At 29.0% G+C, this 72,089-nt stretch overlaps 2 protein-coding genes and 5 long non-coding RNA genes across 7 annotated transcripts; 4 read left to right on the forward strand and 3 right to left on the reverse strand.

Annotated features, from left to right (window-relative positions):
• Positions 1-6,719: 6,719 nt before the first annotated feature.
• On the forward strand, positions 6,720-9,718 carry LOC135119915 (uncharacterized). The gene is made up of 6 exons (XR_010278425.1): positions 6,720-6,793; positions 7,049-7,133; positions 7,960-8,037; positions 8,098-8,197; positions 9,262-9,309; positions 9,464-9,718. It is a non-coding gene; the product is annotated as an uncharacterized LOC135119915 (long non-coding RNA).
• A 13,824-nt stretch (positions 9,719-23,542) lies between these two features.
• Positions 23,543-24,025, forward strand: LOC135119885 (uncharacterized). Its single transcript, XR_010278399.1, has 3 exons — positions 23,543-23,669; positions 23,720-23,844; positions 23,894-24,025. It is a non-coding gene; the product is annotated as an uncharacterized LOC135119885 (long non-coding RNA).
• A 3,754-nt stretch (positions 24,026-27,779) lies between these two features.
• Positions 27,780-33,883, forward strand: LOC135119897 (1-phosphatidylinositol 4,5-bisphosphate phosphodiesterase gamma-1-like). The gene is made up of 23 exons (XM_064044278.1): positions 27,780-27,847; positions 28,101-28,228; positions 28,418-28,540; positions 28,642-28,744; positions 28,809-28,877; positions 28,942-29,016; positions 29,070-29,149; positions 30,017-30,179; positions 30,297-30,380; positions 30,441-30,509; positions 30,560-30,661; positions 30,721-30,799; positions 30,863-30,966; positions 31,241-31,388; positions 31,472-31,591; positions 31,689-31,775; positions 31,827-31,878; positions 31,928-32,039; positions 32,099-32,266; positions 32,419-32,530; positions 32,627-32,760; positions 32,850-32,878; positions 33,714-33,883. Exons 1-23 carry the CDS (start codon positions 27,845-27,847, stop codon positions 33,799-33,801), a joined length of 2,232 nt encoding a protein of 743 aa, XP_063900348.1. The 5' UTR covers positions 27,780-27,844; the 3' UTR covers positions 33,802-33,883.
• A 17,459-nt stretch (positions 33,884-51,342) lies between these two features.
• Positions 51,343-52,183, forward strand: LOC135119916 (uncharacterized). Its single transcript, XR_010278426.1, has 4 exons — positions 51,343-51,481; positions 51,537-51,599; positions 51,666-51,793; positions 51,858-52,183. It is a non-coding gene; the product is annotated as an uncharacterized LOC135119916 (long non-coding RNA).
• Positions 52,184-53,908: 1,725 nt separating this feature from the next.
• On the reverse strand, positions 53,909-54,402 carry LOC135119893 (uncharacterized). The gene is made up of 3 exons (XR_010278418.1): positions 54,270-54,402; positions 54,129-54,212; positions 53,909-53,978 (listed from the first exon to the last, which is right to left on the reverse strand). It is a non-coding gene; the product is annotated as an uncharacterized LOC135119893 (long non-coding RNA).
• Positions 54,403-58,281: 3,879 nt separating this feature from the next.
• Positions 58,282-62,969, reverse strand: LOC135119905 (leucine-rich repeat-containing protein 15-like). The gene is made up of 15 exons (XM_064044284.1): positions 62,858-62,969; positions 62,572-62,643; positions 62,287-62,358; positions 62,001-62,072; positions 61,669-61,740; positions 61,394-61,465; positions 61,063-61,134; positions 60,792-60,863; positions 60,424-60,495; positions 60,147-60,218; positions 59,827-59,898; positions 59,493-59,564; positions 59,224-59,295; positions 58,495-58,566; positions 58,282-58,426 (listed from the first exon to the last, which is right to left on the reverse strand). Coding segments are annotated over exons 1-15 (1,083 nt in total). The 5' UTR covers positions 62,860-62,969.
• Positions 62,970-68,558: 5,589 nt separating this feature from the next.
• Positions 68,559-69,420, reverse strand: LOC135119887 (uncharacterized). The gene is made up of 3 exons (XR_010278401.1): positions 69,282-69,420; positions 68,674-68,769; positions 68,559-68,619 (listed from the first exon to the last, which is right to left on the reverse strand). It is a non-coding gene; the product is annotated as an uncharacterized LOC135119887 (long non-coding RNA).
• Positions 69,421-72,089: the final 2,669 nt, after the last annotated feature.

Genomic DNA, 72,089 nt, shown 5'->3' on the forward strand with positions numbered 1-72,089 from the left:
AATTTTTAAGTTATTAATATTATTATCATCAATAAAACTTTTTATTGTTCAATATAAAAATTAAATAATTAGAATTAAAATGTCAATAAATAGAAAAATAATTAAAAAAATATATTGAAAAAAAGGATTAATTTATACTTAATTATTAATGATGCTCAAAGTAAAAAGAATAACATTTTGGAAAAAATAATCGCATAAAATAGAAGACAACAGGTATATAAGAGGTCTTTCGGGGCCTTTCCCCCTGTTTTGCTTACTATGGATGCTTTTCTCCTAACTCTGCTGGCGTTTGCGATTGTTTTTAAAACGGAAGAGACCCCTATCTATAGCTCTTCTAATAAGACTAAACCGTATGTATCACTTTACTTTATATCATCTCGAATTAATATGTTAAAAGAGTGTTATAATTGCTATAAATAGCTTTTTATATAGTGGTATAACAGTTTGTTATAGATAATAAAATTATAGTATATAAATTGGTGAGGAGCTGTGAACTTTTTAATTTCAAAATTTAATTTGATGTGTAAACCTTAAGTTATTTTAGGCTTCTGATAACTATATCTAGCGGTTTAAAATTAAACTTCTGCTGTCCTATTTTTTAATTTAAACTTCCTTGTTTATTTATCAATTCATTTCCTGAAAAATTTGTAAATATCTGAAGGAAGAACGCCTTAGACCTGGATCTTACCGTGGGACAAAAAGTGTTGTTAGAGGACTTTAACAATTTAACGTCGTTTTAAGTTGACTAATTAACTTATTTTAAAACAAAACTAAAAGTGAATTTTAAAGTATAGATTATAATTATAATAAACCTCTGCTAATATTTTATTAAACTTAATGTTTAATGTTTATAGGGAACATAAAAGCAAAAATTTCAATTTTATTGAAAGAGAGAGACTAATGAACCTTACAAAATTATATCTTCCATAAGTCAAATTAACTATAAAGCGTATTATATACCGCAGTCAATTATTGCAATTCACAATATGACCTCTCTCTGACCACCAAATAGCACATTTAAGTATAAATAATATTTTATTATTTATATTATATTAGGAGCCACTATTTATTTCCTCAAAGAGTATAGAAGACAATAAAAATTAGTTTTATATTGTTTTTTGAGAGCTATAACTGCAACTATACTAAACTACTTTTCCAAAAGTATCTTATGATAATAATAAATATGAACTGAAGATTTATAAACTTATTATAATCGGAGAAATTCCATATTGGATTTTTTTATTATTACTGTCCACATATATATGGGGGCCATATTATTGATTTTTTCGTTAACTTAAGAGAGCACGTTAGAAAATAGTACTTCTGTCAAACTCTTCCAATTACGCTTAAGAGTTGATTAAATGTTTCACTTTCTACTTACTTCATAATTATTATATTAAGAGATTACACCTCAAGACCTATTCGCTTCAGTAATTAAGCAAAGGTGGATGTGTTTTATAACACAACGCCTTTGTAAATTGACCATTAAGCTTAGCATTATATGCCAATCTATAGGAAGAGTTGTTACAATTATATATATTTAGTTCTGTATTTGTTTATAGTTTTTGGTTTACTTCCATTGTCCAGTTTATTGATTTTAAACTTAAGTTTAAATAAAATAAAATATATTAAGAAATCGCACCGCAAAAGCACTTCAATTATTGAGAAATAACCAGTATAAAGTCCTTTACGACTCAGTAGCTTTGTAAGTTAATTATTTAACTTTATTGTAACAAAACAAAACAAGTATAGTTTAACGCAGAAACCCATTTTCATTCTAATTACTTTTCAATGCTCACAGGGTTTTCAAAAACAATAGTTTGGGATCAGATAAGCTAGACAAATTCTTGGACATTACGGCTCTTCTGCTTTTGTAAGTCGTATTAAATAACAACCTACTTACTAAAGAAAGTTATATTTTAACTACAATTATTTGTATTCTTAATAAATTATAATTTATTAAAATATTTTATATATCATATTAGAAGCGATGGTACACCATTGCCCCCACTTCAACAATGATACGGGTGTTAAAAATGAAACGTTGGTGAGCTAAGATACTCATTCAAAATATCAAAGAAAAAATTTACTAAAGTTGAACTTAAAATAGTCAAAAAGATCGCTTAATTAGTGTTTATAGGTTTATAAAGTGGTGTATATCGAAAGAAATAATCATAATATATTCAAAGGGTTAAATTAGTTAGTCATTCTGACTTCCATAGGACTTTTAAAAGCAGAGAAAAATGCATAAAACTACAAGTAAACATTATTTTAAAAAAAAAGAATTTGCAACTAGTAATTAAGAGTCAGATAGTTTTTCAAGTTTATTAAAACACTGAACAACGAACAAACTTTTTATATACACCTTAAAACTTTATTTCCTCTAGGTATAAGTTTTCAAGTTTATTAATACTTTATTAATAGCGCTAATCATTAATGATTTGAATTGTTACTAGAAATTTTTATAGAAAATTTTCAATGATTTTAATAAGTATACAAAATCCTTCTGATTTTTAGAAATTAGTTTATTTTTGCTGGGTTATACCCGTATTAAAAACTATTAATGTAGTGGGTGACTAAGCCCTGTTCCAAGCTGTATATAATAATAAATTGAGTTCTCTTTTAATTTGAATCCGCAGACGACTAATTAGCTTCCTTTTTCTTTTTTGAGAAAGTCTTCATTAATTTCTAGTAAGTCTTTAATTTACTACGACAGTCGGAAGGTAAAGCCCAATAAACATTATTATTTCTCCTTATGACCAAAATATCGCCCATATTATAAAGATTTTATGAAATTCGTAAATTTCATAGTAGGCTATATAAGAGTAGCCAAAGTTGGCACTGGTGAGTTTCCCATCAATTCATCCTGTTACAGCAAATAAAATATGTCAAAGGAAGGCCGTTGTTACGAGTTATCATGCATAAAGCTTCCTTATAGTTATATATTCTCTTTGATCATTTATAATATACAAACGACTTAATTTTACCTGATAACGCTATCTGCACGCAGGAAAAAGAAACGAGACCAACTAAAAAGAAAAAGTTTGAAACACTTTTTCATAATGACTTTTGCGGTGACCTTTAAGCAGAGCGCAGAATGCATAGTCTTGAGTTGGGCACAGGTAAGCGCAAGGGACTGCCCGCAAGGAGAGAGGGGTAGCGGAGGTAACCGGTCGAACTCTCGTCAACGGGCCTAGTGTGGCGGAAAACCGCTAAGTATACCTCCACTTGTATTACTTAACCTGATATATACACCCATGATAATAATTTTAAAGAAGACAGAGGCTTCTTGGCCTCAGGATGGGGTGAGGCTTGTCACTTTCTAATTAAATTACAATTTTTAATAATGTTGATCTTACAGACTTGATAACTTCAAGAACGAATATATAATAAACTAATTGAGAGTAGTATGTTAAATTATATTACAAAAAAATATAATATAGAGTTAAAATTAAGAAGAGCTGTATAATTTATTTGATTGCTCTCGAGTCGCATAAGTTGCATGACACTCACCACCTAACAAACTCTGTCAACAACAATACGACAAAAAAAAGGAAAGAGTGTAAGGCTCACGACATCTCTTAAAAGTTTAATTACGGTGGTATACCCTCAGTCTGTCAGCCTTCAGTTACATATAATAGTAAGAATCGCACAATCATTTTAAGACATATTTTATTAAATAAGTTTTTGTAACGGGTTTGGTAGAATTTTTGGGTGCCATTATGATACGATATGCGTTTGTACGGGGCACTGGAGGTATTATATAATTTTAAATTTTTTTTTGGATGTGGATGAAAAGTTGCCAATTTTAATTTAAAAGTTCAAATTTCTGGCTCAGTAAGGTTCCTTCACTTATTAATAAATTGAAGATATTATAAACGCTTAGCTTCAAAAATACGGGAGAGAAAATTTATTTGGACCCACTAAATATTCAATAAAGTATATTTATTTTCATTAATAGAGGATTTATTATTCTATGTGCTTACTTAAAAGCTTTTGTTTTTAATTTACATTTCACTATGCCACTTTTATTAATATTATATTTTAATTACGTCAAACTGCTTTAGCAATTTCCTGATAAACAAGAAAATAGAAGAATTTTTTAGTAAACATAACGAACTTCAAATAACCTTAAATTGATTTATAATAGTAAAAAATTTTGTAAAGCAATCATAAAATGCGCATACTTCCTAAAAGTTTATAATACTAAAAAATATTATAAGGCATGTGGTGCCAGCTAATAAATAAAGGGGTTGTCAGAACGAGTTTTTAAATTAGAAAGAACACGTCAGAAAAAAAAACATAGCCTTTTTACTTAAATACTTTTTGCGTTTTATGACATTTTTATTGAACGAGAACTTAATTTTAAACTAACAAAAAATAATAAAAAGTAGTGAAAGGACAGCTTTCCATTACTTATAATTGTTACTAACGTGCCTGACCTAGTTACCAGTGTTCCTAAAATTTTCATGAAAAATGATTTGATTCATCAATAAGCGGGTTCGAAACTTACAAAAGACTGAATAATAGTAATAGTTTTTACCCTCAGATTTAATAAATTTTTTTTGGAAAATTTACGTTCTAAGTAATATGTATTTATTTATCTGTTTAAATTATAACTTTATTTCTTCCTTATTTGGTATGAGCAAGTCATGAGGTAAGGAACAAAGTAAAACAATTCGAAATAATTCGATGTTATGCGTGTACCCCGGAAACAAATTTAAGTTATAATAATATTGGTTTGGGGTATTACTCGCTTAACATAGCAAAAATTTCATTAAACGCCTAAGCATTGCATCTACACATTGACAGCGAATATTGGTAATTTTTGGTTTAGCATATTTACAAAATAAATTAGTAATCTTCAAATTTTTTTCTGATATAAGCAGTTTCTCTATGTACGCATAATTGGTTTCATGTTTAGTTGCTTATCCTTTAATAAATTTGGTATTTTATATTTTAATATTAATGAGTTGTTGAAAGAAAAAATAGATTTGTTCATCTATGTAACGGGTTAAACTTGAAAGATGTTAGAATTGAGGAGAGAGATGGCGTTTTTTGGGAAGTCCGTTCTCAATTTTGAATTTGTGCAAGGGTTAAAAGGGATAAGGTTTAATAACAGGGGCTTTTTGCGTCAAGCTAGGGTAGGGTTCGTCACTTTTTATATATAAATAAAATTATTGTAGCAACATAAATAATACTTCTTTTTTCTCCCCTACTTTCTATAAATCTCTGTTTACGTATCATTGCGACGTTATACGAAAATTTTTTTGTTAAGCTTTGTAACGAGTTAAGCTTGGAAGTTGTTAGCGTTGAAGAGAGATTTCGATGCCTAGTAAGTCTTGCAACTTCCACTAAGTCAGAGTTTTTTAAACCTGTGCTTCTTTTAAATAAAAGTTTTTTCCAGAATGAGAAAAGTTTTATGGATTTACTTCTATTTTCTGCTAGCGTAAACGTTAAGTTTCTCTGGCAATTGAGTTATACTTTTTTAATGTTCACGCCATTTAGAGTGAAAGTATAGCAGTTAATACCATGTCTAAAAACGCGCTCTGAAGGTAACCGCAGCTTCAACACACTGAAATTTGTTATAAAACTTTGCCAAGAATACTTGAAAAGTATTTGTGTTACTTTTTTCCTATTCTTCAAAACCTTTTAATTATAAAAGACCCTTTGAAAAATTATACTACCTAAAAATGAGTTTACCGAAATTAGGTAAAGCCTCTGAGTAGCAGTGCCAAGTATTTTGCTAGGGATTCATACAAAAATGGTTTTCCTCAGTACACATGATGTTTTTGTAGCCAACCCAGATTTTAATTTGCCCAAGTCCTTTTCGAGTTATATCGTAATTCTTTTAGCCACCCAACTACAGCTGACACCAATTTCATTAATCCCATTAGCGGTCAACACAAAATCACCCGGAAATATCGTACATAATTACATAAAAATTAGGTAAAGTTAAAGCGTATTATAGACAGCTTTTAGTGGCTCGGGGGATTTAAATATATACTAGTGGCTAAAATTTTTATAAGATATTATGGTCCTTATTTATCTAATTTATATAAAAACTTATGTTTTATTAAGTTTATAATTGAGTGGTATAAAATTAATGATAGAATATAATAGAGATCTTTTCAGGTTTCCCTAGGGTTAGGGTTGACTGAGTTGTCAGTAAGGCCTCTGCAAATAAAATATTGTGACAGATCTCATTATCATTAATTATTTTTATTGTTAGCAAAAGTTTATAAATCTATTTATATACGATAAGGTTTGATACTATTTTTACAATTATATTCTAGAAGTAAAAAAAAAACATTTTTATTGAGTAGAGGTAACATTTATTTTAAGTAAGAAAGATACACTAATGGGCTTTAAAACAGAAACATACAAAATTTTAATTCACTATCGCACTTCAACTTTAACCCAGGCCAAAAATAAACAAAGCCTTCAACCATTAGGAAAATTTTTTTAGCAAAAAAAAAAGTTATTCCTCTCCCACCAAAAAATATTTTTTAGTTTTATAAACAACATTCTTAAAAGGCCAACATCTAAAAAATCTAAAATTTTCTCGTGTAAATCTACAGGCGCCCTACGATGGGCATCAAACAATAAATTTAAAAATTTTTTTAAAGTAAAAGAGCCAGATCGTTTGTATTTCTTCTCTTCTTTCATGTAGCCTAATTAGGTCAATAGGGCCCATATCAAGAGCTATCCCCAAAAACTTACAATAATCAACGTTATGACCTCCATCCTCAACCTTTTGTACTGTCCTAACGTCTCATCTTGTTTAGCCACGGTAATGTTATCAATCCTTTTTGCTAAGATATCAACAAAATCTACTTTTTATTAATAAGTAGCGCTTTGTATTTCTTTTTCTTCTTATTTTTTAATATATTAAAGTTTTTTTAAACGTTTATATATTTTGTTTTATTATTATCATTTATTAATGTTTATATATATATTTTCATTAATTTATTTATTCTTTTATTTATTAGTCTAAACTATTTTTATTATTTTTATACTTTTTTTTAATATATATTTTGTATTAAAGAGGCTTTTCTGCAATGAAAATCGTGTTACTTATCAGCTTCAAATGTCTCACTTCAACTTTCTGAAGTTAATAAATTTTCTAAGCGGTTACTTTTTATATTTTATATTTTTATAAAAACTTTTATTATGGATTTTTTTATTTTTATACAATTTTTTTCATAATATATTTTTAAAAAAGGAATAATTATAATAATATTATTTCTATGCACTTATTTTTGATATTTTTATAAATTTTTATATTCATATTATTTCTAATAAAAAATATAGTCTATACTTTTACCTATTAAAAAGGAATTGTAATAATAATAATATTATATTTTTTATACATTTTTATTACATTATATATAACTTTTAATATATATAATATTATTATTTATATAAATTTATTAAACTTATGTTATTATACTTCTAGTTATTTCTTATTATATATTATTTATCTTTTAATAAAAATAAGCAAATATAAATTTTTTTTATTCGAATAAATAATAATAATAGAAGATTTTTAAAATATATTTTTATTTTTGGTTTAAACTTTTTATGTTTTCTACAATATTTATATTTAAATTTATTTTTATTATAATAAAAGTTTTGCTATTATTTATTCTTAGAACTTTTCTTGTAGATGTTTAATATTAAAAACTTTTATTTTTCTATTTTTCTATTATTTTTTTAAAGTTTAATAATATATTTTCCTTAAGATATTATCCAGTGTACTTGTTTGTTTTGCAATACCTCTTTTTGATTGGTAGTTAAATAATAAAAATTATAATAATAATTAACGGTTGCTATCTTTTTTTTTATATTACTAACTTTTATTATAAAAGTTTTTATATAAATAGTAATCGCTTTACTATTTTTATAGAATTTTTTTACGTAAAGATTAACAAACTTTTCTTATAACGACTCCACCAGGTTCTTCTTTCTGCTTGGGCGCTACTTGGGCGGGAGCAACTGGCTTTAATTTTTTTTGTAGTCCGGAAAATACAATAAGTGGACCATATACTATATATATGAGTTTTACAATTGGTCTTTTATTCCTTTACCAATCAGGTGTGCCCCATTGACTTTTATGGTTGTTAGTCACGTGATAGAGACACAGCGCGGAGGATCCTAAAATAGACCAATGATTCTGAAAATAGTTTATTTTACTGTAACATAATAATAATAATAATAATAATGATAATTATATTATAATAATATTAATAAAAGTTATATTATTCTTAAATATTTACATAAACTGAATATAAAATCTTCATTTGTAGTAAATTTTACTACTTAAAAACTGGAAATAAATATTTTTTTTAAAAATATATAAAATTTTTTTTTGATACTTATACTTATTATTATATATGAATTATTTTTAACAATATAATTTTAAATAAAATTTATAAAAACTTTATACTTTTCATAGTATTTACTATAGATGATTACTATAATAAGATAAAAAGTAATGATTATAATAATATATATATATATAATATAAATATTAACACAATAAAAAAATACTAGAAAAGGTGTAAAGTTTTTTCTATTATATTATTTCTTTCCATACACATTATTATTCAATAAAAAAATAAATATAAATAATAAAGGATACATAATTATTATTATGTTATTATATATTATAATATTCTATATAATAGTTTTGGTTAAAAAAAATATATTTTATATATGATATGATTGTTAATAAACAAAATGGAATTCTTTGAACTATAAAATAATCTAATAAAGTTTCTATAATAATAAAATATAATGATATTATTTATATATTGTATATACTAAAAAATACGAAAAAAAGATAAATATTTAATAATAATATTTACTATATAATATGAAATACTTATTTATAAAATTTATGATAAGCTTTTGAATGTAAAATTTTATAATTAAAAAAGAAATATATAAAATAATTGTCACCAAAATTTTCTATTTCAAATTTTTATTAGGAATAAATAATTTAATAAAACTTTTAAATAATGAATAGCATAATATTTTTTAAATAATAATAAAAATAAATAAAATTATAAGTAATTACATTACTAATAAACAAAATAAACATTGTTTAATATTATTAAAGTTTTATTTAATTATTATTAAATATTCTTATTTTTATTATCTTAAAAAAAATTTATACTTATAATAAATAATAAATTATATTCTCACAAATTTCATAAACTATAAAATATTTTTTTATTATTGCTTTTTCTATACTAGTCAGCTCCTTATATTACCCCCCTTTCATAAGTGTGGCTTTGGAAGTTCGTAATTATTATGATTATTGTAATATATAAAAATATTGTATTTATTGTTATTACTTACATATAAATTTTGTAAAGGACGAAATACAATATCTTTTCCTATAAAAAGCTACAATAGTAATACTATAGTTATTATTTTTTATAATTATTATTATAAGGAAAAAAACTGCTACGAGGCATCTATGACGACTGTCTATCCGATAAGGGAGTTATTGAGATTGCAGGTTTGCTCACTACTTTATAGCTTTTCACAAATGTTAAACTCGATATTGGTGGTGCAAAAAAAAATTAAAAAATCGACAGTCAGCGCAAAGGTTTTTTATTTGGTCTCCTAATGATTACTTTTTTATTTTGCCGTGGGTAATTGGATATCCCCATCCTTCAAATTTTACTGGTGAGTATAAAATCGTCCAAAGGAAGTTAAAAATAAATTTTACTATTATTATTTTAATATATAAACTATTCTATTATAAATTTATACTTGTTCATTTAATTTACATAATATATAATAAACTCTTTCAAGAATCAAATAAGAAAAATATACGACATTGTTAAACTACAGTTAACTAATCGATGCGATAAAGAATGCAATTGAAATTATGGATTGATGGTTAGAAGTAAGATTTATAACAATTATAAGTCTCATTTGGAAACTCTAAATAAAGCAGAAAAGTTGTTTCTTTTGGACCAAATTTTATAAAGAGCTTGAGGTTTATATAGTATTCATAAATTTATAACAATAATATTACAGAGTTATTATCAGTCTTCTTGAACTATTTTCTCTTCGTTTTGCGATATAATAAATTTAGTAATAAATTAAAAAAAAACAGGAACAAGTAAAATAGTAATTAATATGCTCTGTTTATTTGAATTTATAGCAGAGTTACTTATTTTATTAGGCTTTTACTAAAACTCCTTTACCACGCGCCCATAGCACGAAGTAAATTATACCATGTGCTTATATATTCCGCATGCTGGTACCTTGTGCTGCTATACCATGCGACTCTACTATCATGCGTTCATAGAAGGTGACATAATTGCATGTCAGTGCTCGTGTTATTTTCTGTTTACTCTCCTGTTTTCTCGCTTTATATTATTTATGGTGCTTAAAAAGTTAAGTCAATTAACTTTTCATGTATAAAAAGCTATAACCAGGTTAATTATAACTTACGCGTCTGTAGTATATATATATTAATAGCTCCAGCTACTGGTGTAATTCAGTTTGTGCGAAACTCCATCATGAGTGTAAGTTCTCTGTAAAATGGTAAATTCAATTTAAAAAACCTCTTTAATTTTTGTTAAAATCACTCTGTTGAATTACCTCCCTTCCTATTTAAGAATATTATAAGGGCCCTAAACATTGCCCTTTAGGGAAAAGTTATTGAAAGTGAGATGAAAAACGTGTAAAATGGCACATGACTATACACGTGGTCATGCCGTAGGGTATTTCAATGACATAGTTTAGCACGTGGGATAAGCACTTTGGTGACACAGCAAAGGAAGCGCTTCCAAAAAGTTGTTCAGACAAGCTACCCTCTTAAATTTAAGGGTTTAACAATATCATCTTTACTTTTTGTATTGGTTAACTTTACTGTTTTAAAGTAAAATAAAGGCGGTTTATTACATCTTGAGCGTTTAGAAGAAATTTTAAGTAAAATTGCATAAAATACCAGATAGGCGCTGTCATTTTGCCAAAGTGCCACGAGATACTTATTTTTTTAGTTTATTTGAGAGTACACGGTATAGTTGTAGTGCTTACTTATCTATACATAACTTGCGCGACCAGTACGCTAAGAAAACCAATAAGATTGTGCACACTCACTCTTCTGTAAAGTAAGTTATTGCTCTTTGCATTTATAAAAAAAACATTAAAATTTTATCCAATAGGAAGATTTTTACGCTATAGTACAATATCTAAGAGTATCCGTTACAAACTTTACTAATTATTTTAGTATTCAATACGCTGCAGTTAATCTGTAAACATTACTCTTAAAACTAACTGCAGATGTATCCTTTATAATAAAGTTTTTGCCAATCCTATCTTTTCGTGTGTTTTAAATATTTTTATATTCATGAAGCAAGCGGTCTCAGAGCGGTTAATTAATGCGTTTTAAAAGTGAATAAAAAGGAAATTTTAATTTAAAGTATTTTAAGTTGGTAAAGGTGAAATATAACTTAATTAAAATTAGGTTAGTAGGGTATATTGTACAGGAAACTGCCTTACGCTTGCATACAAATGTGTGAAAATAAAAGAATTATTTTAATCCTCTTCAACCCCTTCCTTGTTAAAAGAAGTAATTGCTCATTTTTAAGGTGAACTAACAGCGACCGATACAGCCGCGAAGTAGCGTTCGCCTTTGCTCATCTGACGGGTTATATAATGAACATAACTGGTCAATGTCACTGGTCGTTATGCCTGGCAGCTGCTACTCAAAGTTCCTGACGACAGACTGATGCTAAACGGTCTCTAGAAAAGAGCTTGTCAATCGCCGGAAGCCAAACTGCAGGGGTTGTTGTCCGTTGTGGCAGAGAAAGGAGGGTCATCTTTTTAACTCTTTGTCAAATGGATTAAAGACCGCTATCATACTTCACCTCCTCCACTTAATAATGGCGTTATATTAGCTAGAAGAGAGTAAGATAAGGGGGCGCTCTAGGCCGACCTGCCTGCCTCCAACTTCCTCTGTGTTTAGGGACGAAGACAGAATACCAGTGACACGTCAACCTCTGGCCATGACTTATTCAACCGTGCACTAATGAGAACCTAAAAAATTGCCATCGGAGGCGATTAACCACCTGTTTATTTTCGCAAATTCTGTAGTGTTGCTTGATTTCTTTTTTAACACGATGGAAAAAAGCTACAATTGCAAATACCCCGTAGCTAGCTAAACTACTAGAAAAAGGTTCTTTTACATATAAACAATATAAAAGTATTAATAAATTAAATAATTACAAGTATTTGGGTTATTATATTCTCAAATGCGCTTTATTTTAATACAAACTGGTATGCGCCAAAAAAAATTGGTAGGAAGTAACATACACTTGCAACTTTTTAAGGTTTATTAGGAAAAAAAAAATTTATGACTTAGTAAAGAAGGTTGGTTAAAACTTAAATTTGGGTGCGAGTTATATAGTAGTCAAGAAGCTATTTTACAATTGTATATATAATTACTTCGTCTAATGTGTATAGAAAAGATGAAACTAGCACGCAACGCAAAATCAGGATATTGCCTACATCTTAATAAGTAATAGACGTACTTGAAATAAACTTTTGAAGTCAATAATAATTAAATAACAACATAAACATTAAAGAAAATATAATAATACCTAGTAGCTTAATTATTAATTAACGCACTTCTAAAAAGATCTAATAATCTAAACTTAGGTTGCTCTAGAGACACGCAAGGAGCGTACCTCTTATAAGTCGAATTCTAGGTGCTTAATTTCTGTAGCAAATAGCACTAAATCATGTCATAATTTACAAATTACCTTTATAGTACTTATATTTAGAGAAAGGTAAAAGATTGCCACAAGTTTTATGGGTATAAGCACTGAAATGAATTAAAAGGTAATGGCCAGGCTTGAACTAGCTTATCCGAGAGAGATGTTTTAGCATTTAAACTACAACACCGAATAAAAGTAACAGTTTCATATAGCCGTAAACCATTTAATTGAGTTATATTTATATAAGTGCCAAGAGGAATGAGCAAAGTTAGCACACATGTACGATTGAGCATAGAGCTCCGAATGCGACCACAGAAAAAAAAAATACATATATTTTTTGAGTTTTTTAGCTAGTAAGAAAGCATTGATAACAGTGAAAGAGTTAACCTTTCGTGTGTTATTTTAATAGTCAAAAAAAACTTACCAGATAAAACTCACCAGATTTGTTCATTCTTCACGCGGAGAAGGTTAAAAACTTATGCTTGGTGGTTATAGTACATTCCTGAGAATTATATTATGATTATAGTGTCTCATGGTACGAGCTTTGCACCCTTAAGGCGAATATCCACTTTTAAGTGCTATTTAATTTTTAAAGCGATTCCCTATATTAGGTTATTTAAACCTTTACTGACCGGTATCTAAACCTTTAAGCCTTTTAAAATTAATTGTAAAGAAATGTATATATATATATATATATAGATGTAGAGATGTGACTAAAACAAAAAAAAAGCACGGAAAAAAAATGAACCCCACTGCGGGTTTATTTTTCGTGAACCTTCATTATAATCTAACAACTAAGCGATGAAGTAATCTAAATAATAGCCATAAAACTGCCTAAAAATGGCAATTTGGGATTAAATTTCTGAACTGAAATCTTTTCCTCAATACTCTAACAAATGTTTAAAACCTGGCATATATTTCTTAAAGAGAATTTTATAAAGTATATAAAATATAGACATCTTGGTATCAAACCTAATTGTTAGACTTCTTCTAGGTCTACTAATTATTAAAAATAAGTCTGTGAGAATTGTTTCAAGTGCGTAAAAGAGAAGTAGTAAAAAACGATCAAAGACACCACCATTAACTAGCAAGACAAACATACCTGTAGTCATGTAACAAATATATAAATATTTATATCATGGCTCTTCCAAATAACCAAGCACAAGTATAAACACAACCTTCTGCGTTTTAACAAATCAAGGAAACCACAAATTACTAAGTATTTCAATTTAATTTGGATAACCTCGTAATCTAGAAAATTTAAAATGTTTGGCCCAGATTTCTGATAATTTATCGGAACACTATATCTGTGGAGCACGGAACCGCTTTTCAGACGTGCGCTGATCTAGTTTGCTTCTAACAAATTTGTCTACGTAAGTTATCGACCGAAAATTGTGAGTTGTAGCCTTAGCTCAATGGCTATAACATTGTCGCGCAATCTTAAGGTCTCGGATTCGATCCCTGTCGATTGCAATCCCTATTTTTTTGGTTTAGTTATGTGTAAAACTTCCTATAACCAAATTCTGAGCTTCTAATTATTATAAAGTATAACTCGGTTTCTGTCCAGATTTTATCATTATGCAAGCTGCATTGTTTGCTCGATCGAGTTAAACAGCTTTATCGGAAGTTATTAATAAAAAGCCAAGCAAAAAGCAATAGAGAAATGCAAAAAAAAAAAAGAGAAATAGGTAAAACTATTACCTCTTTATAACCGTTAATCTTTTTATATACACTTTACGAAAACAAAAAAAAAATTACGGTAAAATTTTAGGTTTAACCCAATAAAATATAAATAGACGAGGATTAATTTGTAGTTTTTATTGTTGGTAATCGCATATTTTCTCTATCACTCGCATTTGCACATTCGAAATTTCAAAGGGGAGAACGAGTACGTGGCAGCCCGTAGTCAATTACCGCAGTACTAACCAAGCTCTCGTAGACTTGAATTCTTAAATCGGGCGAAGTGAATTGCTTTTTGCAAGCGTAAATATCTACCAATTTTTTTTTGGTGTTAAGTGAAGTAGGGTATAGTTTTGTCGTTGAATTTTTTGTTTTATGTGGGGGTGAAATATGTCCCTATGTCTCAACCTTATTTTGAAAACATCTCTTCATTAGTTACTAGCTTTTTTATCTGTATTAATTTGGTTTTTCATCGCTATACTACCCACGGTTGTCTCTAAAGTACGAGGGATTCGGCTTCAGAAGCGATTTTAAAGATTAGTTTAATCTGTATGGGAGTTCCCTGCTACTAGATATTCAGTAATTAAATTATTCAACCCATGGTAGTTTTATTTTGCCAAGGGGGTCTGTAAAGCAATAAATAACGAATTTCAATCTTTATATTTAAAAAAAAAAAAAAAAAAGAGTTGTTTCTCTTTGAGGTGAACTTATTATTCTCATCGACTATAAACTTTAGTTTAGATGATTTGTAGCTATTTACAGCCTATAAATTAAGAATATAATTGGTTTTATGGTCGTGGGCAATCAATCAAAAAGGTGTTAACAGCAAGTCCTTACAAGAAAGAGATTAACTCCTTGTTTTATTTTATCTTTATATTATATAGGTTTTGTAAATACTCATAAGTGGTAACAAAAATGGTCAATATGCGGAAAAACTATAATGATTATACGTTTTTTACGCTTATTTTAAGGCCACAGCAAAGGGGATGATACTAGTTTCTGAAAGAAAACATGAAAGTTATCTCAACTTAATAGCATGCACTGGTTAATTATGGTAACGGTGTTGCATAATTTGGTCTTGTTTAAACAATCCCCCGGACGACATAAAAACTTTGCCCAAAACATTTTTATGCTATTTCTATAATAGAGAAAGTTAGCACCTTACTGGCTGATATAATACTAAATTTTTTTAAATAAAAGTATTTCGATTTTAAATACTTTAACAATGTTTCTTTTATGAACATTACTTACAGATTAATCGTTACACTACTTATAAAGATTAATTCTATTTATTGTTGCCAGTCAAAAAAAAAAATTCTGCTTTTTATAAACTTTTTTCAACATTTGTATACTAAAAAAGTATATATAATAAACAATAAGAGTTAATTAAATAATCACATATATTGTGTATAATTAAGCAAGATAACGTAGTGTAAATAAAATAATATATGGAACACCAGATATAAAAAAATACTTTATTGGCCTGCGTTCGGTCTGTATTTTGCTTCCGTATTTTGTTATAATTTAACTGAAGCAGATTTGTCCATTTAAGGTTCAATTTTTTTTGTATAAAAATTTAGGGGGTTTGTTGGTGAATTTTTTACATTCTGTGCTCTTGTGTCTTGTGTATTTGTGTTTACTGTTAGTATATTTTACATTTAAAGATATTACACTATTTATTTTGTGGTTATGTTCTATGTTTGCTTTTTATGTTTTTCTTAGTGTTTTTACTATGTTTAGATGTTTTTGTATACTGTGTTATCGGGTTATAAATCTTTATTATAGTAGTGCTGGTTTGTAAATTAATTTAAGTTGTGAGGAAATGGTTAAGTTAACAGCCAGATTATTTTTGAGGGTGACATGCTTGATTAATAGTTATCCTTTTTATAATTTCTGATTAACGGGATGGTATGATAGTTCCTCCTATCAAAATCCTCTTTTAAAAACGTCTCCTTCTGCTTATGTAATTACTGCTTTGTCACCAGTATAAAAAGTTACTTCTACTTTTTCTCAAGCAATAGTTCATTAATTAGGCTTTCAACTGTTTGTGTATATCGTTGATTTGATTAGCGCCATGTGTTTAACTTCGCAGGATGACTTTCGTACCTTACTTTTGTCTACGTTCGACTTCCAATATATAAGTTACACATTAATTAGTATTATGCGTCCCATGGTGGCGATAAAGTCGTAATTACCTGCCCATTAGTTATATGTCTAACATTCATTTAATATATTCTTCTCTTTGTTTTCGTTACGCTTAATGGTTAGGTTGGTACTTATTGTTCCATAGAATATATCCACTTGTTTTGCCATAATTGGATGCGTTTCAATACTGTTATCCATAGTTTAACCAAATGTGGTAGCATATGCAATATCGGGTCTTGTACAAGCCGCTATGTTTCTAAGAGAGCCCACTAGTGTATAGTATTCGGCATAAATTTCATTGCTATCCTCAAAGAGCTGTAATCTTATTCGTGAAGGGAGTGGAATTTTACGTCTTATCATTATTTATTTTAATTGTTCGAGCAAATTGTTTAAATTTATTTTTTAGTACACCAATACCTCATTATCTGATTGTTGTATGTTGATACCTATTATCGTTAGGAGGTCGCAGTCGTTTATGAGGCTGTATTTTTTGTGCAGGCCTCGTGAGAATGTGAGGTATACTCCTATTGTTGCGCAGTCATCGACGTATATTTTAATGATTGTTTCGAAGTTTTTAGAAGTAAAAAAATGAACTACAATCTTGCTTTATATGTATATCCGTATTCTTGTGACCTTTGAGTTAAATCTTTGTGAAAAAGTCGAGAGGAATCTTTAAGACTATATAAGGCAACTTTGATTGTAGAATACATTTTCTACGTTTTGAGTAATGTGTAGGTAATAAGGGGCTCTGTTGGAATTAGTAAGCACTTTTTCAAAGCCTCTAGGATTAGGATCTGAATAAAGGTATTTTAAAAAAAAGCATATAAATTAAATACTCGATTGGACTAGCTTAGCAAACATCTTAAAAAAAAGTGAATATTTAAAGTTGCAGTAAATTTTATTATAAGCTACAAAGCGGAATTAAAATACTCTGTGTCTTGTTAGCTTTCGTTGCTTTGTAAATGTAGGTTCCATCTTTACTAATGCGCAGCTAGAAGATAAAAATTAAACGTATATCTCCATAGTTACACTATTTAAAATTTTTTCTCGCTTCAGGCTTTATAATTTTTTACAAAATAAATTACGTTACCTACGATAATGGGTGAATCAGACTCCACACACTTATCATAGTTAACTTATAGTTTCCTTCCATACGTGTCTTTGCTTCTTTTAAGTTGAATTAAGTCCCTTTTTAAAAATAATTTGTTAGGAAAGTGTTTCGTTATAATTTTATATATATGCTTATTTAAGTAACGTTTCGATAGTTTTTTATATCGACATTAAAAAAAAGAAACTAAAAATTTCTAAATGTGACGAGTATAACGTAACCTTGAGCAGGTTAATAATAATTAAAGAGTTTAAAAATCAGTTTTAAGAAAGCGCGTACTATTAAGAAGTTTTTTATCACCAAAAATATTAATTATTGGCAAGTATCCCGTCTTAAAAGTAAGTTGAACGAAATTAAATTAGTATAAAACGTTAAAAAAAAACTTGGTCTTTTTGACTCATGGTCTTATTGAGTTTTAAAACAATTTCCATTAGAGAAAATTTAACCTTAATCTAACAAAATTTATATTAATGCAACGAAAGGAACAACTCTCAAAATACTAAAAATTGTAACTGAGTATAGAATCTTCAGTCGTCAGCGATTATTCCTACGTTATATACTTTGTTTAAAAAAGTTGCTTTATTCTAAAAAAGGATTAAAAGTTAAAAAAAACCAAATATTAGTATTAGTTCTTACAAATAAAAGTTAAACATTTCTCTACAAAAGTTTCAGATGGAAAAAGAAATGGTCCAATTGTTAAATAAGTTTTCCCATTAATATTTAATTTTCATGTTTCTTTCTTGTATGGAAGAGACATAGGTAAGAATATAAACCTATAGGAAATGCAATAAAGAAAAAGTCGATGTGTAATTAAGCACCATAAGCGAAAGAGGGCGATTTTAATTTAAAAGTAAAAAATTATCGATGTTCTGCATGCACTCCTCGTTAACATAAATGATAAACATCGCGTTTTTATAAATGTAAGACACTATTTAATTTAGTAACTGAAGTATAATGAAAATTATACAGTAGAAAAAAAATATTATAGTTTCCTTTCATTAGCCCAGTGACGCTACAAAACAAGGAAGAGGGTCACTGCATCCCCACGCTAAAGATGAAAAAATCTCTAAAGCTTCTTTTATATATTTATAAAGTTGCCGTACTACGATCAGCCAAAATCAGAAGAGGGTCTAAAATACTCTTACGCTGGTTTATAAACTAGAAAATAAGTACTTTACCTCCAGAGGGACGTTAGAAATGTGAGAAGGTGGCATGGTCTCCTATAACGAGGTAAGCACCTGCGTCATAGGTTGTCTTGAGCAAGTAAATGGTTGGGATAAGCAACGAAAATATTTAGGGAGTATTTCCAACTTAAGATCACGATACGAGTATGGGGAACCTGTAATTATTCGGAACAGGTGCTTATAAATTAATTGAAGTCGCTTTAAATTTAGTTGGCTACTATATGGCCACGCCACAGCTGCATAAGTTGGTCAAATAATATACAAAAAAAAAAGATTAAGTTAATTGCTCATTGAGGAAGAAAAATATACACAAGTAGGGATAAAAATTTTTGAACTGCTAACTTCGTTTATCCATGAGATAATGTGATAGCGCCACAAAAACTGTTTGTCGGTTACCCATAATTTACTTCCGTATACCGGTGGACTACTTGGCCACGAAGCGTTATAATGGATGCTTTCGTTTTTTGCCTCCTTTTCGATATAGGTTTACTCTTAAGTTGGTTAACTGTAATTCGCCACTGCTCAAAACCATACCTCAAGTGCTGTACCATACGTTGTAGGTGTTGTTAAGGTAGAGAAGGAGTTGGAGCAAGCGTCGATAGAGGTATCTTACGGAAAATGTGAGAAAAGTGGAGGTATTCTCAGGCCCCGTTATGACCTAGAAGTATTAAGCAAATATGATGGAATATAAAGCCAGAAGTTCTATTAAAATGAGCTAGCTTTTCCCATACTGACGTCTGAAATAACTCGCGAAGAGAAGAAAGTATATTTGACCCCAAGTACATTACTCGGTTCGAAACGGTAGCCCCCAGTTTATAAAAATTACTCAATCATGAAAAACCCCCTTTTCAAATGAAACAACGTAGTGAGGTAAAGAGAGATAATTAGCTTAACCGATGCCATTCTTTTAAGTTTAATATATATTATTAAATAATCTAAACTATTTAAACTATTTAGATTAGTTGATAAATCATTGTTAATTGGATAGTTCTCTTAATAAAATACTTTAAATTTCCATTAATTTAAAATCTTTTTATAACCTCGTACTACCCTAATTAAGTTTAAATATTTGTTTGAAAGAAGTATCCTGCCTTTGGAAGGAGAGAGGTTTGGTGAAAATATCAGCTATTTTTGTTCCAGACTTTCTATGCCTTACATAATAGTTTCCTCGTCCTACACACTGTCTAACTTAATGGTATGCAATAACACTATGACGTAATCTTTTTGCTCTTCTACCAAATACATTTTACCACGGCCTCTTTATCTGTATTAATTTGTACTGTAAGGGGTGCATCCTGGAGAAGTTCTATTAAAATATATTCTATGGCTATAGTATTGGTTATAGCGTTACTAAGAGCTATATCCTCAGCTTCACAGGAAGACTTATTTATAGAGCTTCTATCAAATTTAGTTTTCCATTGTATTGGACTACCGTTTAGAAAAATTATATATGTTGTAGTACGATAGTCATAAGTTTCGCCCAAGAACAGTCCAAGTAACATTTTAGAATAATATTGTATTAGTTAAAAAATTATTGTTTATAAGTTTTATGCCCCCTGTTTGGTAGAGACAAGTTATTAATGGTATGATCCACGTACAGTGTGCAGTTAGATAAGTAAATTTCACGAAACTATGGGTGTGTTTTAATTAATTCTAACTGGTAGGTTTAATTTGTCAAGATAATTTGTAAATTTGCGGTATATATTTATTTTAACCTCAACAAACAACGAGATTATTGTTCTTTGTTTGTAACAACTTTTCAGACTATAAAGTTGCAGAGAAGTCTTAGCCCTATTGTCTAGAGGAAAAGTTTTACATATTGTTTTGGTCTATAAGGTTGAACAGAGCTTTATCGGTAACTGGCTATAGGATAGTTTACTCACAGTTTAACTTCTAGAGGGCGTGTACATTAATAAAGAGCCTAAAAGCTCAAAAGGAAATTTTAAATATAGTTAAAGCTCTTTTAGCAGATTACATTAGTTCCTCATTACTGTTTTGTAAAACCCTTTCTAAAATGATAGTTACATATGTTATATCCGGCCTTGCGCTGTCATATATGTTTTATAGTGAACCAATGAGTCCCTTATATCCTTCATTGTGGTCATGTGTTGCTAAGAAGTTCAACTTTCGTATATTGGATATAGCAGTATAAATACTTGATTGTTGTGTTTATACCATATTTAACTGCACGTTGCTGAATTGTAGAATCTTGACTAAGCGAACTAAAATTTTTATTAACGTTAATTTCAACTTCAAAAATTTATCCAACTGAATTAAGTCCTTAATTTCGTATTTAATCTAACATGCGCCTATATCATCATTTTCATCATATTTTATATTAAATGCAACAAATGCATGATAATTATATGGTTTAAGTTTTTAGCGCTTAAGAGATATCTCAGGCTTCCAACCTTAGGGCAAGGGAGCTAATTCTGTTAACTTCTTGGTATAGAGCGCCTTTCTCATATCTTCTCTTTAAGTCACTTTTACTTCTACATCTCATTTCCAAGCTCTGATCTATTCTACGGCCTTTTCTTATGCCCTATTTTCGCCTGTGTACAGCTTTTCATTAGTTCCACCCTTGCTCTTGGATCTTAGCTCTGTTAACTACTTTTTCTCAAAGTTAATTAGTTTACTTTTTTTTTTTCTCTTTATTATTTATTTTAACTCTTTTAAGTTCACTTTTCGGCTCTTATTATCGTCAGATAACCTTGTGATCTCCAAAATCCTAACATCTACTGCATCCTTCTCCCCTCTCCATCCCCTAGTTTTTTATCTGTGTTATTTTAAAATACTCTCTTAAAAATTTTATTTTTAATAATAAAAAGTTATTAATGTGATTTTTAGAATCAACAATAGAATATTAGATTTTTATTATGAAGAGAAATTTCTCGCGAAAATTAATTAAAAAATATGCGTTTTTTAAAAAACTATTAACGTGATGGAATTTTTTCTATTTTACCTGTTTTAGTGAGTAAATATTTATAAAAAAATTCTAGGCCGTATTTAGTTGCAGATCGGTTAAGTAGACTAGCTAGCTAAGCATATTCGCGGATTATATAACTCCCTAGGTTACCTATTATGGATATAAAGAATTATTAACCTAATTTTAGGCAAAAAGAATTTTTACTGGAGCAGGAGGCTGTAGGTGAGGGACTGACTATAGTAGGAAAATGGTTTAGAATTAATTAATCTAGCGGCTCTAAAAACCTATTAAAATACAAAAAATGCTACAGGTCCGTGAGCAACTTTTCCTAAAAAATCGCTCACCCTCGCAGCCTATAACCTTTTAAAAATTTAGATTTTAGGTAGCGTTGGAAGAAAGACTTGGAGAGTGCTGTAATCAATTTACTATTGTGCAAATAGTTAATGAGGATGGGGTAGAAGATGTGGTTCGATATTGTCTCCAACGTAGTGAGGGCTAAATTATAAAATTCATGTATTACTAGTTTAAACCTCGCCTCGCATAGTTCTCATGATTTAATTATAGGGCCCATATTATAACATAAGGAGAAGAAGAACTACACCTCTTTTAGCTTTACTTCGTAGTACGCCCGACAGATCTTAATCTCTCAGCGACTAAGCTGTTTAAAGGTATTTATACGCTGCTGGCGCGCGCGCATATCATAACATGATAATTAAGTCTACTCGCTAGGTACACGCAATCTCGCATTGATTGGTAACTCGGCCTTAAAGCACATTTATTTGCAAATACACCAAAATAAAAATAATATAATATTGAATATCTGAATAATGTTTATTATACTTGAATTTTCAAAATTAATAGTGTCTTTGCACCAATTTAATTTTTATAAACGTCCACGAGTAATAGGTATTACATGAAACCTATTTGTTAAGGCAACGTTAATGTGTTATGTTTATAAAATTAACGTTGTCCTACTTGATTACCTCTCGTCTACAATTCCTAGTGGGAGTTGCAAAGTTTACATAGATGGTAACTCTTTGCTAATACTTACTACTATAGATGGAATAACTCTTGTGCTATGGTTAATAAAAACACTCATAAACATTTATTTAACTAGGGCTCTAATGTTTAAATTCTATTTAATTTTTTTAAATATTACTACATTTTTTTTGTTTAATGATTAGTTTAAGCTAAATTAAGAACGACAAGGTCACTTTGATACAGAAGTACTTTTAAAAAGCTACTAAATTCTATTAGAGGCTCCATAAATTTATTCAGCTAAAACTTGAAAAGTCGTAATGTTGATAAAAATTCGTGTAAAAAAGGATTGATATTTTCTCATTAAAGCAAAGGATTTATAAGCTTTATTATAGAAAGGGCTTAAAAAAGTGTTTCATGGCTTTCTTTAACGACTTAATTTAACTATGATATCTAGAGTAGTTGTAGGTATTTAACTTTCATTAACCTATAAAAACAAACTACATTTGATATTACTATTTCACTGCACTAAAAATTAGTTAATATAGAATCAAATCATTATTCCTTAAACTCTACCGTAAGCGGAAAGGAGAATATAGGCTAATCTAAAAGTAGAGGTAATACTTCCAAATTAAAGTTAAAAAAGGGTACAACTCTACTTTTAAGAATATGGTTGATTGGCTAGTAACCTAACTTTTATTGATTATTATCTACAACAACAAAAAAACAATCTGTAAGAATGTCCAAGGTATGTACAGTTCCGGGTTCTCTTGAATCGGCCAGCGAAGTTGTAGTGTTTTGTAAAGAGCTTAAGATACATTCCCAAAAGAGACTGGGCTACCTTGATAGAAAAACATTTTGTATATGTCTGGAGTCTTTGCAAGGACTTTCCCTCCTGCAAAGTAAGCTTGTAAGTAAACTTTAAAGATTTTCTGAACGTATTCCCTTTTAGTACATATGTTAGAAGTGGAGGAAGTTCAAGTAGACCATAACAAAAAAATATACAACTTAAGAGATTTCGCTGGTGACGAAATATTTAGTATCACTGTGATATTTGGAAAACGACTTGAATTGAAGGTAAATTCAAATAAACTTTGAGAAAGTTATTATTTTTAATAAATTTTAGTACTTAACCTTAGTCTTTGAAGATAAAGAGGTTTTTGAAAAGTGGTTGTTCATAGAGAAAATATTAAAATTCAAAGATGAGAGAAACTTGGGGCGTTTAGGGAACGTGCCGGACGAAGCTTTTTATTTTCATGATCCTTACGTTTTGAAACAGTATCTAACAAATTACATAGTTAAAAATATTAAATATTATTAATTTGTATATATAAAAAATAATATTATTTTATTAAATTGTTAAACTATAGGATATTATACCTACGTTTTACCCATATTGCGCAAGGAAGAAAAACTGTACACCTTGAAGACATTCGCCTTCTTTTACAAAGAGTAGGCTTTCCAACTTCGAGGTCGAATCTTTTAAAAATTTTTGAAGAGGTAACAGTTATCGATTAATATCTACATTGATTTATTTTTAAAAAACTATAGAAAAAGAAAGAAGAAACTGGGGGCATCACTTTTAAAACTTTTTTATTACTTTATCATGAATTGCTACAATCGGGAACTAAAGAAATTCTTACTTTATTCAACATATATAAAATTAAGAAGGGAGATAAACTTGTTATTTCTCGTGAACAATTCATAACGTTTCTAATCAGGGAGCAACAGGCACTTTTACTACATACAAAATAAGTTAGACCAATTTAATGAATACTATCTGTTCTTTTTCATAAAATTAATAGAAAACTTGCTCTTTATTTCCAGTTTAGTTAGTTAAACCAATTTTTTAAGGAAGTTGACTTGGTTAAGGACACTGACAGAATTTACTTCTTAATGTCGACATTTTCATCTATGAGGTGATTTTTCAAGACACTTATAGATTCATAAATAACGTTTATATATATATATATATATATCAAATATTGTACAACTGGCTTTTAGTATTTTAGAATCAATTATATCTTTTATTATAATAATATTTGGATAAACTACTTGCAGTTGGCAAAACGCCATAACTTCGACAAAACTTCATGTTTTTATAGCTAGCGTCTTATTCATTATTATTATAAGGAGATAAGGTTTTTTAAAATAAGAACTTTAATATTAATTTTACATTTTAAAAAAAAATAATAATTTAGGACAATACTTCCGAGTATTTTCGTAGTTGTCAACGCTGGTTTAAAACATTTTTCCTAATATTAAAACTAGCTTTTCTTCTTTACTAGTTTTGACTTTTTACTTTTATAATATTTCTCTCCTTAAACTGACACAAAAACAAGAAGGTTTAATTAATTATAAAAGTAATAAGTCAATCGTTGTCACAAACGGGGTAATATTTACCAATTTAATAAATTGTCTGTAAAGTTTAGCTTATTTATATTATAATAAAAGTGCTGTTCCTTAATATTATTATTAGTAGCTTCTGAATTTAAATATCAAAGTCAAGTTAACAAAAAAGTAAATGGTACGATTATGATAAAAAAGTGCTCTGTAAAGTTAGTAAACATTACTTATTTTAAATTATTTTAAACCATCTTGAAGTTATGTATATGATTAGTTACTGAGTTTGAATTTTTCAACGGCTGTGTTTATTCAAAGCTTGGTATATTCCATTTAACAAAACTCACTACGAATTTAAAAAACTGCACTTTATTAGATATTTATTATATAAATGAAAACAGTGAGTGGAGAAAAGCCATTACTGTAATTTTTATATAAAAAATCGGGTTAGCATATTACTAAAGAACTTCATAATTGTTTTACTATCTGTAAAAACGTTTTTTTTGTTAAAAAAGGTCTAAAATTAGTTTTAAAAATTATTTTTCAGTTAATGAATGTTACTATGAAAACTATGGTTATTTTCCTTCTACTAATTTTTCTGTTGATTTAACAGTTTTATCTTATAAATATCTAATAGTGAGAACTGCGACTGGAATCTCGACTCATTTACAAAATACTTATTGAGTTCGCAAAACGATTGGTTTCATTGGAGTGCTCTAGACGTGTATCAAAACATGACGCTGCCAATAACTGATTACTTCATATCTACTTCCTACAATACGTAGTAACCTAATATATTTTTCCCGTTTGCTACTCGTTGTTACTATATTTTATGGTTATATATTTACAATCATTTACTGTTATCTTTTAATAAAAACGCAGTAAGTCTAATTTGTTGCCGTCCTCTCATTTAGTTTTTTAAAGTTTCAAGTCTTTTTTCCACCTCCGAAAAATATGCACTTTTTTCAGTGGAATTTTTTTTTAATTGGAAGCTCGTATACCACTTTATTATTAACCTCTTCATACTTCACTTCGTATACTTCCATCAAAAACATTTATAAAAATATTAGGGAGCACAAAAATCTAATACGGCCAAAAAAATATATTTTCCTAATATGCGTTACCAGTGTAATATTATAACAAAAATCTTAGTATATATGACCAAGTCTTTTTATAGTATGAATAAGTTATTAACCTTTTGACTTGTGCCGTAATAACTTTTTTCTAGCGCTTAAAAAAATATTTGCCAGAAAATAGAATAATTTATTAGAATTTGTATCCAACTTTCATTTATAATAATATTTATGTTCTCAGGTCTAATGCGTTTAAAAATATACTTAAGAGTAAGAATATTAGACAAAGAAAAAAGTAATTGTATCTAAAAACGTCTTTCCCAGCATTACTATAAGGGACAACCTTGGAAATTAGCATAGCGCTAACAATATGAGCTGCATTTAAAATAAATTTAGAGCTTATCTTCTACTAGAAAAAATTTAACGATAATTTTGAAATGAACTCATATATATATTAATATATTACTACTTCATCGCATAGCTTTATATATAACATTAAAGTTGTTTAGATCGCTTTCGAAAGTGCATAACAAAATCTTTGCTATGACTTTCGCGTGCACTATTTTTATGCCAGTTAAAACTTCCTCTAACACCTTACTTGCATGTTTCTTTATGGTTTATAATTTAACTTTTAGAGTAAGTAGGGGCCTTATTTGTACCTTCAGTAATATAATTTTATGCATATTAAAATTTATTATAAGTTTTGATTGGGATTTAATGCGAACTAATTTAAACTACGTTAAGATATTTTCCGAGAATTCAAGGTTCCAAGGAAACTACTTTAGAAGGCATCATAAATGTGCTAAAAGATGGTTGTCGTTGCATCAAAAGTAATTATTTGCATATAAGAAGGTTTCTGTTAAAATTTTGGCCTCGGTTTCTGTACATATTGTGCGTTTTTATGAATCCAATAATATATTAAGGTCCTGGAGTGAAAAATTTGTTTATAACTTTTCTATACTCGCAGTTGAGTGCTGGGATGGCCACTCCTGCCCCATCGTTAGAACAAAACGGCATCCAGGTGCTTGGAGCACTTTTCGGGATGTTGTTTCCACCATTCAGCGTTATGCCTTCGCTGCCTCCGACTTTCCGCTGATCCTCTCCATCGAGAATCATTGTAGCGAACTCGAACAAAATTTAATGGCTCGAATTCTATTGGAATTTTTTGCCGATTCAATACATCTCGATGCTACCTTTTCGACTACGTGGACTTCATTGTCTCCATTAGATTTAAAGGGGAAAATAATCATAAAAGTTGTGTGACATTATACTTATATAATTTATGTGAACTAGCTAGGTTGAAGTAGTTTAAAAGGTGCTTTAGCTTTATATTTACATCTTATATTCTATCACAATACTACTAAGAGCCTAACGAGACTTACGATAACAATGATTTACTTTTAAAGAGTATTAATCTTAATGGTATCAATATAGTACTTTAATATATCCAGTTGTAATATAATTAGTGTTATAGGTTGGTTTCGACTTTCCCTGAACACTTATCCTATTTGATCTTTTAAAACGAAATCATTAAACTATAATTATTACTCAAGAACTTTAAAATAAATGATAATGAGCACTGGAAAGCTCCTACTTTAAACGATGTATTTGGACGTATTTATAAAGAAGGGGAACTTTCTCTCTTTGATGCAGCTACTGCAATGGTTTGTTTGAATTATTTATAATAGACTCACAATTTTTATGAAATACAAGTTAAATCAATATATTTAAATAGATTTCTATATTATTAACATTATTAAAGAAATTATAAAATATATAAAATGATATATATTTTTTATGTATAAAGGCACACTTGCATTATCAAACTTCTATACTCCCCTATTTATTTTTTTATCTTATTTCAAGATTGTATAATTGTTTCTTTTGCAATTAGTACCAGTTTTATTATTAATTTAGTATGAAAAGTTCTACTGCGTGTTAACCAAAACAGAATTTATTATTATCCAACTTGAACGTGATGACAACCAAGAAGACAGTGAAAGTATTTATACCCATGAACGTAACGAAGAACATTTTACGCAATGGTTTTCTATTTTAATTGGACCTCATATACTTATTTTAAAAAAAAGAAAACTTGCTCTTGCTATCTTTGTGAATATTAGTATATAAATATTTTATGAAAGTTAGCTTTACAACTGCAAGTTATACCTTTTATCGACAAGTTTAAACAAAATTCTTATTTTTTGCCTTTACTAACACTAATGAATATATAGTTGGTATCATCCCAACGTGGATCGCCAAGAGGCTTCTACTCTTGCAGAGGCAAGAGGTGTGTGTGGTGCCTTCTTGGTAAGACCGCGTGATTGCCAGGGCGAGCCCTATGCACTGACGTATTGGTAAAAATTCCCTATTTTTTTTTGTTCTTTTTCATTTCGACCAGTGGTTATTAGCAGTCTTGGTAAAATTATGAACTTATTGTAAATTAAATTTTTTTTAGGGACCGCTTTACCAAACATTTAAAAATATATTATGATGTTAACAAAAAGGTGTATTTTATAGCCGAAAAAGAAAAATTTAGTTCAGTTATTGAGTTGATAGCAGTAAGTTTATCTATTCTAATAGTTATCTAACAATATTTTTAGTTATTAACTTGATTTTAACTAGTACTATCAGGATAACAACATATTCGCTGAGGATGCTCAAACTTGCAGGCTTTCAATACCAATTGTTTGTGTGAGTAATTACTGTTCCTCTCCATATTTTATTAAAACTATTAATGTATTTTTTTCCCGAAAAGAACCCTTTTAAAAATGTAATATTTGAAGAAAATTCACCATCTGGTTGGTTTTTAGAATCATCTGAACTTGGAAAAGTAATAATACTTATTATAAAATTTTATTATTTTAATGTTATCATTTTATAAAGATCCTCAATCAGAGCCGGTTGGATGGAAGTTTTTTAGTCAGCTATGATCAACTAACGGAACATTTTACATTATCTTTTAGGTCCTCATATTATTCCTTTTTTCATAGAAATAGCGAGAAATTAAGAGATGAGGGTTGAACATTCATTAAGTTAAGTGAGTAGGTAACACGAGAGTGAGGTTCGGTAGTTTGAGGTTTAAAGGTAACACAAGAAGGCACTTGCCTTCGTTAGTTTTTATTAAAAATTTTTTGTAATCTACTCTTTTAAAAACAGAAAATTTCTAGACTCTATCGAACAAATAAAAAATTTTTAATTACTACTTAAGACATGTTTTTTATAAGTGGGTGCACGAAATAAAATGGTTAATTTACGGGATACTGATGTAATTTTGCATTTAAAAGTATTTAACTGCTTCTATAATATTAAAAATATAATTGCACTAATTAAGCTGTAATAATTGTTTCATAAGGAAATACTAATGCTGTAATTGTTTTACATTAAGCGTTATCGTTTTCTTAATGAAACTAATTATTATGAAACTCTTTTTTTACTATTTTATAAAAACGAAAATAACTAATTTGCCATAACATACCAAATATATATAGAAAGACCCTATATTTTAAAGTGTAGAAGCAATTGCTGTACATTTATTTACTTCTCAAATAAAGAACTGAATTAAATGGTAATTAAAATAAATAAGCACGTATTATGTATGTAAAATATGGAATTTAGAGTAAAATTACTAGAGAAACAATAATTAATATACTGATGGTTGCGGACAATAAACACTGTTTAAGTAAATATTTGATGCGTAAATAAGTCTCCTTTTTTCAAAGAAAAGCCTTGTATATTAGTATAATAAGGAAAACTTGAAAAAGAAGTGTCACTAATTATTTTAAAAAGACCTTAGAGCTTTTATTTTTTGTAATATTATTATCAATCAAAAGAAGCGGAAAGGAAATTAAACGCTGTCGACTAGCTATTGAAGGCCGGATGGTCCACGTGGAAAAAAGTTTTCAAAAGTTTGAAACTCTGGAAGCCCTTTTGTGCTTCTATAAAGAGCATTCCATATATAACCGTACCAAGTTATGTCACCTTCTTACAGAAGAGGTCCTTTCATTGTTGTGTATATTCGCCATATCATTAAATGGTATAAGAGTTATTATGTAACCTGAAAATTCTATTTTTTATATTTAAAATTATTACTTTACTATACTATAACCAAAGGAGATCGCTCGACAACAACTACCTAACAGCAATCTTTACTTATCTGTTTACCCCCAATTGCAAAATGAAACAAATGAAACTCAAGTTAGTACCTTTATAAAACACTAGTAGTTATAAAAATGTATTGGCCTCAACCATCAAAAGAACTTTAATAATCACGTGGCCATCTTTCATTATGAACCGCAAGGACCAGACGAATTACGGCTTATTAAGGTATCCTTTTGTACCCATTTTGAAAGTGTAGAGATTACGTACGCATAAAGGATGTCCCCGTCGCTGTGGTGAAAAAGAATACCAATGGCATGTGGGAAGGGCGCCAGTTGGGACAAACAGGGCTCTTCCCAAGTTACTGCGTCGACCTTCTCGTGTGTTATTATCATTAAAAATGCTCCAAAGTATTTAATGCAATCCTTGGCTTATGTAGGATACTGAAGCTTTGCAGATCCCGGAACTGTCCAGAGAGCGACGGTTTGTCTTTTCCTTAGAAAGTTTGAAATCTGTTGGTACTTATTATAACTCTTAATCAATATTATTATTTCTGTTTACATTTAATTACCCTCTTGTAGAAAAAATTAGCGCCTATGAACTTCAGCTCTCTTTTTCTAATCCGAAATTAGAGGTTTTTCTTTCTACTCGGTTTGTTCTAGCAAGCACCCGTAACAGAAAATTGGTATAGCTTTATACATATACATAATTTTAACTTTAAAATGTATTATAAAAATATATTCAAGGAATTTAATTTTAGGTCTATTAGGGATGAAAGCCATTTTATACTTAGTTAACTTTAAAGTTGCTTATTTGAAAAATTATAATATCATAGGATTTTAAATAAAATCAATTGTATATTATAACTAATTGATATATAATTGATATATACTTTTAATGTAAACTATATAGAGTAATAATTATGAAAAGTATATTTGAAATTTTATATCAAAAAATAGCTGGCAAACGATTGGTTGGAAGCATTTTCGACCATTCATGCTCGGAAACCTTCAGAACTGGTTCCAAGGGAAGAGCACAACGCGTTATCCTCGTCGCTGGAAAAACTTATGGGCTCCTCAAGGCTACTCTCCACCGACAAAATTTTGGGTTCGCCACGTGGAGATCACCTATTTTCTCTTTTAGTATAATATGAGAGAAGATCTACGCTTAATGTACCATAATAATATTAGACGTTCAGCATTTTGACACTATTCTGCTTCCCGAACACAAGGCTGTTAGAAGCATCCACTTGGACCCCGAAGAACTTGTCTCTTATAATATAGATCGCACGGTGTACGTTTATCCTTCAGGTGGGATATATAATGTTAAAACTTGTTTATAAGTTTATAAAGTATTATAAGTAAGGCTTCATTATATTTTGTGTTATAATCATATATATTTTATTAGCGTTGCGTATCAACTATTCAAACTTTAATCCCGTTCCGTTTTGGAATTGTGGGATTCAGTATGTTGCTATGAATTATCATCTTTCCGGTACATGTCTTTTCTTGGTTAGTTATTTCATTGTTGATTGTATCTCTAAAGATACTTTTATGCAACTCTACAGAGGAAAGTTTCGCGATAATGGGAATTGCGGGTATATTGAGGTTAACAAAATAATAATGATATAATTATAAATAAATAAGTTACGTGCTGAAACCGCATTTCATGCGAAACCGCTGCCCTCCGAAACTGCTACGATCCAATAAACTTGGCGAACCCTCGCAGCTTCCCCAACCTTTTATCTTAGAAATTGAGGTAAACGACCAACCACTAGAGTTTAAAGAGTGATACTGGATTTATACAATTGCATCAAGTTTTTGTATGAAAACCACGTGGTGAACGAGCGATTTGATTGTCTCAAAAAGTTTATTCAAGTGGAAGTTTTTGGGCCCGCCGGAATAAATCATAAGAAAACTATTGATATCTACAGGGATGTACTACACCATAGCCCTCTATTTGCCCCCTGCAAAATATCTTTTAAGGCAATTTCCTGTTCTTCTTATTCTATTATTCTTGCCTAATATTTATTTGTACTTTCATATATTAATAATTTTTTTATAAATAATACACTAATAAAATAAGTATTTATATGTATCAAGTTACTTATTTTGCAGTATATATTATTATTAAAAAGGTAATTGCTCCCGAATCCACAATATTAAGACTCTCTGTTTATTCGATTAATTCCTTTGGCGGGGCCACATTTATAGGCCAGTCGTCCTTGCCGCTAACCTGCATTAGTAAAGGTCTTTTATTATTATTATTATTATTATTATTATTATTATTATTATTATTATTATTATTATTATTATTATTATTAATGCTGTGCTTATATTATTAAGGATACAGGTCTGTTCGATTGGCGGACGCCTATGGACGCATGCTTCTAGTTTCGTGCTTACTGGTGAAAATAGTCATTAAAATGTTGCCTCACTCTCACCGGAGCGCTAATATCAGCGCAGATAAAGACTTTCTAGTAAACGCACTTTCAATATTTTTTTTGTTGATGTTAATGAAATTAGTTGTAGCAATAATTTTAAAATTATTAAATAATTATATTTTTAGGTTCCTGACGAATTCGATCCGGAAAAAAGGTACCTTCTCTAAATTCTGGATTTTTTGTATATTACTTCTAACCACTTGTTAAACTTTTATTACTAAAACAGAATAATAATACAAGTTTTATTATATTAATATATACAATTAAAAAAAAATATTAAAAAGTAACAAATAATAACAGTTAACAAACTTTCAAAACAAAATTAATATTATACATTATGTTAACTGGCTGTTTTATAATACACATTTGCACTAGTATTTCAAACCCGCCAACAAAGTAAAGTTGTTACTTTAAAAATAATTTAGTAAATCTTCAACGCCTTCAATTTTTTTATACACTTTGTGGGCCACTAAAACTTTTTAAACAAAAAATATTTTCTCTGTAAATATTACTATTTAGTATCCACATGTTTATGTTATTATTGGTTTTTATTAATAAAAATATACATATATTATTAAATTAGTTATTACACGGTATAATTGTCCAAAATTTTGTTACTATAATAGTTAACTATCTATTTTATTAAATCTATAAGCTTATATTTAATATTTATTTGTGTTTATAAAACTGTAGCTTGATGATATTGCTGATTACATAAATTTATATCATTTTCCATCTGATTTAATTTCTAACTTCTAGATACGTAGTACCGTATAGCTTTATCAATTTTAACGTTATAATAAAAATATAGCTTCATAATATTAGTTCTAAGTACATGTCAATTAATAAAGAAAACAATTTTTAATTATTAAAAAGAGTTGAACTAAATTAAATATTTAAGACTTCTACGGAATTTATAAAATAAATATTATTTTTATACAACGACTGTTAAAACTTTTTAATAAAACTCCATCGCGTGCGAAAGACAGACAGCTCTTAAGAAAAGCGAAGGAAGTCAAGAAGAAGTGCAACACCAGCCTGCCCTCGCGCCCTTCACTGGTCATCTCTTCGAACTGAAGACCACATTTACCCCGCAGAACTGTGACCACTGCAAAAAAATAATCTGGACAAAGTCTAAGCATCTCAGTTGTTACAAGTGTAAAGCAATTCTCCATGAAAAGTGCTCAAACTTATATTATTATACTTGCATGCTTACTCAATCGCTTGATTAAACTAATAGTAATATTCTTAAACTTTATTGTGTCCTTCTGAAATTTTCTGCTTTCATTATTATTATTTTAAACCTGCTTACCAGGCACCATTCATTATAGAAAAAGTAATACAAATTATTTGTATAAATACCGGGTAATAAATATTATTTTTTTAAACCTGCTTATCAGGCACCATTCATTTAAAGAAAAAGTAATACATAAATTAATTGTATAAATACCGGGTAATACATATATCCTATTAGGTGTTAATGTATCATTACTATCCTTTTAATTTCGTGTAATAAACTTGTTAGTTTTAGGAGCTTCCTTGCCACTTTTTGAACTCACTAATATTCGAAATTTGTATTTCTTATAGTGTTCATTTTCAGTGCCTTAATGCGAAATTTTCGATTATCTGAAGCGCTTTTGCTTAAAAAGTAGATACATGGTTTTAGTAGAACTTTTTTATGGAGTGCCAGGTGTAGCTGGGATCCAAAATATTTAAATAAATACGCGGTTTACATACTTGTATCTTTGACTTTTTCATTTTGCCTTATTTTCATTGGTGATAATAATCTTGTAAGATTATTACCATGTACAGGTGTGTAACCCTAATTTTTTAACGTAGTTGTAAGTTTCACTTTCAATTGCTGGCTTCTTCTCTTTTCTTCTTAGTAAGCACCATTAGTGAGTTTATAGAGTCTGCATACCGTCTTTCGGTAAGGTCAAACTATTATATACTTAACACGAAAGAAGGTGTGGTGAAAAAATTATGTTACGCTGTAATACCGCTCTACCAGCAAATCGAAGCTAATCTTTTCTTAATATAAACTTGTTCTAGTCCTGTTACTACTTTAAATCATAATGGCTTTAATTTAATTTTTTTTCTTGATAGATATTAGGCCTCCACCTCGTCCATAGGCTAGCAATAGTAAAAAGTTATTTTAGAAATACAGATATTTTTTGTTTTTAATACAGGCTTTTAACAGTTGAAGAGCAAATATTAGCTTGTCTATTAACAATAGTAGGTATAGAGGAAGTAGGCCTATAATTTGCGTTAATACGTAATTAGTGTCAGTGGAGATATTACTGAGCCTATCTAGTTCACCATATACTTTTGTATATCAAGTGTGCCTTAAAATTGTGTAAATTACCTAAATCACGGAAGCTTTTTATAAAGTTAAAATTTAGTACCATTCTGCACAAGTGAAATATGCATCTTACATTTACATTGTACATATATCACTGGGCTTAGCTGGAAGGAACTTACTATAACTATTTTCTTGTTTTGCGCAACTTACTATTCATACTTAGAGCGTTCTTACTAAATATTTTGTTTGTTTATTTACCTACCTAACATATAAATAATAAACTTTTTTAATCTATATTATTTTTTTTGCGTAAACCTTTTTATTGTATATATATTTTATAAGGTTGTTATGGGTATTTTTTCCTCTAATACAGAATAACAGGAACTTTTCGCTAGTCTATTGGCTGCGAACGCCCTTTTAAATAGGAGTTGGAGATGCCGACAGTAAATGTTATTCGCTTGGAAAGAAAAAATAATTCTGAAAATATTTTATATAAAGACGAAAAGATCCACCAGAACAAATGACTAATCGGGGGCGCAACAAACCGCTAATCCTTCTTCCGCGTTACAAATTTTAGGCAAGGCTTAGAGACTATTAAAGATTACACATTGAAAGATATTGAAATGAGGGAGGCCCCCTTCAGTAGTAATAATAATTTATGTAATAGTAATAAAATTATATATAGTAATAAAAATAATTATAACAGTAAATTTTTTAAAGATTATAATGGAAAAAGAAATAATATTAGTATCGGTGATAAAACTAATAATTATAGTAATACTAAAACTAGTAACAATATTAGTTATGGTAATAGTGTAGTGATAACAAGCTAACCAGGTGAACAACAGTATTAAAGACGATAAAGTTACTAATAATTATTATGACCATTTTATAATACCCATTGAAAATGCTAAGTCCCTCCTATAACAATACGCAACTAAGAAATTTTTTTTTTAAGTAGGATGTCTCAGTTAATAAGAACTAGTAATATTAAGATTTTAAATGCGAAGAACTGAAGACATGACAGAGATCTTTACTGATTATACATATCCCCTCCCTTCTGTAGAAGTGTTTAAGGTAGTTTTTCGTGGTGTCGTTAAGGAAATGGACGTAAAAGACTTTTAATAACTTTTAGAAAACTTGGATATTTTATTTTACAAATTTTTGATACGTTGTAATCACGCTAAGCAAGATGTATTCAACTTTTTACACTGAAAAAAATAACTAAGAATCTCCGAGAATGGTGATAACAGCAGTTTTCATAACAGTGTACGTACAGATAATTAATTCGTCAAGTATTTTTATTACAAGGTAAAAGCAAAATACGCGACAATCTAATGTTAATAACTTCATTTAGAAAATTAAGTATATGCCCTTTAATGAAAAACTAAGGACCCAATAACCTGGGAGAAGAGTTTTAATTCTGCGTTATCGTTGTAAATCATTTACATTATAGTTCAAGTATGCATTGGATGAGTATTTATAATTTTGTTAGAGGGCAACGGAAAATTTTGTATCGGATTATACTCATTGCATTATTTTTATAGGCTTCCTATCTTGGTCATTAAGGACTAAAGATGGTATTTCCTTTGCAGTTAAACATAAAGGTTCTTAACTAAGCATGGTCAAGTAATAACATTTGCAAAACCCTCTCAAAATATTTTAAGTCATCACAACTTTTGCAACTGGTTATTAGCTTAAGTTCTTAATGCTTTTTGGTGACAAATCTTAAATAAAAAGTAGAACACATATAACTAAAATAAAAAATATAGAAAGATTAGATCTTGTTTTTGTGCTTCTAAATTGTACTAAACCAACATGTGCCATTGTAATTTATGTTTTCATTTTTATATAATTAATATTGTAGTTGAAGCTATAAAATTATATAATATTTTGAATTTAAATTTATAAACAATAAAATAAAATCAAATTTTAAACATATATGACTAGTTAAGTTCTTGTGCGCTTTTTTAATGATAGTTACTTTAAACACTTCTTTATAAATAATTCACAGCAGAAAAAGTAGATATATATTTGAAAGAAACAATTTTTTTCTTATAAGTTTAAAGAGCAGTAAAGTACTTATAATTATGATAACTTTATTAAATATCGTATTTAATAAAACATTTAACTTGGCTAACTTCTGTGTGCAATTAATAACTTTTATTAGATTTTACATCTAGGAAGTATATCTCTACCTTACTTAACCTGTTTTTTAAAAACTTCGAAGAAGATAAAAATACTAGCAAGGATATCCACTTCTCGATAATACACAATCGAGCTCTTCTAATTTTTTCTCAATAAACCTTAAGTTACACAGCTACACCAAATATCGTTCAAAACAAAATGTACACTTAGCTATTGTGACTTTTATATATAATGGCGCAGTCATTAAATCTTTTCAAAGGTGTTTTTAATAAAAAAGTCTAGTGCTTAAAAGTTATTAGCATTTTTATAGAGGCGCGGCAATAAAATAGGTTAGAGTTACAAGGAACTTCGGTATACCGGATACTTTTAATTACTAGAAGATTATAAGGCATTTAATACAGCTTTTTTTTCAACAGTATAATTTAAATCAAATAGTTTGAAGTATGCTAAAATAGGTCCATTTACCATCTCTCTAAATCTTATTATAAAAGGTAGTGAAAACAGAGAAACCTTTCTTGGAGTATACTTTTACAATATTTAAAGAATGTAAGAATTAGATATCTTTTAGTAAAATTTAATACTTCTAACAATGGTTTATAAGATAATATTTACTTTCTTTATATTCTAAATAGGTACTATGAACAAGCGAAATATAAACTATAAATTGTACTACAACAAGAAAAGAAAACCGAAAATAAGTTTAACCACCCAGATTTATAATTTTTTTAAAGTTATTACATAATGTTATCCAACGAAATTGCTCCGCAATGTAAAGAAGACGAGAAAGCTTTGAGCACGACTTAAAACGCAGAAAAGCATATATTATAAAAATCTTTGTAAAAATAATAACGGTAACCTTTCTTCTCCTTAAAATTAATGTTACATTTAATTTGTTATAATAATTTATAATTTTTAAGATGGCTTTTTTAAATCCGGCAAATTCTGTGAACTTATTATTAATGACTTGTCATTATTTTTTCTAAAACAAAGTAGTAAATTAAGTGGGTTTTTTTAAATGAATTATCTGTTTTACTTTAAAATTACTTTTAATTGAAAATAAAATTAGGCTATGATATTTAATAAGGCGACTTGTATTTTATACTAATTCATCTGTTTAAGAATAAACTTGGCAAATAGTTGTTTAGTAAAAAAAATTAATATTGGGAGCGAAAGCGTGTAAAAAATTAAATCTTCGTAGTATAATACGTGGTTTATAAAGAGACCTAAAAAGCCGTGTAAGCAACGAAGTAAAAACCTGTTACAAGTTATTTTTTAATTATTAATATGGAGCTCTACTGATATCTATATGATTTCTTTGTTCTTTATATTCTCTAAAAAGTTAAATAACAATCATTTAGAGAAATTAGGAAATACAGTTTGAAGACAGGCTAAATGGCAATAAACCTCAGTTATAAAATTTTTTTATAAATTACACGTACATAGTTTCTGCCATATAAGCATTAGAAACCCGCGAGAAGAAACGAGGTTAGGTATTAAAAACAAAAATAACTTAATATATAACATGAAAACATAAACACCAACTTAAATGTAAAAAAAAATTTTATGCATGAATGTAAAACATTGAAATAGGGTAGAGAAGACATAATGAAATAAAACACGATACTAATAAGTCGAATATATATAAATTTATAAATTAATAACAAAATATGGTATCAAAAAATTTTAAATAAAGGAAAATTAGAAGATTATATAAAAAAAGATCAATTATTATTACTAAATGAACATAGCTTAAAAATTTTAAAACATTCGGAATAAACATTTGGTGCAAGGAAACAAGTTAACTGGGTTGCGATATATAAGAAATACTATAACGTAAAACACTTTTGCGCTAAACTGTAAGATGAATTTTTTTTTTAATTATTACTAGCTTTTAGTTTTTAACCGTCCAATGTTTAGATTATTATGTATTATTATATATAATACTAACTGCTTGTCGTACTCTCTATTATTTTACGAGGGACATACTTTAATATATATAAGATAGGTGTTTTCACTTCCTTAGCGTAATAGCAAACTATTTTTAGTTTTTTGAGAGTTTAATAAACTTCTTAATTCTTTACATTGACAATTTTTGCTTATCGAAGCGGAAGAATATTTGTGTAGATCAATGCTACGGTATATGAGCTCCTCTGGCGATGTTCATTTAGAGGACATTGCCTCAGCTTTTGCAACAAAAGAGTTTGCAAGTCTTGCATCTCCAGGGAACAAACCTTATAACATTGAAAAGTTCATATTCCAATGTTTTTTTGAGGTCGCTGACGATTCCATTTCAAATAATACGGTCTTCCATAAAACGTGGAGGTGTATGCGAGCTCTAAGTCGGTCAGCAGTAAAAAAGTTTATTAAAAACTGATATTATATGTTTTTTTAAAAATAGAAGCGGCAACTGCTAACATGCGAAAAGTTGTTACAAAATTTTTGTTCTAGAAGATAAAAATTGCTTTTTTTTTTTTTATAATATTCAAAACTTCACTAAAGCATTGGAGATTTTGATCAACAAAAATTTATTATCACCGTCTCTACAGCTTAGTGATTACATAATTGTATAGAATAGCTATAAATCAAATGCGTTAAAGAAATGCCAACCATACATAAATTTCTCTACTAACTGAACACAAAAATATAATAAAAAAAAGTGTAAATGTAATTCTCTATATTCTGTTGCCCTTATATAAGGAAAATTTAATAATTACTAATTAGTATTGCTTTATTTCTTCATTTCATATTTGCAGCTATAGCAAGAATTAATTTTAGAATGGAGCAGGTAATTATAAAGGCTTGGTAAGATTAAAAGAAAAATGATAATACAATATTTCTTTACTTGCTCTCCATCGGTAACTTTGGTCCACCTACTAAAGCAACTCTCTTAGAACCTACACTATAAAAAAAAATTGTAATACTTACACTAAACTGATTAGGCAATAGGTGTATAAGGTAGTTCACTGACACATATTTTAACCTTTCCTTTTAGTAGCTAATTATTTTATAAGTTTTTGTTAATCATTGGATTTTTCTTTTATTCAAGACGACAAATATCAAGGCTTCTACCAGTTGCAAACTTCACATTTTTAACTTGACATAAGCATTATTATAGGGTATTTCCACCAATCATTTTCACGATATATTAAACTTTTATTAAATGTAAAAAGTAAATTTTGAAGATCACAAGAGAAAAAATCGTTTAATATTTCCAATTAAAAAATTCTATTACCACCAGAAAATATGAATAGCACTTGAGTAATAAATAAACAACTCGTAGGTTATTGGTAAATAAGTAAACAAAGCTTTTTAAAAACACTAACAGGTTAAATAAGTAAAACCATACCGGGATCGAGAGTTGTCGTTTTAAGTCAGCGGTTAAGGGCAACGACGCGCATAACCAAATTCGTGGGCTCTATTTCCTTACAAGGCGACTCTCTTTTTCGGTCTTTGGTGGCCCTGTATTAAACCTTCCCTTCATAAATTCTAAAATAATTAGTATAATGGAGGGCGTACACTGAGGGTTTTAGAGTTTCTGCAAAATTATTGTCCTCACCCTAGTTGGAGTAACTTCTCCTTTGTTAATAATAGAGTTTATCAGCCCCTTTTTGCGAGTTTAAGAAGGTTTTGGGATTACTATATCAAATTATCAAACATGTTCAAAGATCGTAGCATTATATCTTAAAAATTATAATTTCTAAATACATCAAGTGCACTTGAAAAAGTAGTACATCTCTTGCAGTTAAAGGTAATAATTTTAATTATTAAAAAAACTAAAACAACTTTTAGTGTACAAAGAGACCATAAATTATATGCTGAAACAAAGCATTCTTGGCCTTTGAATTTTTAAAACATAAAAGTAACGGTGATGAAATATTAAATAGTGTTTACGATTAGTAAAACTATATAAAATTTTAGGAACAGCTTTTAATCTCTTTAAAAGGTGCAATTATATTTTTGCACCTTGCTTTATCTTTTTTAGGGATACCCGGTTATCTTATGCTTGCATTATTTATTGAAAACTTTTCTAATAACTTCTTTTCTACAAATGTTCTGTTTTATAGGTCGCAGAGCTTTTTAAAAAAAAATTTCGTAAGGGTTAAATCTAATAAATGAGTACACCATCCATCAGCTGTCTTTATTTATTTCCATAATAAGCACGTAAGCAGTATAAAACTTTGCTACTTAAAGTTACTTCTCTACATAAACAAGAAGTAACTTAAGTAATACATAAAAAAACATTTGACACTCTTACTTACATTATTTTTAAAATTTAAAACTTTTTGCTCAAAGTGTTAGTATAAAGTATAATAACCTCATTTCCTTTTAAGTCTATAGAATTTAAATAACTAATTTAACATCATGAATTACGTAAGCTATTGCTGAAAGTGCGCATAAACTAAACAGTACAGTAAGATTTTTATCAAATTACATGAAAAAATGTAAAGTGACATGTTTGGAAAGGATCTAGCAGAAACTACATGAATTTATAAATTTTTTTGAGCGCTAATTTGTTATAAAAATTTTAAGGTATAGAAATTTGTGTATCTTTTTCCTTCAAGAAATTTAAAAAAATATCTATTACTGTTTTAATACGAAGTACTATCTCGCCTATAACAATTTTCTTTTCACTTGAAGCTTGTTTACAGAAATAGTTATGTTTCACGACCATTTTTATAATGCAGCTCAACGATCGGTTTATCTTAAAAACAAATTTATCACGAAATTAATATTCCTGTGACACTATTCTTTTATTGTGGTCTAACATAATAAAATTCGGCGCGAACTACCGCTTCTTAAAAGTATTTTTTTAAGTTTTTTTAAGCAATTTTTTTTTATTTAGTGAAGTAGTGCAATTCTTAGTTATTATTAAACTAATCGTTTATTAATTATTAGCAACTTGAATAATTTAGAAGCTAGAAATTGCTCAAGTATATAAAGCTCTTAAAATATGTTGCGTCAACTGACCTTAGTTTGTTAGAGGTCAAATTCCTGCATATTAACTGACGATAGTTAAAAAAAGTATTTTAAATTCTTCTTTAATTAAACATAGTTTTTATATACTGGGTGTTTTAAACTTTTTTATTTATTACGATTTTTATTTTTTTTTTTAAAAAAAAAATTTTATATATCTAGTAAATTACCGGCAAGTTTAGTTACAATGTACTTTTATAACTGTTAACTATCATTATTATGTAAACTGATTGGTTTACTTTAGTTTCTGGTTCCATTGTTTCAGAGGTTTTCTTGCCAGCTTTGGTAATACTTCTTTTTAAAGTGTTCAACAAAAACATATATCCACCAGTGGTAGTCATCTGCTTTAAGATACGCATTACCAGTGCCAGTATGACGACCTCTCTTTTAGATTCTAAAAGTAATGAAAATATAGAGAAAGACCCATTTCTGATTCTTTTTAGTAATGTTGAGACCGCCAAAGTTGTCAATACTTACCTAGAACATCAATACAGCGCAGAGAATTTCCATTTCATAATAAAAGTATTCGAATATCAAGCTCAAGATAAAAAAAGTGAAAGGAAAAAAGTGGCAAAGTCTATTTGCAAGACATTTATTTATCCAGAAAGTCCTCAACAAATAAATATCCCTGCTAGTCTCTCTAAACAAATTCAAGAAAATATGAAAACAGTCCCTCCAGATTTATTTTCAGCGGCGAAAACTAATATTTTAAATTTAATGAAGAAGGGTTTTTTTCCAAGTTTTTCTAGGAATATTTCAGAACTTGTGAAAAAAAGCTGGGGTCGAGTACTTAATAAATATTCAGTTGATACAGTGGGCATTACATTTTATGAGAAGTTATTTGACAGTAAACCGGGAGTGATCCCCTTGTTTTCAGGAACCGATTTTGCTCATAGCCTTAAAATGTTTGTAATGGTAATTAACAAATGTGTTTCTTCTTTAGCTGATTTGAAACAAATAATACTTGACATTGATGACTTAGCCATTAAGCATTGAAAATATGGTGTTGTCAAGGAGCATATGAAATTCGCAGGTGAGGCCCTAACTCAAACCTTAAAAGAATTCGATGAATCGTGGGACAACGAGGTAGAAGAGGCTTGGTATTTTGTCTTCTCTCTTATTGCAACATTAATGAAGCGTTGGCTTCCTGGTGACGACATAAAACATGAAAAAAGCAATTGTACTTTGCAATGATTATCTTATTACCTACATTTATTATTAGAATGATATCCTGTGACAATTTAATAATAAATATAGCTTGAAATAATTACAATTACTTTACTCAACCACAACCTGATGTAGTGGGTCTAATATTTAGCTGTATATAAACGTTCACAAGCTCTATTATTAAAATAAAATTCTTAATTGGTTTCAATTTCTGTTAACATCTTGACAATAAGCATTAATAACTGGGGTTTTTTCAGGTCTCCCTAGGCTTAGAGTTGGCTGGGTTAGGAGTTTTGAGGGTTTGAATTTTTTTCAAAAAATTACACTACACTCCCATGGCTTGTTAGTCAACCTCTGCAGATAAAATTGAGGCAGGTCTCATTATAAATAAATATTTTATAGTTAGGGAAACTCTATAAATCTATTTATATATTATAAGATTCCAAACTATTTTTACAATTCTTTCTGAAAGTAATATAAATATCATTATTACCCAATAAAGCTAATACTAAAAATAATCATAAAGCTGAACTTCTGTAATGTATCCTATTTTTATATACAATAATTAAAGTTTCTTCAAATCCTTTTTTTGAATTTATCATAGTTTAAGTTAGAATTAAGTAAATTATTTAACCTTGGTTATAGAATTTCATAAATTTGGTTATTGTAACCTAAGTGAATTTTTCTTTTAGGTTTCAAAGGTCTTTAGTTTCTTGGTATTTTAGGTGTTATTACACTTTTAGGAGATTTTTGTACATTGTAAGCTACGTTAACACCTATATTTTACTAGAACTCCTCGAAGGTTTAACTAAAGCCTATATTTATAATAATAATTTGTTTTACTAAGTAATTGGAGCTTATGAATTAGATGTGATAAAAAGTATAATTTTTTTTAAGTAATAATAATGCAAACAATACTAAATTTTAACAATTATAAAAAATTTAGAAGGTAACGTCAGTTATTTTTACTTTTATTACACCTGCAAAAAATATAGAATTTATACGAAAAACTATTTAGATATAAAGGATCCTATAAAACAGTTAAAATATAAGAGCCTCAACGTAACTAAAATAAAGTCAAAGAGTAAAGAGTACTGAATAGCAAGGACACTTGAAATGCTAAGAAAAAAAGTAATTAAAAAAAAAAAATGTAATGTAGCCAATTGGTAAATTATTTATACTACTACTTATAGATATACCAACAAAAGTATGTAAAACGGTTCACTTCATCGCAAAAACTGCCTTACAAGATTTTATACTTTGAAGTACTTATAAAATATATATCTGATAACATAGATTGTAGTAAATTAAAGGTAGGGGTCACATAAATGAACCCTAAAACAAAGGCATACAAAATTCCAATCGCCATCACAGTTCATCTTAAAGCCAGATCTAAAATAAACAAAGTCATTAACCATTAGGACAAGTAAAAAGTTAAAAGATTTATAGATCTCCCACAAGAAATATTTTTTTTGTTTTTATCAACAACTTTCTTTACAGGGCCAAAATCTGCTAAAAAATCTAAAAATTTCTCATATACATCTACAGGTGGCCTGCGACGGTCATCAAACAATAAATTTAAAATTTTTCCTAAAGTGAACGAGCCAGAACTTTTGTATATCTTCACTATTCTTTTATGTAGTCTAACTAGAATGTCAGTAGGACCCATATCAGGAGTTATTTACAAAAACTTGCAATACTCAACTTTATAACTCCTGTCCTCATAACCTTCTGTGCCGTATCCTAACGTTTTATCTTGTTTATGCACGGTAATGTTATTAATCCATTTTATTGAGGTATCAACCAATCTAAAGGGGGTTGTCTACTTCCTGCAAGTGGCACTAGTACATTCGGGATATCTGAAGTGTCAGTTATCGGACTTTCAACAGTAAAAGCTTTATCAGCGCACTGATAATCCTTAAAAATATCTGAAAGTTCCTCACCTAACGCAATCTTGCAGACCTTTGGACTTGGTCCAATCACGCCCCGTAGGGCATAGGGTGGGTTGGCTCACCCAGTAGTTATGTTTCCTCAGGGAATCATGAGGTGAATTCATCCTTCCCAAGCTATTGCTAGATTGAGGAAATTCATTAAGCATATGTGTTTGAGTAAAGTAAAGTGTTTCGATAAACTCTTGTTCCTTACCTCTGCTGGAGCTGTAAATCAATTTTAACAAGCTCAAAATATGCGTGAGGGGTAATACCATCAAGTTCAAACCAAATTTATCCATATACGTTTTCTGGCATCAATAAGAAATTCATTGGGTCAAAAACGTTTATGCGATCCAATAATTAAATTTTTCGACAAGTATTAGCACCTTCTGCTAGCGCCTTTTCAAAGGATATTGAACCGGAAAATAAAAAAAAAGTTGTAGCTAAAACCAATGGCAATAGCTTAAAATATATTATATTTTCCATTATGCTTAAGGAGACTGTACATCAAAACGAACCATTTCTTCAAAATTCCTTTTACTTTATCAGTTCTTTTAGGCCTTCCTTAAGCATTATGACTACTTTATACAATTCTTCATATTTAGTAGCCCCTTTTGAGTATACAACTGAATTAAAATTATTAACTTCAAAATTTTTATTCTCGAGACGATGTTAAAGAGAGTGGTATATGACCACTTTTTTAAAATGTTCTCTAAACTTTGTAAAAATTCTTCATTAGTAAGTTAACATGGTCTACTAGCGATTTCAGTCATACATCTAAAGGCCTTGAACGTGATTTGTCATCCAAGGAAAAGAAAGTTGAAAGCTCATAACTTTTGGAAGAATCAACCTTAGTGGCACTTGCTTTGAAAACGTGTTATCTTTAAAGTAGGAACATTAACTCGGTAGGTTTCCGGGTATGGTCTAATGTACTCATCTACGATAATTTCCATAGCCTCGGTTTTCCCCACAAATTCTGTGTGGACAAAACCCTTTTAAAGCTAACCTTTAAAGTGGGGTTAATTCTTTTATTATAATTCACTAAGTTAATTAACGTTTGCAATATCCTAATTTTCCTAACTGGTAGATCTTTAATTGTATTAAGAAGAATCGGAAATTTCAAGTCTCTTGGAATTGAACACAGCACACTTGGAAATGGACTGGGGAAGAAATGGACATCACTACTCCCTTTCAAAAAAAAATTCTTTCAATACTATCTCAAAAACAACCGTATAAAACAAAAAATTACTATCAGAAGAGAAAAAAATATTAGATACATTTCAAGCATTCGTTACAACCCTATCGCGAAGAACTGACGTTTTACAGCAATAAAGGCCCGCCTTCTCAGCGCTCATCTCACAATGCTCTATACCAATCATTGAGATACCAAAAGGGTGAGATAAACTATACACGGCATCCAGTTAAGGAAAACGATTCCAGTCCCTTAAGAACATTTTAAATTTGTTCTCTTTCCCGCAGCATTAGGCGTTTCCCCTAAACAAAGGTGTAGCCATAATAGTTACCCGTTAGTAGGCTTCCAGAGCAACGGTGATAAAAACCACATTTATAGGGTCTAAAGCAATTCACAAGAATACTGTAACAGTTAATCTTGTCACCACCAAAATTTTGGTAAGAAATCTTGTTCTTAATGAAAAAAGTAATCGTATTGCAGGTAGGTGAAAGATTACAAAAAAATAAACCGTGGGTATTTCCAAGGCCGGATCTTCGAAGGAAAGCGTCGTCAATAAAAATTGATTCATCTACTTTTTCAAAAATTTAAATGGTTATGCTTGGTTTTAAAAATTTGATGAGGCTAAGGTTCAGGTATTCGTTATTTTTGTTTATAACTTTAAACTTTTCATTATTATATAAGAATTCTTTATCAATTAAAGCTTTGAAGGTAAAAAAACCCCTCTATATTTTTATCACTCAAATTGCAATTGAGTGCTGAATAACACTTCTTATATAATTTTCCATTAGTACAATGATTTTCATAGTTGATTTTTATATTGGTCGCGGACAAATTTTCAAAAACAACAGAAGAATTCAAAAGGGTTATAAAATTGCATAAAATATGAAAAAGTTGTAAATAAACATTATCAAGTCGGCCTCTTATGAAAAACAAAAAAAATAGCAATGCAACCCATATCAGTATAAGTTTATGATAAAAGCCACGCTGGCAAGTCGCTGGCCTTAAAAAAATGATTAGCAATGGGCACTATATCTGATCTATTTAACAGAGGCTGTCTTTTTAAATTCAAAGTCATATCAAACAATATTAACCTACCAAACTCCACTATTTAAAAAAAAAAGCAGTCATTAGACCATCAATAACCCTTCTCAATAGGGTCAAATTTTAAATAGAAGAAACACGAACCAATTGTACTTTTTAAATAAAAAAATTGGCGACTTCCAAAGAAGTCCAGGAGAGAAACAAATAAAATTAATGTGCCTAAAGAAGGAAGAACAAATGCCAAAAGTGTAGTAATACACAAAGTTTATACCACCTTAATTTTTACAAACTGTTGCCTACCAGTAGGAAATAAGTTAATAAAAAATAGCGCTAATAACCAGTTCACTTCCCGATACTGTATATATACGTGAAAAGGTCAGTTTGAACAGAGCATAAGTTTAAAATTACAAGTTGCTTCCAGGAAGCGAGTGTTTACATAAGACGAAAACAAACGGAATTAATAGAAAAGTAAAACTGTTTCCTTAGTATTCCTTGTTAAAACATTTATCTTGACAACATATTTAGTAATAGAGCAGGTAAAATCTAGGAATTGTATAAAATTAACAATTGTCGTCAAGTTAAATAAACAAAAAAAATTCATGTGATTTTTAATCAAAGTAACAAGTCTAAAAATTATAGGTAAAATAACAAGTATTTTAATAAAAAAGGATATATTATAGATTGAATAAGTAATAGAATAACTAACCAAATAATAAAAAATGTATTCAAAAATAAAAAACTAAAACAGCGAAATGAACAAAAAAAACAAAAAGAGAAAGCTGGAGACCAAAAAGACGAAGTATCTCACTTTATAGTACTGGCTTACTACAGATGTGATTACGATCGATTGCTACTTAATTTACTGGAATTGAGAGTGCTAAAACCACAAGTTCCTTAACAATTCTATGCGCCCTTAACGAGAATAGGTGCGCGTTATCATAGCTAAATAGCATATAATGAAAAGACTTAAAAGCAAAGTAATAAAAATATTAAAGGTAAAGGAATGAATTAGTACAATTCCATAATATTATAAAACAAATATATATAATTAAGTTAATATAATAACTATAACCCTAGCCCTATCCTCCCCCCTTAAGTAGGTCTAAGAAATGTTTTGACCGCGAGTTCTTGCACCCAACGAGAAGTCATAATTTAGAGTCTGTCTAATAAGATAAACTTAAATAAACTTGAGGTTACACTCACTATGTAGTTAGCTGTTGTGCACAAACCAAGGGGGCGTCCACCACCATTTTAAAACGCGATTTTGTAGTATTTTTAGTCTATGGATATGCTTTTTAAAAAATAGGCACAAGCAAGAGGGTCATAGGCCATCAGCGGGCGTGTAACTACAGAAACTCTTTATTATATGCAATTTGCTTTTCCTGCATAGTAAGGGATCTAACATGGCTATAGCTATTCTGGTTTTAAAACGACTTAAGAAAGATGTGGAGTTCAGCTTAGTCCTTCGTCCACGCACAATTTTGAGATAACTAACCTTCTTACTTCAAGGATTGACAGTTTACTAGAGATCTAGGGGAGTATCCTTCCCTTTGTTATAATTACAAAGCTACTTTTCGGCTCGTTAATTATTAGCCTCCTTGTTGGATACCATGTCTCAATTACTGTCAACTGCATGCTTTTAAACACCAGACAGGAGGATTTTGAACTATAAATAAGACTGTGTCGTCTACGTATTGAGCCTAGTTTCTATTTTTTCGACAATTGTGACATGTCGCACATGTCGATCGAAAAAAGTAAAGGGGGTACTAAGAAACCTTGGGAAGCGCCATCCTTTAATTGTCTAAAAGCGGACTTCAATGAATTTACTCTAGCAGTTAAGTTCTATTCTTTAGGTGTAAGGTGTACCACCACAGTCAAGTAAAAAAAGAGAGCTAGATCGTCGTGCCCTCTTTTACCGAAGAGTCTTCTCAATATCTAAAAGAACACACGTGCTACTTTTTTTTAAGAAAGCTTTTGTAGCTTCTCTCGTAAGCCTAATTATCTAATGAATTGTGGGGTACTTAATTTGAAAACAAAATTGAATATTAGGCAGGACGCACATACCATCCACAAATTCTTATAATTTACAAAGGACCCCGCTTCTGCCTCCTTTCCTAGGGAGAACAACATGATTATTAGGTGATAATCTTTAATAGAACAGTTAGAGGGACTAGTTTTAGGAATAAAAATTACTTAAGCCAGTTTCCACAGTTTGGGGAGGTAGGCTGTGGTAAGTATTTGATTAATTTTTTAATCTTAAAATCACAGAGATAGCTCGTGGAATTAAGTTTTTAAGCATTATCGGTATCCGGGGTTTTTCTGGTATTAAGGGATTGGATAATATTTTAAGTTTTTGCACCGGTGGTTTAGCTAATGCCTCTACTATTTCGGAGGGCGTCGTAGCTGAGGCCTCCAGCACCATGAATGAGCGGTTTTATGCCTCTAACCTCAGTAGATCTAATAGTTCTTGTTAGTTTCCCTAGAGAATTATTATCTGGCCCAAAAGACTATATTTTCTACCAGTTCTTAGGGAAACAAGCTTTCAATTTCTCCTTAACCTCAAAAATTGATCTTGTTGTAAAGTTTTCTATCGCTTGGAAACAAGAGTTCAGATATCTTGCTTTCGCCTTCTCTAAATCTGGGATCTAATATGGTCTAGTAGGTTATATTGATGGTTTTTGTAGGCCTACTATAGTTTCTCTTTATAGACCCTTCCCTTTGCACAACAGCCATGTCTAAGTCAAGTGCTCTCCCAATGAAGTGCTCCATGGTGACTATGCTTTTGTCTAAATATTCCCGAAATGTGGGTAAAACTGGTTACCTTTTTAACCCAAGTTGTCGAGACCGAACTAATCTCCTATCTCTATGAGGATGGGATTAGGATCAGAAGAGAGTACTACTAGCATATTGACAATGACAGGTACTTAAAGAATTTATGTTACTGTGTTGATTTTGGACCAGTAACTATTAAATTTTTTTGCCGGCTAGTTCGGCAAACCTTATTTCATTGTCGCTCCTCCGCCTTCTATTCCACAAAGGGTTTTAAAGTTTAACCCTTCAGATATTAAAACCCCCGCAACTTTAGGCATAACCTTGCCGAAAGATTTGTAAGTAGCAGTTATACTGACTATTCCGACGTAACAGAGCTCTATATTTACGCAGACAACTACTAAAGTTACCTCTATACGATAGGGCGCTTGGTGGGTAATGTTTCTTCCAGTTAAGACAGTCATGTCTGGTCCTCTAGTATCTTTCCAGTCGCATTTGTGAACAGAATAGTTGGGTACCTTAAATCAGTTATCTTTTTCAGATGTGTACCAGATGAAAAATTTTGTCCAGGTTCATTTTGGCAATAAGTTTCTGAACTGGCCTCCAATTAGATAATCTAAAAGTTATATCAATTAACTCCTTAATGGCCTTTGCCAGGGATAGCTGATCGCATTGGTAAGTGTTGCTATAAAGTTATTCCTCATGTCGTTTAAGGTACTGTAATAGTTGATTCAGGTTATAGTTCTGTTTAGGACGCTGTGCATAGCTTATATTGCCTTTAATAAAAACTTTAAGGATTTTTGGAAGCTTTAGTTGAAAAATTGTTATGAAATTTTCTCAAAGGTGCATATTTCTGGTAGTTCTGCACCCTCTACAATTTGAAACATGCATTTCTGGGCAATTAGGGCAGGTAACCTTTTTAATTTTCGCTTTTAGTGCAGGACGTCAACCCTTGAGGGTCACTGCACTTAACGCATTTGTAGCTTGACTTACAGTATTAATTTGTATGTTCAAATAATTGACATATATAGCACTGGCCAGTCCTTCCGCTTCTTTTTAGGGGTTCAACCGACACGGCGATATACTCAATACTTTTCAAATTTTAGCTCTTGCTTCGCATTTAATACGCCTTGACGAGTAGAGGTAGGGGTTGTCTTCCGTTTCAAGGAGCGCATTTTAATTACTTCAGACGGGTTGAACCGTTAAAACATAAGAACCGCCTTTACAGTTTCTGTATCCATTTCTGCGAAAATTGCTCGGATATCCACTTTAAACTCATTTTCGATAGGTAGCTTGTACCGCAGAGGTTCCAATCTCCAAACTTTCCTCGTCTGAGAACTACCTTAGCTATGTATCTCCCCTCTAACTTACTTCTTTTTCTTTAATACACCCACTTATTAAAATTTGTTTCCTCTAGGTCTACAATTCTCGAAACTTATTTTAAATCCCTCGTTTAAGCTAAATTCTAAGGGCTTTGTTTACCGAAAAATATTGAAATCCTTGTTAAGCATTGAGGGCACCACTGTCCAATTTCGTGGCCAAAGTGTATTTTATCATTAATCAGTTTGGAACTTAGTTGCTCTATGCATGTAATCAATTATTTGTCTAGCTTGGCGACGCTATAAAACGGAAGACGCCGGCCACTGGAAATAACACCACGTCCAGAATATCAGAAATTCTCGCTGCTCCACGCTAACTATAGCTTAGATAAATAATTTTACTTGATCTTCGCAAAATTATGTGCTTTTTTTACTTATATGTTAACACCCAAGAGGCAAAGGTTTATAAATATAAAGAAATAACTTTTACGATAATACAAAAATGGATAGAAACGCTCAAAGAGAGCTAACAGAACGACCACGGCTAGTGGACAATTTTCAATGTGTTTAAAATGCAATATGAAATATTACTCATTTAATATTCCCTTAAAGAAGTATAGTGGTTTCAAAAAAAAAAATTGTGTTTAGTTAACAAAGCCTTTTGTCTACTGTAGCACTTTGTTCAAATAATGTATTTGATAAAAATTGTTTTTCATGAAACGAATGTTTTTCAAAACGTCCTATCCCTTTTTAAGTATAATATTTCTAAAACTGTGGTTTTAAATGACAATTAATTGTCAAAAGTTTGAAGAGTAGTCTGAAACTATAAATGCTTGTTTCAACACACTTCTCGACCCCTTCTTTATTGATATATAAATCTTAAAGCCTATTTGCCAAGTGGAAGTAAAAGTGCAGGATGAAGCGAGTAAATAATAAGTAACCATTACGCTAAAAAGTATTGTGAAGTGCCGTGTTAAAGTTGGAAAAATTATTTAAATACATAACTCTACGTTTTCACTCTTTTTTCATCGGCATATTTTAATCCTAATAGCAGTGTAACTGAATAAATTATGCTGGAAACCACCTCATGTGCTTAATATATTACAGAACCTTTTCAATATAAAAGATTCTCTATATGTATGCATCTCTATTTAGAGCCAACTTTCAAGTAGAAAAATTATTAAAAATATTTTATGATATACTAAACGGCCTCATGATTATTACTATCAGAATTCTTATTAATTTAATAATTTAGATGTCCTCGGCACAGTACGCTTATCATCCGTAATAACTTCAAGCTTAATATAATTTTAACTTTAAAAAAGAATATTGAATTAGCCTTTTATTTTTTAAATGAATACGAATATTTGAAAATTTAGACATATTAAGGAATAAAACGAATCTTCTACGATCCAAGGTTTTATTTTTTAACATTAAGGTTAAAAGTAATATATACAACAAAAAAGAATATTTCTAAAAATAAATATTAACCATTTAATGTAAAAAAGAAAAACTTACAATGCTAACAAGCTAGAGAGACTCGAAAACATTTGGGTGCTAATATAGTTAATTTGATTTTCTTGTAAAAGTCTTAATGCAATTATTAATATAAAAGTTTTAAAATAAAATTTATAATAGTAATCATGAAGGCATATGCTTTACTTTCATGAGTATAAGAAATCGGAGTAATATAATATATGAACTTTTTACTTTGAAAAAAATATTAAATTTTCGCACTGATGAAAGATAATTTTGATCGAAGTTTATTTAGTTTCTATTATAAGAAGTTAAAACAATAAATAACAATTATTACTTTTAATTCCCGTTTCGCTATATTCTTCGTGGTGTTATAAAATTATAAGCCGTAAAAGCCGATAGGATAGTTCAGCATTTACAAAAACTCTACGAGCATATTTAGAGTATATTACTAATTTAAAATATAATTTAATAACTTGACATCAATTTCAGGATCATTTGTCTTTCATTTAAGAAAAAAACTGAAGGGACTAAAGCCAATAAGAAATTATGTCTTAAATAATAGATCGATGTAAACTGTTATAGAAAACATACTTATTTGTTATGTCTTTGATAGCCTCAATAATTTAAATTTTTATCTACCTGAATTTAGCTAAAATTATTGCATAAAAACAGTTTTACCATACTAACCTTGCATAGTAAATATTTTAAAACCATCTATATGTTTATTATAAACGTATATAAAAGTCAAGTAGTGAAAACCCTCCAATGTGGAAAGCATAATTCTATCCAAGTCGTTGAATGAGAGCTCGCTTTATTTTAAAATAACACCATTTCATAATGATCGTAGTAGGGTAACTCTTACAATTTTTTAAATTAATAGGGTTGCTACTTGTTCATAGTCAGAGAGCTTTAGATTGCAATTGGGTATATTCCTTTTATAATAAATGTTTAATAAATTATATTATTAATAATAATTAAGTATAGAAGCATGTATATATATCCTAGTTAGAAACGTTTTGGCCTAATACAAAACTATTATTCTTAAGTATGTTAGCTAACTTAAAAAAAAAATAAATATTTACCTAGTAACTTCAATTAGAATTTTGATGGTATTAATTGCTCGCCGAAGCAGTTGCAAAAGTTTAACTTTATGCTCAACTATTTTTCTTTAAGATAATTCAGTACTTAGTGCATGGCGCACACATTTACATATACGGTATAACTGCTAAGTGCTTTCTTATGGGGAGAACATCTTTGAGAGCTTTGGGCCTTCCCAGAACGTACAGCAAAAGCAGAACAGGTAAAAGCAAGGCTTTTGGCTCTCTCTGCAATAAAAAAAAAATAAGCGCAGTCCTCTCGCTTTACTCTCATATAGGTCACGAAATAGTGCTCCTTTTCTGCTTTATTTTAAGTGGAAATATTTTTTTGTGATAAAGCGTTTAAAGTGTCCGGTAAGAAGTCTTCGTTAAATTAAATAGTAAAGTTTATTCTATACTTAAAATTTATAAAATTTTCTTAGTAAATATAATCTCAAAGAAAAAAAGGCTTAAGTAATTATGAATTTTTTTCTTTATACAAGAAAAACAATGCTGATAATTATCACGTTCGACAGTGCTATTTTATTTTTGGGGGAGTACATAAATTTCATATTTTGAATCTTAGAAAAAATTCATTGGTGTTTTAACCACGCACTTGTGCTATAGAATAGAGATATACAGTAAAATTGTAGCCTTCTACTAATATTCATAAAATTTTTATAAACTATACACCTTCAGTGAGAAATGCATTATTTATAATAACCTTTACAAATGAAGTTTGCTTACTGTTCTAAGTTTTATTATTTATATAAATAGATTTTTAACTTAAAGGCGCCCTGAAGATGGAAAATTTAACTCAGGTAAATTCTATACAGAAAGACAACTAATTTGATCAGGGTCTCAATGCATCATATTTGGAGAAAAGTATCAGTCTTTTCGTTGTATCTGCTCCAAAAAAACATTTGTTTGGGTTCATCGTAATAAAAGCCATACAACGCAGTACAAAAGAATGGCTAGCTATTCAGGAGAATAACAATATTTTTAAAGGCAAACAGTACTAATAAAATTTACCGCTAATTTAAGAAATTTTAACTTCATTATACAGCAAATGAGTTAACTTATAAAAGGTAAACTGAGAACTTGTTTTGACTATTTTTACCTGAATTCTATGAGGTTACTTTTATTCTGTTAAACTCTTTTGTAAACATGAAACGCATTGAGTTTAATAAAAAACATTTACGCTACGCATCGTTATAATCAATGAGATTTCTATAAGGATTTGTTATGGATTGGTAAAAAGGTGCTAAATTTCGCAAACCATAGAAAGAATATTCAAGACGGTAGCATCGTTGTAAATTATTCAACAATATTTTATTCCACCAAAAAATCTAAATAAAAATTACAAATGCTTTACTATTATTTATATAAACAATATTTATTCTCAATATAAAAGTTTTATAATTAGAAATATATATTGTTTAGGGAAAAAGTGCATATAATAATAATTTAATTTGGCGAAACTTTAATTTTTTTTATGTTACACTCTTTTACTAGCAATTAATAAAAAGTTTTAAAAGAAAAAACTTTTAGTATTATTTTGTAAAAAAATTTAATTAAAGTATACTAAGATTAAAAATTAAGCAGAAAATCTGCATCTGACACTCTTCTTTCATACTATTTATTAATATTATAATAACTATTGATTAAAATATTTATTAAATTAGCATTAATTTATAGTAATAACTTATGTATTGAATAATTAGAATGAGTAAAAATAATGAGTAGAAATAAATGAGATGAATTTAGTTTAGTTCTTATATAACAATTTATTAATTAATAAAATTTTATAAGTTCAATATTCAATAACATTTTATATAACAAATCAAAAAGTACACAAGGTGAATCTAGTTTTTTTCTTGTGTACTATTTATCAATATTATATTGATATATGATTTTTCAATAAAAAACCAAAAAAAAAGATTTTTGGTATTATTACATAATTAAAATTTATTAATTATATAGATCGGTAAACGTAAACTTATGAATTTAATTTATTTCTTTTATAAATATTTAGTAATGTATAGCTATTAAAAAAATTACTTTAAAAAAAAGACCTTTTTTAATATTTAAATTTAAATTCATATAAAATAAATTCTCATAAAGAATTTATAAAAGAATAAATTTGTACACTAATCTCATTTTTTTCTTTTATACTACTTAAATATATAATATTATAATAATTATTAAGGAAAATACTTGAAAAAAAACAGTTTTTTAGTATTATTTATATAATAAAAATAGAGATAAGATTTGTGAAGTAAAAGGTAATTACAAACTCAAGTTTGAGTTAAATTTTTTACACTATATTTATTAATATAACAGTGTAACATTAATTAGAATACTCCAAATAAAGCCTCTTAGTATCAGTTTTATTAAAATATATAAATAGTTATAATAATTAATGAAAACGTGTGAGGGGACTTCATACTTTTGCACTATTTATTTTATTAGACCAAATTATTAGTATAAATCATTGTGTGCTAATAAATAATTTGTAACGTACTAATTTGTCAAACTTTTATAATTGTCACTTACTTTTGTATAGTTTAATAGCATTGAACAACAAGAAAGTTTTTTTTTTAAACTTTTGATGCGTTTTTCCTCACTGCCTATACATAACTCTATAAAGTCATGTGCTTAAAGTTAGATTTGTAAAGTAATAGTTTGCTTATATACTTAACTGTCCCTTACATTATTCTAAATTACATTGGGAAACCAAAAGTTTGCTTTAAAAACTTTTAAGGCGTTTCATTTCAAACGGCATGATAATAGATTACTACTACTTAGCTTATTATAAATTTGTAATGTTTGCTGCTAAGTTAATTTAATAAATAGTAATAGTTAATATACTTGATTGTCACTCACATTATCTAATTTAAATAACAATGAACAACGAAAAGTTTATTTTTTAAAACTTTTGAGGCTGTTTTTTCTCTCCTCTTGATAATAGTTTAATTACTAAATGATTTGTTTTGTATGCTAATAAGCTGGTTTGTAAAAATTAATAACATAATCTTCGTTAACAGTGTTATAGCTTGTTTTCTACCAAAAAGTTTTGATAGCTCAAGTTTTTTAGATATATTAAATTAGCAAAGAGAGTCATTAATTTTTATGTTTCAGTTAATTCTTTTAATTTCCAATAAATTTTTTTTCTTACTTATGCTAGTTATGGGTAAATTAATTTATTACAAACCGTTTTATGGGCTCATGTGCTGTTTTGGGTATAGTAATTTTTTTATTTATTAATTTAACCACTTCCAGCTTGTTCCCTTCGGTTTTTTCTTAATATAATAGACAATTTTTTGTATATTCGTTAAAGTTAATTACTTTTTTTTAGTTTACACGCTACCGATAAGTTAACTTAATAAGAAATTCAAGTGTACTAATAAATTTGGTTTTCTGTGAAGTAGCAATTATTTAACCTACTTTATTCTATCTTTTCTTTTTAAAAGTTTTGATAGCGCGAGCTCTAGTAATTTTTTTTCTCATAATACAAAAAAAAACTTTTTTTCTTTTAGCTTTGTTATTTTCGTTCTACTGAATAACTTGAATAAAAAAAGCAAGATTCGGAAAGTACAGTATTTGAATATCTGCAACAGAAGGCACATTTCCTATTTGTTTTAAAAAACTTTAATACTTGCAATCGTTGCACGTAAATCAAAATTATTTAATATTTGTCCCCAATTTACACTGCCTCTGACTCTCTTCTCGAGTATAACAGGGGGTAGCATTGTTGAAGAGTGCTCACTCGAGAGGGTTGCTATTACGTGCTCTTTGGCAATATTATAGTCAAAAGTTCATATATCCATATATTATTTTTTATTAAACCTAACCTTTTACCCCGATATATTGAAACGTTTAATGCAATGCAATGCTCTACTAAAAACACCGTTGTACTAAAAGATGATAAAGTAAAAACATATAGTTGACTTATTCTAAGAGTCCCGGAGTAAGGTACAGAAAAATATTAAAAAATCAACTATATTAAAAATTATTATTACATCGCCTTTTATGGTTTATACAGAAAATACCGGCAGCGTAATACGTACTAAAAGAGTTTATTTACTATCCCTACCCCACTATAGGGAGATCAGGAGGTAATTTCAGTATTATTGCTCGTGGTGTGAGTAGATCCTGGCTAACTTAATGTTTGGCACTTAGCTTTATTAAAAGCATGAAAGATTTCTAGGCTCCCTTTAAAAGTGCAGTTTCCATTAACATAGCTTAATTCATTGTAGAGCACCCGCGAGCAGCAAAGAAAATTTTGGTCAAGTATTAATTTACTAGTAAATTTTAAAAGGTAATTAAAATAAAATTTGTAAGACTGCAATACTAAGGAATAGAAAATTACATGCCATGAGGGTACCAGGAAGCCACAAAAGCTTTAGCCCCAATCTCAGTTAAAGGATTTTCTGTAAGATCTCTAATGGTTATGTAAAAGATAAATATTAATAAATACTTAACAGGAGGAACACCTGGAACAACACCGTCGCCCCGATAGGTCTTATTATATAAGCAGTTTTACTAAAATTATTTCTAAAATGCATTTATATTGGTCTTTAATAACCTGACTAGACTGATAAACTGTGCGAAGCCTCGGCTTACGCGGTTTATTTAGATGTTACAAACAGAAAGTTTTTGGAAAAACAATAAATCTAAACGTTTAGAAAACGATTGGAAAAAGTATAACAAGATGTGAAAAGATGCCTTCAAAAGCAACACAACATGATAAGTATATGCAAGAAAGAAGCTATGTAATATGATAAAACGTACAGTAACAAGATCTCTAAAAGTATATAAAAAGATGAGAAGTTCAAAGTTAAGATAAAATGTAAGGTATATTACTACACCTTATTTAAAATTAATGTAAAAAAAGTTCAAATAGGGAGTTCCAGTGGTAGTACTAAAGAAAAACAATGTAATGCATAAAATAGTCAAAGATTGAAGTGAAAATGGGTAGCAAACTTAGTGCAACGTAGCTCCTACGATTGGTTTATTCCTATCTTATATAGTCGCTTCCAAATTAAAGTGCCTTATAAACCGTCCCCAAGAAAAGTAACGAATAGAATAGAAAACTTACAGTTCCGTCAAGGCAATGAGATGGGAAAACGAATCGTCTTCAACTGATTTTATTTTGTTATTCCATAAAGATCTACAATATGTTAATAACATAGTTATAGAATTTAAAAAATACTGAACACGATTATTAAGACTCTTAATAATATTAAAAGGAAGTAACTGTATAATTTTAGTGAGCGGCGAATAATTTATGATTTATTTGAATAACGTAAGTGAACAGAATATTATATAATAAAATATTTTATGATAGGATCATAATTATGGCCTTACAATAAAGTCAAATTACGGAGGCCAGAAAACAATTCTTTGCTGATGAAGGTAAGTTGGTTAGAACCTAAATTCCTTAAAATTTACGTCAGTAGTAACATTAGAAGCAAAATTTATAATAAGTATGGTAATAATTAAGCTTAAAATCCATCCATTTGGTCCTTTAATATTAGTGAAAAACAATATATATAGCAAATATGAAAACTCAGAAAAAATTAAATTCTAGCCAAGGAAGAAGACTGTAGTTGAAATAGATTAGCAAGGTAAAATAAAAAAAATTTATCAATTAGCTTATGGAATGACCCACAAGCTTTTTAATAAAAAATAAGAATCTTACAATGTCTTCAAGGCAATGAGGTGAGAAAACAAATCGTCTTTAATTGACTTTAATTTGTTATCTATTAAAGCTCTACAAGTAATATGTTAATAATAGTTATAGAATTTAAAAAAATACTGAACACGAATATTAAGACTCTTAATAATATTACAAGGAAGTAACTATATAATTTATCTAAAAAGCTAAATTATAGCTAACGGAGAGAGTTGTAGTTGAAAAAGATTAGCAAAATAATGCTGCTTGAATTTATCAATTAGCTCATGGAAGAAAGTTCATCGTGAGATAATCCACAACATTTTAAGTAAAAATAACAAACGTACAGATCTGTCAAGGCAACAAGATGAGAGAACGAATCGTCTTCAATTGATTTTATTTGACTATTCCATAAAGTTCTACAAGTAATATCTTATAACATAGTTATAGGATTCAAAAATACTGAACACGATTATTAAGGCTCTTAATAGCATTACAAGGAAGTAACTATACAGTTTGTCGAGTAAGTAGTGAACATTTTATGATTGATTCGAGTAGCATGAATGAACAAAATATTATTATATAATAAAATAGTTAATGATAGGATCATAATTATAGCCTTACAATAAAGTCAAATTACGAAGGCCAGAAAACATTCCTTTGCTGATGAAGTTAAGTTGGTTATAACCTAAATTCCTTATAGTTTACGTCAGTAGTTATATTAGAAGTAAAATTAATAAGTACTGTAATAATTAAACTTAAAATCCATCCATTTGGTCCTTTAATATTAGTGAAAAAACAATATATAGCAAATATGAGAACACAGAAAAAATTAAATTCTAGCTAACGAAGGGGGCTGTAGTTGAAATAGGTTAACAAGGTAATGCTGCTTTAATTTATTGATTAGTTTATTGTTATCAAAACAGAAAAATAAAACAAATAAAGTTCACCGTGGGATAATCTACAAGCGTTTAAATTAAAATTAAACATACAATATCGTCAAGGCAATGAGATGAGAAAACGAATCATCTTCAATTGATTTTATTTTGTTATTCCATAAAGATCTACAATATGTTAATAAAATAGTTATAGAATTTAAAAAATACTGAACACGATTATTAAGACTCTTAATAATATTAAAAGGAAGTAACAGTATAATTTTATTAAGCGGCGAACACTTTATGATTATTTGTATAACATAAGTGAACAGAATAATATTATAAAATAAAATAGTTAATAGTAGGATCATAATTATGGCCTTACAATAAAGTCAAATTACGAAGGCCAGAAAACATTCCTTTGCTGACGAAGGTAAGTTGGTTAGAACCTAAATTCCTTATAGTTTATGTCAGTAGTAATATAAGAAGAAAAATTAAAAATAAATATGGTTGTTATTAAGCACAAAAATGTATTCATTTGATCTTTTAATATTAGTGAAGAAACAATATATATAGCAAATATGAAAACTCAGAAAAAATTAAATTCTAGCTAAGGAAGAGGGCTGTAGTTGAATAGATTAGCAAGGTACCTCTAAAATTTATAAATTGGCTTATGGGATAACCCCAAGCGTTTTAATAAAGAATAAGAATCTTACAATTCAGTCAAGGCAACGAGATGAGAAAACGAATCGTCTTCAATTGATTTTATTTTATTATCCAATAATTTTCTACAAGTAATATGTTACTAACATTGCAATGGGATATGTAAAATACTGAACACGATTATTAAGACTCTTAATAATATTATAAGTAACTATATAAATTATCGAGTAAGCAGCGAACATTTTATGATTGATTCGAGTAGCAGGGGTGAACAGAATATTATTATATAATAAAATATTTTATGATAAGATTATAATTATGGCCTTACAATAAAGTCAAATTAGGGAGTCCAGAAAACATTCCTTTGCTGATGAAAGTTAGTTGGTTAAAACCTAAATTCCTTAAAGTTTACGTCAGTAGTTATACTAGAAAAAAAATTAATTATAAGTATGTTAATAATTAAGCTTAAAATCCATCCATTTGATCCTTTAATATTAGTGAAAAACAATATATATAGCAAATATGAAAACTCAAAAAATTTAATTCTAGCTAACGAATGAGGCTGTAGTTGAAGTAGATTAGCAAGGCAACGCCTCTAAAATTTACTAACTGGCTTATGGAATAACCCCCAAGCGTTTTAATAAAGAATAAGAATCTTACAGTCTCTTCAAGGCAACGAGATGAGAAAACGAATCGTCTTCAATGGATTTTATATTGTTTTCCCATAAAGATCTACAAGTAATACGTTAATAACAGTTGGAGTATTTAAAAAATACTAAACGATTATGAAGACTTTTAATAGTAGTACAAAAAGTTATATTTTATCTAGTAGGCTATTGATTCTGTAAAGTACGGGGAACAATATATGATTAATTCCATTAGCATGGGTAAACAGAGTATTATTTTATAATAAAATTGCATGATACGATCATAATTAAAAACTTACAAAAAAGTCAAGCTGGAAAGGCCAGCAAACATTTTTTTAGTGATGACGGTAAGGGCGTTATCTTCCAAATTTCTTATGATATATGTCAGGAATAATTATAATATAAACTTGACAATGTATAGTTCTAAGTAAATATACCCTTACAATTCCTTGTTATTATTGGAAAAAATACATTGCTACTAAAAAAACACTTAAATTAAAAAAAATATTATCTAGAGCTTATTTACTTCTACTGTATAGCCTTTTCTTACTTAAAATAAAGATATACTGGAAGTCAAATCTTACATGGACATTACAGCAGTGTTTAAACTCGCTCCCTTCGGTGGAAAAGTATCCAATTTGCACCCTTTTATAAGCCTTTAAAATATGTATGCATTCTCGTAAAGGACGTTATATCAAGTATAATGCTAAAAGTTCTACTGAGTAGATATTTAATTATAGTCAAAAGTATATTATTAATAAGACATTAACTAGGTCTTCTGACTTTAAATTAAGATCATTAATATTCTGGTCTTATGGGTTTTACGTTTACAATGTGTCAGCAATTCGTTAGGCAGACATGGGTACTTACATATTTACATGGTCGGTGTATGCCCGTACACAGCGAGATTCTTGTACATACCACGAATACACCCATCTCCCTTGAAAAATAAATAAGAGTACGGCAAAGAGACAGCCCACACGCTGCATACTGACATTGATTACCACTTTTGACACTAACTTGCTCTTAAATACCTGCAGAATAAGATTGTTTATGTTAATTGATTAAATTTTTGCATTCGTATCTTTATATATTAACGCAATCTATCGCCTCTTCCCTAGTTAATCTGTCAATCGAAAAACGCAAAGTTTCCTAATATGTTTACTTTAATGCTATGAATAATGAAGTAATATTATAAAAAACCTTAGCCAAATAATAAAAAAATTATATTTTACTTATTCATAGCAAAAATACTTTTTTGAGTTTATAACTTCGTTTGTTATGTTGAAGAAGATATAAAGTAATACAGTTTTTATAAAAAAAATAAATAATATTTTTTTTTTTAACTTTTTCTAGTTTTCATGAATATTTATAAAGAGATATTATTTTAACTTATTATTATTTTTTGTACCACTAAAATATACATGTAATATTTTATTTTCATATATATATATAAGTTTTTTACCAGAATTTTATTAGAAAAAATGAAAATAATAAATAAAATATATAAAATTTTTTTTTATTATTATTTAAATATTTTTCATTTTAAATAATCACTTTAATAATGCTTTGACCATAAATTCTTTTAACTTTGTTGTATTTAATGAATATTTGTATTCATTAATTTTAATTTCCGTTATAATTATAAATTTTTATTATAATTAATTTCTTTTTGGGTTATAATAATAATTATATATAGAATTTTTTAAAAAAGTTTATACTTATCACAAAAAATTTCAAAATAATGATATCAAATATAATGAAATACCACATGAAAGTCAAGAACTTTTAAGAATGAAATTATTATATATTTATATTAATATACCATATTTATTTTATATGAAAAAAAAATTATAACAATTTTTATTACCCATGATTTTAACGAGAAATACTGGGAATTATACATAATAAAAGTGAAATATTAGTAATTCCTACTTTTTTTTGAAGAGATGTAGTAAATATAATTTTTTATTTTGATTTCATTAACAAAATGTATACATTTTCTGTAGTTTACTTAATATTTCTATAGGTTTATTATATTAAGTTTTAATAACTTTGTATCAATCATTTATAGTTTATTTTAATAAAAATAATCGTAGCACAGGCTGGGAATACCAGGTGATAATGCTATTTTATATTGAATTCCTTTTTAATTTCACTAAAAATAACTGGATGGATGAGGTTTACGTTGAAATTTAAAATAAACATTCCCAGTTACAAATTGAACGATCAGGTAAGTTTTATAACGAGATAAATAAAATATTTTTATAAACGTATTATATTGCGATATACTGCCTATTTTTTCTAGATATTTAATTAGTATTATTACTGTAACAGGAGTTTTTCAGGTCTCCCTAGGGTTATGGGCTGTTGTAGGAGTTTTGAGGGTTTGAATGCTTTACAAAAAATGTCATTACAAACGCACTCCCGTGCCTTGTTAGTCGGTCTCTTCAGATGAAATTATTGAGACAGGTCTCATTATCATTAAAATATTTTATAGTTAGCGAAAGTCTATAACTCTATTTATATACTATAAGATTTCAAGCTATTTTTACAGTTCTATTCTGTAAGTAATATAAACACAACTATTACCCAATAAAACTAATATTAGAAACAACCATGAAGCTAAACTTCTGTAATGTAGCTTATTTTTTTAGACAAAAGTTATAGTTTTTTTAATCTTTTTTTTTTTTTTTAACTTATAGTTTAAGTTAGAATTATGTAAAATTATTTAATCCTGGTTATAGGATTTCAAATATCTGGTTACTGTAACCTAAGTGAATTTTTCCTTTTAGGTTTGAAAGGAACTTTAGTTTCTTAGTAATTCAGGTGTATAACACTTTACGAAATAATTGTATATTGTTAGTTACGCGAACACTTAGAGTTTCGTTGAATCTCTCGAAAGTTTAGCTTACGTCTTTATTTAATAATATTTTGTTTTACTAAGTATTTTGAACTTATAATTTCAATATAAAAAGCCTATTTTATTTTAGAGTTATAAATATGCAAACCATACTTAATTTTCAAAATTATTACAAATTTGAAAAGGTAACGTCAGTTTTTTTTTTGGTTTTTTATACCTGCCAAATTTATTGTACGACAGAGTATATAGATATAAAAGATCTTATAAAACAGATAAATATAAGTGCATCTAAACGGAAGTATAAAAAAGTCAGAATAAAGGGTATTAAATTGCGGAACACTTGAAGTGCTAAGAAAAAAAGTAATTCAAAGGAATTTAAGGTAGCCAATTAGTAACTTATTTACACTACTACTGATAGATATACCAACAGAAGTATGTAAAACGGTTTACTTGGGCCGCAAAATCCACCTTACAAGATTTTAGAGTTTGAAGTATATATAAAATATATATCTGATAACGTAGGTTGTAATAAATAAAGGGTGGAGATAACATTTTATTTTAAGTAAAAAAGATAAACGGTTGGACTCTGAAAAAGGGCATACAAAGGTTCGAATTTACCATCACAGTTTAACTTAAACCCAGACCGAAAATAAACAAAGCTATCAACCATTAGGAAAATAAGAAGTAAAAATTTTATAAATCACTTACACAAATAATTTTTTAGTTTTATCAACAACCTTCTTGAAAAGGTCAAAATCTACTTAAAAATCTAAAAATTTCTCGTATATAACCTACAGGTAGCCTGCGACGGGCATCAAATAGTAAAATTTAAATATTTCCTAAGGTAAAAGAGCCAAATCATTTTAAGTTCGTCTTTATTCTTTTAAGTAGTCTGACTAGTTTACCATTAGGACCCATTTCAGGAGTTATTCCCATGGGCTTACAATAATTAACTTTATGACTTCTGACCTAAGAACCTTTTCTGTGCCGTGTCCTAAGCTCTCATGTTGTTTGTCAACGGTCATGTTAACCTTTCCTATTGAGACTGAAAAAATCTGAAGGGGGTTGTCATTTCCTGTAAAAGGCTCTAGTACACTCGAGCTACTCAAAGTGTTCAAATATCGGAATTCAACGTTGGTAGGTATATCAGCCACTGGTATCCCTAAAAATATCTAAAGGTTCCTCATTTGATGGGCACTCTTGCAGACCTTTTCCCTTGATCCACTCTCTTTACATGGGCATAAGGTTGCCTCAACGTAGTGGCAACTTCCGTCAAAAGATCATCCGGTGAATTCATCCTACACATATTTGTTTCAGAAAAGTAAAGTGTTTCGGGCCGACCCTTGTTGGTTTACCTCTGTTTAAGAAGCCTGCATTACATTCTCTGTTTAGTATAAATCAATCGTAACTAGTCAAATATGCGTGAGTGGCGTTACTATCAAGAGCCAAACCAAATTTATTATAGACGTTTGTCTGGATCAAAAAAAAATTCATTGGGGTCAACAACGTTTATATGCATTCCAATAAATAAATTTGGGATATAAACAGTTGTATAAATATTTTAACTGTGTAATGATAAGAAAAGACAAAGTTTTTACCACATTTACGAAAGGTTTAAAAAAATTATTAATTTAATGTGCTACACTAAGTTCATTTCCCCTAATATTTAGCTTACACTTTTTCAATACAAACGGCTTATAATATATCTTAAAAAAAATATTAGAAATCTTTTATACGTTCTTAACAGTATAAAAATAGTTAAGTGAGAACAGTGCAGCCTTACTAAGGGAAGCAATATACTAGGAGTCAAATCTTTACGGTATCGTGATACCCATTGGTATTTTCTCTACATTGGGCGGAAAAGTTGTAAAATTGAAGTTTTGTAAACACCTTTTATAATAATGAGCCTTAAAAAATAGGTGTGTATTTTATTAAGTATAATTATAAGATTTGAAATAAGCCTTCAACAAACGTCGAGATATTTTATTAAAGTCTATAAATAAAAATGATAACTAAATTTAGATCATCTATTTTTATTTTATGATGAGTTTAAAGTAACCAATTGTATTAAAAAAATAATAAACAGGAAGGAGTACACACAACTTCGTAGGGTTGGTATATGGTCTTCAATGTTTGGGTAAAAGATCAACCGTAATGCCCTGCAAGAGCACCAACCTTCCCCAGAGGGACAGAAAGAAGAGAAAGGCGAAGACGCAACTAACGCGTAGCATATCCTACAAAAGTAGCAATGCTGACTCTCCTATATACTTATTGTAAAAAAAGTTGGTTTATGATTGTCATCTTGATTTTTTTAAAGCACCTTCTTATGTAGATCAACGCACTCAGTTGGCGCTCCTTACTATATAGTCAATTAAAAACCACTAGCATTTTCCTCTTCTTAGCCCTTCTAGGATAAATATCAATGTAATTTTTTTTTGAAAATGATTCTTAATTTAATCTCATAGTTTTAATCTCAAATTCCAACCAATATCTTTATTAATAATAGTTTTATAAAGGGAAAATAAAAAAGGTTGCAATAATTCTAATTTTTTCTTATAGTAAGCAAGTAAACATGAATGTATAAACATTATGCTTAATTTCTAAACGATTAATAAAAAAAAAAATTATTTTCGTAGTTGTATGGACTGTGGTGTAATATAAATCCACTAAATGATAAACTAGGCCCTCGATATTCAGTTAATTCGGTAAAGATAAATTTCAAGTTTTTATTAGTTACTTCACATTGCATTGGTTACCAAATAAAGTGGGTCTTAGCTCTTTTAAACTTTAATTTTTTTTATATACTTATATTTTAAAATGATAATATTCAAGAAGGTAAGGCACATCCAAGTGGCACTCCACTTTTGCCTCTCACAATACCATTTCTTCTTTGAGGTATAAAATAAAAATTATAGCATGTTGCCTGTAAATTAGTGTTATACTTTGGCGGACTACATCCTAGTGCTGTAGAAATTTAATTTCGGAAAGGACTATTTTTACCTCAACTTTAATGTTAAAAAAAAAAGTTGTCCATATAATTAATATTTCCTATTTTTACAAAGGGGTATGTTATATCAGTGCAGCCCCGTCGATTAGAAGTTTTAATCTCTATGTTGCTAGCTTTAAGTCAGGTTTCATTAGTCATACATAGTAAAATGTGTTACTGCTCCTTACTTAGTGTCTCTGTTCCCTTCAACTTTATAAAGCTAATAGTCTTAAGATAGAAAATTTGTGATGATAGCGAAATAAGGGGAAAAGGGGTAAAGGAGAGCGACCATCTTATCACCCCGCAAAGAAGAGATAGTAACTTTTGCGGATGACCTGTAAGTTAAGAGCAGGTTTTTAAAATTAAATAATAACTTGGCGCTAACCATTAACTTGCACCGTAGAGACAAATAAATTACCTCCAGTAAATTCAAGTAGTCAAAGTTTTAAGTAGAAACCTTAGAGAATTGCTCTTTAAATATTGTTAAGATACACTAATCATAATAGTTGAGACTTCAAACTGCATCTTTTGCTTAGTTTATAGAGAATACAAATATAAAAGCTTAACCCAATAAACCCTCAAGTCTGCGAAAAAGAAATAAACATAAGGATAAAAGTGGATAAGTATAGAATGAATATATGATATATATATATAAAGAAAATGTAAAGTAAACAGTTAAAAAACCTAGAATATAGAAAACACAGAATTATATTTTGTATTCACCTTGATTTCCGTTCTCATTTTTCGTCTTCGATACTAAATGCTTATGTTTTATTAAACTCCCTGCGTGAGACATTTAAACAGCTTAAATTTTTAAGAGAAAGGCACAAGCTATACTGGCTAGTTCAAGCTCGAATAAACGCGCAAAACTATCTTTGTTTTGTATAGCAGCTGATCCTGTCGTGGTAGCAGATGGACCAAAGGTGATACGAGCTTTTTGGAAAAAAAAAAGGCGACACCATTAAAAATTCCAGTAAAGCAGGCAAATAAAATTGACTTTCTAAAAAATAATTTTAAAAAGAAAAGCTTCCAAAAAAATTAGTAATTAGGAGTTGTGGACAATTTTTTTTTTATGGGCCACCAGTTGGTCCCGCGAGGATAAAAATATAGTTTTTAAGTTAAAAATAATGACTTTCATGTTAGATTAAAATAAAGTGGACTTTTCAAAATTTTATGGTAAAAAGCTAACTTTAAAAATTTTTATAATTGTATTTTTTTTGCTTATACTTTAAGTGTTCTATAAAAATTTATTTCAACTAAAAAAAAAAAGAAGTTTCCTTGAACTTTATTAGTGGAAAGATAAATCCTTTTTTATTAATTTTGATTAAAAAAATTAAATAATTATGAAAATTTTATTTGTCACCTTAAAAAAAACTTTTTGTTTCAACAGAATAAATAATTAATACACTGATTTAATAATAATTCAAGAATGAAAGAATAAAAACCTTTTAGTCTATGGAAAACCAAGTAGAATTTCCATGCCAACAATTTTTTAGGTTAATTTTATTTTATAAATTAATAAATTAAATTTGATAAATTTAATTTGCATCTTTAGAAGTAAGGGCAAAGAATGTTCGAGTGACGGTATCCAAATGCCTACAAAAATATAATCACTAAACATTTGCAAAAAAATTAAACTAAAAAAAAAAATATTATCATTAGTTAATTTAAAATAAAACCGACTTAATATTAAAAGTTAAGTAATCTTAAATTATGTAAGAATTAAAATTAGTGTTTAATAAATTAATTGTTTACATTTTTCTTATAATTTTTTCTGTAGATAGCTTTCTCGTGTATGTTAATATTATATATACATTATGTAAAGTTTATATATGTCTATTTAAACATCTAGTATACATACTTTTTATTTTTTAAATTAGTTTTTGTTTAATTATAATTTATATATATATATTAAGCTTACTTTCTTGTGCATACTAATAATACATATATATTATGTAAAGTTCTTACATATTAATCTATGCATAAGATTCCATTTTGAAATTATATTGCTTATAAAAAACTCATTACCTGTAATTTTGCGGAAACCCTAGTAGCAAGTAAGCTCATCTTTCATTCAAGAGGTTGACATACTGGCTTCCAGTAAAATCTTACCTTTAAAGGTTCCACCATTATAACCTCTTGACCCCTTAAGGGGAAGACTCCGGGGCTAAAAATGAATTTGTTTTTTCTGCGAAATCACATCCTATGTTGAAACGATACTTTATTGTCCAAAAGTCCAATATTTCAAAATTTGATTCTATATATCCCAAACTAATATTTACATACCTAGCTAACCAAAAATAAACTTCTTACACCCAGAACTTTTTTTATCCAATTGTCCAATAAAAAGATCGTGCGAAACTGCCCAACGTAATGTTTACTGGTAACTAAATTTACCTCTTTTTTGTTTTGTTGGTTGGTGCCTAATTTCGTTAGAATATGGTACTCAAAGTTACCAGAGATTATTTCAGAGACCGAGCCTGTCGTTATGGGCCAATTTCCCATAGACCTACTCTATACAATTGGTAAGCATAGGTGCAGAAAATAATTCTATTAACGTATTGCTTTAGGGCGCAATACGTTAATGCAACGGTTCATTAAGATGGAAGAAAAGAAAGAAAGTAGGACAACCTTTAGCCCAACTTTAACCTGTATTCCGGTTAAAAAATCAATGGGAATAAAAAATATATTAAAATTATTACAAATTTTATTATAGAATAATAAACCTATATAAATAGCACCATGCGTTTATATGAGACATAAAGGCAATGCCACTGACGAGGTAGTTGGGGGTCATCATCCACGTTAAGCTTAAACTTTTTTTTTATCCTTTACTTTCTGCCAGAAGCAAACTCTTTCGACAAAAAGCAAACACTTATATCTACTATGTATCCGACCAAGCATAAACATACGCTTCTGATGCCGGGACTTACGACTCCCGGCGATGGTCCTTTTGAAATTCACTTAAGACAAAATGGTATACTACGACTCATATCGGGCACTTCGTAATTTGTGCAAACGATGAACCATACAAAGACCTCCAGTTAAACAAAAAAAAATAAATTATAAATATTGTTTTTCTCGAAGCTTAAGTGCATGACTACAAATTTTCAACCTAACGCTTTTACCACTTACGGATATTCTTACTAAGCCTATCAATTGATAATAAGAGGGGTAGCTCAGTTAAGAATCGGGGCAGGGCACGCTATCGCCAGTCACATAATACAAAATTTTGTAGTATTATAGATATCAGGACTAAAGGTAAAAAGATAGATATCTTATATATAAAATTGCTTTAACGCAAGTTAAAATCTAGTTTGTAAGCTATCATCTTTTAGAGAGTTCGTAAATTAACAGTTTTTTTTTTCCGACGGAGCACCAGAAAATACCATTAAAAAAAAAACAAAATTAGTATAAAATTAAAAGGGAAAGGATGTAACACTTGGTCGTCTCCTTCTCTATTTCCAACCCCTTTGCCCCCCGACCATTCTGCTTAACTTTTTTTTACTTTTACTCACACGCATATGTGCAATTGAGCGAGCTTGAGTTTCGTTTATTCTCATCAGGGGCGGATGGCTTTATTAATCTCTATTCTATACTGTTCTTGTCACTTTTAATTTAAATAAATATAAATATGTATATATACTAATGACAATTATCATTTGGTACAATGCCCTTCCATCTTCATAGAGGGTAACAACCTCTCTTCGGTTCGTTACATAGGAAGAGTGAATTTCAAATCGCCTGGAGTGTAATTAAGACTGAATGACCATAGGGGTGTTTAAATTATCAAAACGACAAGAAGTGGACGCTTACCTAAAAGGAGCAGTAATCACTTATAAAGTTACCAAGTCTTTTATTAATCCTTCAACTAACAAGAATGTATTCATACGTTTTGTAAACTGCATTACTAGACAGTCTAGAGTTTGTTATATATTCAATCTTTTTTTAACATGGTCGCACTCAAAGGAGGGGCCTATATTAGGGCCTGCCTCTCGCTCGATGGACATAAATCGGGTTCATTCATATCCTTTTAATACCACAGCTTATCATGACGTAGATATATGTACTTACCAGTTGAAGGGTTTAAGAGAACATATTGATTCCATTTTATAATATATAGGCCCTCAACTATTTTCCACCTTCGTACAAACTAAATATTTTCGCGGGTAAGGCGAACTCGAACCGGAGTACATCGAACTCTTAATCTGTTGCATACCATAATCCGCTATGCCAAATAGTGACCCCCACCC

The sequence above is a fragment of the Zophobas morio genome, unplaced genomic scaffold (genome assembly GCF_036711695.1).
Source record: "Zophobas morio isolate AGI-343-1 ecotype UQ-CSIRO unplaced genomic scaffold, CSIRO_AGI_Zmor_V1 ptg000314l, whole genome shotgun sequence".
Classification (NCBI taxonomy): domain Eukaryota; kingdom Metazoa; phylum Arthropoda; class Insecta; order Coleoptera; family Tenebrionidae; genus Zophobas; species Zophobas morio.

Coding starts and splice junctions, on each gene's coding strand:
- LOC135119897 (XM_064044278.1), top strand. Junction 30,967..31,240: donor GCACCCGTAACAGAAAATTG/GTATAGCTTTAT, acceptor ATCAAAAAATAG/CTGGCAAACGATTGGTTGGA. Junction 31,776..31,826: donor TATGAATTATCATCTTTCCG/GTACATGTCTTT, acceptor GTATCTCTAAAG/ATACTTTTATGCAACTCTAC.
- LOC135119905 (XM_064044284.1), bottom strand. Junction 61,741..62,000: donor CTCGTTGCCTTGAAGAGACT/GTAAGATTCTTA, acceptor GTAAACTTTAAG/GAATTTAGGTTTTAACCAAC. Junction 59,565..59,826: donor CTCATTGCCTTGAAGACATT/GTAAGATTCTTA, acceptor GTAAATTTTAAG/GAATTTAGGTTCTAACCAAC.